A 60,948-nucleotide genomic window follows, 5' to 3' on the forward strand; every position below is an offset into this window, starting at 1 on the left:
GCTTTTTTGTATTCCATCTAGGCTAACAGCATAAAGTGATACTTGTACTGACAATTGTGTAGTAGCTACTGCTAGACTGAAAGTCAAATGCAGGTATGCAAATAATCTAAATATTTACCTTTTGCTCTATACTCCTTCATATGGATCATACAAACAAAGGCAGCACTGGAACACAAGAATTGTTCCAATTTCTGCTTGTTCTTTTCTAATATGAAAGCCGTATTTTTCCTCAAAATATAACATCTCTCACAGGCACAAAAGAGATCATTCAAACCTGCATTTTAACAACAAGAACTTATCTGATTACCGAATTATTATAAATTTGGCCAATAGCTACCTTTGCTGTAGCTATGATAAGTGGGAAATGTATTTCTGGTAATCAAGTTAGCTTAAAAAAGCATACAGTTTAATGGCTGCAAGTCTGTTTTACACGGTCAGTTTATAGCACAGGTTGTACATTTTCTTAGACTAGATAGAGCCTAAAGATACTAATACACTATAAACACAAACTGAGTAACAGGGAGCTAGCATTACACAAGCAATAAAAATAAGTATGAGAAAAAGGAAACAAGAATATTTAGGCCACAGTCTTAACAGTCATTGGAAGAATGACCTTTAAGAAGACAGGTACATCATCTGTGACAAATGTTTTATTTTGTTTAAAGAGAGACAAAAACATTACAGAAAACTAAATTATATAATACACACAACAGCAAATGTAACAACTTCAGAAGAGGTTGTTAAACCCTGCATATGGATGAAGAAGGACAATTTCTAACTAAGGCTTGCAAACAAAAAGTCATTGAATTACAGTGATATTCACAGACAAAACAAACACTGTTTTCTTAGGGCTTGTATCAGATCACCTGGGGAATTGTAGGTGTGGAGGCCTGAAAAACAGTAAAATTGTTTACATGGAACATGATTACCTATGAATGAAGAAAGGTTATATAAGGTATAATAATGGAGAGATATAATTAATACAAATTACAGAATTGGGTGAGACTTCTTCAAGGCTTAGAAATACCTGATTTGATTGCCAAAATGCTACACAATATATCAACTGTATTGAGCATGTGGAGAGTTTAATATTATTTAATACTATCAGTGACATAGTAAAAAAATTGTTGATTAATTGCATATTGATAATTAAGGAGAAATCACCTGCGCCTCAGATAAACGTAGAGCAAATTCTAGCCTTTGAACAGCCTGACCAGTTGGCCAGTAATATTCTACACCCTGTGTTGTCCACATACAGTAAGTTAAACAACAAGGACTTACACACACAGAGTACTGGTATATTCTCAGCTGAGGACAGGGTTCTCCTTCAGTCAAGGTTCAAGGGTAATTACGTCACTGTTGAAAAGAGATAATGCTATAAAGTAACTACCGTATTGTTAAAAATTAAGGACTCAATGCATATAACAGGATTAAAACCAGAACTGCTTTCAACTAACCAGGAAAATACACAGAATAAAAGAGTTCTTTTCTTTTTAGGCATGTGTGCCAGATCATTGTCCGACGTAGACACAGATGGTAGCACTTTTACATATTTTTATATTAAAAAATTAACAGTAACATAGGGGGATGTATGCATTTGTGTGATTAGCTCAGAGTCAAACTAGTAATTTTCCACACAGTTACCTATTTTCAGTTAAGGCATGCAGCTGGATGACATCCTTTACATAACAAGAAAAGAAACAATGAATGGGAAAATTGGAAACACACAGACTTGACAGGACTGACTGAAGTCAACAGGAAATATCTCTTTGGCCTCATTATCTTTTAACTTAATTATTTTATTAATTTAATTTTATTCATTCAGAATTTTTATACTGGGAAGAGCCAATAGACAATCTTTGTTTCATATATGTCTTGTCATGAAATTGCCGCTATTTATTTTGGAGTGGAAATAACAATAATAAGTTATGCTTTATTTCCAGCCCGAGGCCAATTTGCTACAAAGCTCTATTATCTATTATACACAATTACAATTTGAATTTAGTCCAGAATTTTATCTATGTGGAAAAGACATGCTTCCATTAGAAGCCTACCAAGATTGTACTTAAGAGTTTCACACTTACTGTCTCTCAGCTTTCAGGCCATACATAAAATACAGGTTTTAGTCTAAATTATTTTTAACCTACCTACTTTGAAGATCACTTTCCCTGTACTGTACATTTATGTCACATATCCTGAAGAGGGATCTCTACACTGCTACTTCATAAGCTTTTTTCATGAGACTATTTGCATAATTTCCACACTTACTCTAAATTATACTTAGGCTCATTTGGTCTTTTAGACAACACCTGTTTTTCCACTAGGGCAGATGAAGAAGGCAGGACCAAAAGCACCAATTCTCTATGAGCAATTAAAGTTTCATAGGGAAGAAATCTTAGTTGCAGGACTAGACTGAGAAAGGAATTTCACTGAAAGTCCTCTCTACTTTTGCTAAGGGTGTCCTATTAAAAATATCTTTAAAACACTGAAGAGATATCCAAAACAGTTTATGACTGTAATTTTAGCTAGTATAAATGGACATAGAGAGGGGTCAGAGTATAACAACACAATCTGATTTGAATAAACATCAGTGTGTCCTGGTTTTGGCTGGAATAAAGCTAATTTCTTCTCTGTAGCTGTCACAGTGCTGTGTTGCGGATTCAGTATGAGAATAATGTTGGTAACGCTCTCATGTCTTGGTTTTTGCCAAGTCGTGTCTATCCTAAATCAAGGACTTTCTTGTGTCTCATGCTCTGCCAGTGAGGAGGTGCAGGGAAAAAAAGCTGGGAGGGAGCATAGCCGGGGCAGGTGACTGGAACTGGCCAAAGGGATATTCCACACCACGGAACGTCATGCCCACAATATAAATTGGGCATTTATATTACCAGTTACCCAGAAGGGCCTGATTGAGCCTTGGAGCAGGGTCTGGCATTGGTTAGCAGGTGGTGAGCAATTGTATTGTACATAACTTATCTTTTTTTTTTTTAATCAATACTATCATTATTTACTAATGTTATTATTATTATTGACTTTGTTTCAGTTATTAAAGTGTTCTTATTTAAACCGTCAAGTTTTACCTTTCATTCTCCTCCTCATTCCACCGGGGTGGGTGGAGGGGAGGGAATGGCTGCCTGATGCTTAGTTGCCGGCTGGGGTTAAACCAGGACACACCAGTGGCTTTGAATAGCTGCTAAATAAGCTTACAATGGATAAAATAGGTGTACAGTAGGTGTGACCTCTATTGCATACCTCTGCTGCAATAGCTATGTTAAATGCATGAGGAGGTGTGATCTCTCATCACACTACAGAAACAGAAGTGCTTGTTTTAGATCCAGCTTTAGCAGACCACCAGAGCCTTGCTGGCACCGTCTACCTTGCTTCCCCAGGACTGCCCCTGTGTATACTAGGCAAGATTTACAGGAAAAGGTGGGACTTATTAGAGCAGCTAAATACATATCAGGCCAGCATTAGCTAAATATATACTACATTAGGATAACAAACTCTCTGTTCTCTCTGTCGGGACCCGAAAAAAGAGTAAATTGTCTGAAACTGTATAATTCTATAGCATTCACCCCTACATGATACAACCTCTTAATCCCCCAGGTGCTTCAGAAAGGGAGGAGACAGATTGTGAAGGGGCACTCACCCAGCAGTCCTTCTGTCAGACACCATGAGATGAGCCTCTCTGATGCACTGGCAATAGCAACAGGGTGGAATTCAGATTTAACACCTCACCATTTATCCTGTCCTCTTTCTGTCCAGCTTGGTCTTCACTTTTACATGCACTAGGAACTGGAAAAAACCCAGACTGCCTCAAACTAGAATCCCATGAGGACATTTTTTACAGGAGTTAACATACTGTGTTAAAATTAGGCACCCACACAGTTCTAAATCCAAACAGTTGATTGAGGTGAAAACTACCAAATGCCTTGCTCCAACCAGGATGAGTTAACTTGAGAGACAGTTCCATGTCTAAACTGAGGCCAGAAGCGTGGGTGTACTTGATGTAGGCACACAGGTTTTAAACTGGGTAGCTCAGGTAGGGGTAAGAGCATCTCTATAGCAGCACAGACCTCCCTGGAAACCAGCAGATGAACGTCAGTCTACCCAAATTCCCTGACAGATTTTGTTGATTCCCTGTTGATTCTGCTGACCATATGAAGCAGTGTGCTGCCACTTCTTAACAGAAATTTTAACCAAAGCTAACTAGTTTAAAGTTACTGCTGATACTTCTTCAATTCCATCTTTGGGTTCAGATATAACCTTAGTTAACTCATCTGGCCATGTCTTTCTACCTTTTTATGTCAGGAGAGTTCTGTGACTTTCCAGCTGTGAGATACCACCTTTTATAAATGGCAAGCAGTGGCAAAACCAAAATCAGGCATTAAATGTAGCACACTGTTTTTGTCTTATTTTTTTTCCCCCCTCATAACTCTGAAAAATAGGACACAGAAAAATAGATACACGTGAAGAAAGCATATTACCAGAACTTCAAACAGCGGGGGGATCTTTTGGGGCTGGGGGGGGATTTGTTGTTGAGTTGGTTTTTGTGGGTTTGGTTTTGGTTTTTTGGTTTTTTGGTTTTTTTGTGTTTGTTTGGTTGCTTGGGTTTTTTGGTTTCTGGGGTTTTTTTGTTTGTTTTTAAATTTGTTTTAGTTTTGGTTGGGTTTTTTTTTCCTCCTAGCAAGGAATTAAAGCAACTAGCATATCCACGACTTTCCCATAAGGAAATCTACCAAGGAAAAAAAAAATCGCCTTAGAACCCCAAATCTACAGTTTTATAACAGAAGTTCAACCTTATCCAGCATTTACATCCTGCGAGGCGAGTCCTGTGTCCAGCGAGGCGGGGCCACAGAACTCCGCGGCAGGTGAGCGGTGGCCAGCGGGCTCCAAAGGGAGCTCCCGAAGGAGGGAGAGCTGCCGGAGGGTGACCTGGCCCTGGGGGACGGAGGATTTTGACACCCGAAATCTCTGCCTCTCAGGACGGCACTCTACCCACTGTACTCAAATTACGAGGCGTCTAATTACCTTTTGTCTTGGCAGGCACCGTCAGGGACGCGGAACGCGGCCACCAGGAAGCGGGCGGGCAGCAACACAGCCCCTCCGCGGGTGCCGCCCGGGGCCGCCTTTCGCGCCGCAGCCCCGTCCGCCTCCGCCGGGCGCGGCCCCCCCGCCGCGGCGAGTGTCGCCCCGGCTCTCCGCCCAGCCACCCACCCCCTCCGCCGCCTCCGCCTCCTCCCAGAGGCCCCCGGCCCCCTCCTCAGCCGCAGCCCCGGCTCTCCCGGCGGCAGAGGCGGCAGCTCCCAGCACCCCCAGGTACGGGTCCCGCCAGGCCCGGGCGCGGAGGGCGGACGGGACCCCGCGGGCGCCGGGAGGGATTGGCCGGGCGGCGGGGGGAGGCGGGCGGAGAACATGGCGCCGGGGAGCGGCGCGTGCTGAGGCGAGCGGAGCCGGGCCGGGCCGGGCGGCGGGGCAAGGCCGGTGCTGGCGGCGGGGCCGCCAGGGATATGCGGCAGCGGCTGTTCTCTGTGCTGAGCCGGGCTCTGCCGGGCTGGACGCGCCCCTGGGCCGCCCCGGCCTCGCGCTCCTTCCCTCAGGGCCAGCGGCGCAGCTCTCTCGGGTACGGTGCGAGTGCGGCGGGGCTGGGACAGGGCCGCGGGTACTGGGGTCGTGTGACCCGGAGCCGTGAGGCCGGAGAGCCCCCGCGGTGTTGTGTAAGAGGCGGCGGCGCGGCCGGGCGCGGGCACCTTGTGAGTCCTGGGGAATGCCCTGCCCCGAGTGCGGCAGGGAGCCGGGGAAGATCGGGCCGCGGAGCGGGGCTGGCGGTGGAGCCTTCCGGGGAGGCGGTGGGCGAGCTGGGGCTGGCGGGGCCGTGTGTGCCAAGGAGGCCTGAGCCCTGCCTTGTGTCCTGCCTTGTGTCCTGTCCTGCCGCCCGGGAGAGCCCGGGCTGACGTGCTCCGGTGTTTGCAGCTGCACCTCCCTTGACAAAGCAGGCTTGGTCATCAGCCGTGCGGCTTTCGTTGCCCGGGGGCTTGTTGTTCTCCTTCCTCCTCAAAAAACCTCTATGAATTGTCGTGTTATTTAACTTGCCATGTCTTCCTAAGGCATAGTCATGGAAACAGCAACAACAAAAAAGTTTAAAATCCTTAAGAAGAAACTGCTAACAGTTACCCAAAGTTGATGGCCTCTTCAGTTTCTGACGAGTTGTCTGGCACTGGCATTGTGCGGGGCTTGTTATTGCGTGTTTGTGTTACCAGTGTCACCAGCTCCAGTAGAGAGAGCACAACTAACCTCGGTCAAGGGAGGAGCGGGCGAGAGGCTTGGCATAGCTCACTTTTAGGGGCAATTTAAACTGCGTAACAACTCGGCAAAGTTTTTCCGGGAAAGGAACTGGGGTGAGGGACAAAGGCTAAGTTGTTGTCTTTCTTTCATTAACACTATCTGTTACCTTAGTAGCCAAACCTATTTTTAATACTGCACAAGTAAGAGACGTCAAAAGTAGCATCTTTCCGGTGAAAAAAAGTGAGTTATGATGACTCATACTGTCGGCGCTCGTGTGTCAAAATTCGGGTGCACTGTTACTGTTCATTATTGCTATTTATGCTTCAGAATTGTAAAGGTAATCCACGGTGTATATTAGGAGCTAATGCTTTTCTCAGGCTGTAGTTTCTCCTGCTAGGTTATGCCTCTTTACGCATGTGAATATATACAGTATTCGGACTTAACTTTATATATGTGAGTAGGCCTGTTATGTTTTCATACTGCCTACAACCATGATTTAATCATCCATTTGATTTTAATTGTGAATTAGGATTTACATAAATGATAATGAAATGAGAGCAGGCATAGTTCTTTCATGTGATGATTCTTCTAAGATGTGAAAATAAAGAACCTTTTTTCAGTTACATGTTCCCTGTTTCCATTTCTGTATTTTGTTCATGCTTGAACTTTTTCTTCTCATAACATTTTTAACCTTCATCTCTATGTCAATTAGCAAGGTAATTTCTTAGTTACAACTTACCTCCTTTTCATCTGAAGTACAGCATTAAAATTATCTATTCTAGTTGGAAGTCCCTTGAAGGATTCTTGTTCCTATGTTCCTGCTTTTTTTGCTCGCTTTCTCCTTTCTGTCTTCAGTCACTGTAAGGCTGTGGCTTAATCCTTGGATGAAACGGTACCTTTGGGAATTGATTGAAGTGTCAAGCATATAACGTATTTTGCACATGAATACAGAAGCACTCCCCACCCCTGTTAGATCCAGAAGAAAGAGGGAAGGGACGAGAAGTTCATTACCTCCAGTGTTTCGCAGTACTGGAAGGTGTTAGGCTCCTAGCTATAGGGGTCATTGGTGGTTATTGTAGAAGTCATTTACTAAAAATGCAGTCAGACCATTTGAGAAATGGCATGTGGGGTTGATATTTTTGATACATTAATTCTATTGTATTAGATACTTTTATAGTAACTTTAGTTACTGATCTTTTAACTGCATAGAAATAAAAAAGTTTTTAATGAAAATCTAGAGAAATTGCTTTAATCAGTTTTGTGTCTGGTTATGTATTTGTATATGCATGATCTGTCAGCGAGTATCTTTGCTTTCAACTTCTATGATGCACATAAGTTGCTCAAATATTCTTATGAGGTAGCACTGTATGTATATAATAAGGTGATTTTTGATGGATCCTGTTTGAAAGTTGCTTCACTACAGCTTTCTATTAAAATCTTACCTTCTGCATCTTGTTTTTAGAATGAGTCAGAACTATAGCTTGCCTGAACAATTGAGATGGGAAAGAATGCTGTAGGGCTGAGAGTTTATTTATAATTTTAACAGTAGAACCAGAATTGAATTGTCCAAAATCATAAAAACTAACCTACAGAATAGGTGAACAGCCAGGACTTCCTTTGTTGAAACACACCACTGACTCTTGTAAACTGCTCGTTGTTATGGGTTTGTTGCTCATGTCAAAGCTCTAGCGTTAGATAAGCAGTTGCTTTTAATGTGGGATTACAGTGCTTTTAATGATTCAGAATTCTAAAATTCTCTCTGTTTTTGTTGCTAGATCAGATTTTCTTGCCAGTTCTCTCATCTTTCTGTGAATTTCTTGTTGTTATGCAGTGTAACTGAAGTATTAGTCTCATCTTGTGTTTTGGTTTTTTTTTAATTCAGACCTCACAAGTTTTTCTTTTTGAGGATACAAGACAGATGGTAGCATAAAGCATTAAGTGAGTTGGCTTTACAAAGAGTTTTGAGCAATCTGATGTGCTACTTGCATATAAAATCTATGAAATACACAAAGCACAGCAGTCTCTCCTGTAGCATCCAGTTTTAACATTTCCTGCTGTGTGTGCAGGGCCACGTGCTAGACACCACCACAGTCCTGGGGCTGTGGAGCAAGCCCTGCAACTGTAGGCTGGGTGATGGAGGAGAAATGTCAGGGGGAGAGGAAGAGAGAATGAGAACCACTGGTCTGCAAGTATTCAATGAACAAAGCAATTAATTGAATTAATGAGTACATTTCTTAAGAAAATGTGTAAAATACGCTTTGAAGCAGTTGGTCACGTAGCACAGAAACTAGTCTGATCAGTCATGTTCTTAACATGCAATTTGAAAATACTGATGCAAGCCAAATTACTACGCCAGATTTGTGAAAATTTTAATGATACTATATTTCAATGACATCTAAAGATTAAAACCAGATAATTTTACTTAACACCCCTCCCTCCCCCTCCCCCTCAGGTCTTCCAAATAATCAAAGGCTTCAAAACCCTTTTGGAATTTTGTAAAATATTGAAGCAAGGAATTGCTAGGGAAAGATTAATTGTTTTATTTCTGGTGAATGTGGTTAGAGTTTGTTTACCTTAGAGGTTGTGTTTGGATGAATTGTTTGGGGCAATTTTTGAGGACACAGGAAAAGTAAGCTCAAGCTATTTAGAGATTAAAAAAAACTTGTTATCCTTTATTGCTCTATGTAAAATCAGACTCTGTAAGGTCCTGCCTTTTTGTTTGACTTTTTTACCCAGTGCTTTGGAAACTGTGGAGTGGTCCAGTTAAGGAATGTAGATTTAGGGCAGTAAATTAGCTTTATGGTGTCTTGATTGTATATCCCATCTCTTTTGGCCAGCACATCATTGTACTTCTCAGGCCAGTTACTCAGCTGGGGCCTGATCTTATGTGTGAAAGTACCAGGGCCCTTGTTTTTGCCAAGGTCACACGTGGTATGCTCTTATTAATGCTACTGGTAATTCCTGTACACTGGTGTTACACACCAGTGTTTCTGCTGTCACGTTGGCAGTGAAGCCTGTGGCAGACCAAGTTTTACTGCTGTGATCTAGAAGTTGTAGAAGGTGGACTCTCTGGGAAACAAGAGCAAGGTAGGCATCTGCCCTGGCCACCATCATTAGGAGGGAATTTTCTGAGTCAATTACAGGCTTGGCAAAAAGCTGCAGACTGAGGTTCTGAAAATGCTTTAATTGTTGCGAGACTTTAGAATTTCTTCAAAATGAACTACATAACAAAACCTTATAAATATTCATCATCTTCAAACTTGCCTGATTTGGCATGATTAGTTGTTCTTAATAACTTGGGAGCACTGATTAAATCATTGTGGGTCTTTGTAGTTGGATCTTTTGTGTATGAAGTAGTGTGCTGAATTCCTGATGAGTTTAAAAGTGATAAAACATGTTAACATTTTGAGCAGTTTATCTACTTATGCAGTCTGTCTGCCTGTGCATGCAATCAGAATTATTTAGATCAGTATCAGGAATGTGTTGGGATCTCATACATTCTCTAGCTTCATGACAAGCAAATTCACACAAGATTGATGCTTTATGGATGTTGAATCATGAAGTGTTTTAATCTCTAAGTGTCTAAAAGAAGAATTGCTGAACCTGTAACCTGAAAGAGTATGGATAGTCTCCTGAAGAATCCCTTTTGGTAGTGTTCACCTGAATTGATTTAATTTGTTGATTTTTTTTTTTTTTTAGAGGTTACTCTTTCACTGCTCCATTTTTATTACATTCTTAGTAACAGAACTTAAAGTATTCGTCTGATTTTAGAGAAAAATTTTACTGCCTACAGTTTAGTCTAAAAAAATTACTTTTTTATTAAAACATACAGGTGAATGGAAATGTTAGGAGAGTAGGTAGATTCATGATTGTCTTACTGGTAACATGACTGTTACCCATAAAAGACTATTACTATGCCATCAAATTCTACTGCTATCATGAGCAGAAGTAGGTGCAAGAGACAAAGAGAAGGGGTGCAGACCTGTCCAAGAATGCAGATTTACTTGGTTGTTGCAAGGCCATGAGTTTGCAACTGAAGAAGTTCATGGACTCTTCCAGAGTGCTCAGTTCGGTGCTGTCATCCTTGTAAGAGAGGTGAGAAAACTCTGGCTGGTGGTTCTGCAGCACTGGGCTGCCTGCCAAAGCGCACAGCACTTCTTTTTTTCCACACATTGGCAGCTGGAGAAATCTTCAGGTAAACCAAGATGGATTAGTGAATAACACAGAGAACATGTTACCAATGGTAGCTCCCTTGCAGGGCAGAACAAAGGTTCTCATGCAATTAAGGTTTCACTTCATTCTGGTAAATGATAAGCAATTAGTTGCATAAAAACTTCAAGCAAACAGGAATTTAAAGGGAAATAATAGAAAACAAGCATCAAAATGTGCTGAGATGGTAACTTGCCTTTCATCTGGAGCAGACCTGTGTCTAGCACTTGACTTCAGTATGTGCATACTGTCATGACAAAAAAAATCTTGAGAAGCACTTTGGAGTTTGTGCCTTGGGGTCATATTTTTATTAGCTAGTCACATTCTTGCATTGAAGCAACCCTCAGGAGTTTCTGTTAATTGGTTTTCAAATATGGTCCTTTAATTGTTCAAACATTGGACTTAGATTTCACTACACAGCCCAATTTTTAATTAAAGTAAGTTTGCTAAAATAACTTTGAGAGATTAAAATAGTGAAGCAGAATCATATATCACTTAATCCCACTCTGTAATATTCAGTTTGCAGGTGAAACCTGGCATCCCCAGAGAGCCTTGCTGGTTCCAAGGGACTGCCTGCCTGGAAATGATTACAAAAGTGGAACCTCAAAGAATAGAATATAATTTCACTAGAAGTGCAGTAATTGAAAATTCGGTGTTGGTTTTAACTGGTACTTTTCCTGTACAAGTGAAGTAATTTTGATGAGGAGGAAGAATATTTCCTATTCATTGAGTAGGGACACTGTTCTTAGTTCAGACATCCCTATTCTTTTTTGCTTTCTACCTATGTCATCTTTCCACCTGTAATTTTTGAGCCAGTGGAAGAATTTTTTCTGCCATGGTAGTGCTTTGTATTGTTCCTGCTATTTTGGCTTTATTAGACATCTTCCTCTGTTGCTTCTGTTTTGTGAAAGTAGTATGGTAATATTTCTTTTAATGTTTTTGTTAGGCTATTAGCTCTGCAGCAAACATAGCAGCTCCTTTGTGGAAGGCTTGCTTTGCTACTGACCAGCAGTATCCAGTGCTCACTGTAATGACAGTACAGCAAGTAGCTATAGTACATGGACTTTAGGACAGCTTCTGGACATGACTTTAGAAATTAAGCTACTTCTCAAAAAATTAAGTACAGAATTTCTGGTTTTCTTACTTTTTTTTTTTTTTTGCCTGTGGTTAAAAGCAGTTCTATTGTGAAAAAGTGGTTTGTAGAGTTTTAGGGTTCTGGTGTGAAAGAATGGATTGTGGTATTTTTATAAAGCAATTGCACTTACTTGAAAACTGTGCAGGAAAACAGTCATAGGGGGGAATGTTTAGTATTGGGTCTTACAGTTTACTCCTTAAGAAAATGTAATGGTATAAAAGTTCTCTCTAAAGTGTAATTTTTTCTTCTCACTTTTGTATTGTAGTAACACAGCACCAGGAGGAATAGTACTTAAGCAGGAAGGTGTTGGTCTTGTTCTTTTGACGTATTTGCCTTCCAGGAGTATTGCATAGTTGATCAGCCCTTGCTTTTATTTGAGTTGTCTGGTACTACGATTCACTTTGCAGCTAAATAATTGTAGGTAATCATGCAAACCCATTTGAAGTTAGAGAATGTTGTATTCATAATGCCCACTGAAATAACAGTGAAGATGGAGATAAAAATTTCAGTCCTTGGTTTGAAGGCTTAATTACTGATTTTGTCCTTTTGGAAATTGTAGGTTTTTCCTGTACTGGAATTTTACTACCAAGCTGGAGGTAGCCTATGAAGGAGGCAGAAGTAGGGAATGATAATAAAATGAAGTGGAGGTGTACAGCTTCACAAGACATCAATTGAAATCTCATAAGATTTCATAGCTGTGTAATTTGATGAATCACGTTGGAAACATGAGTCATCTGAGCAAACAGTAAAGTTTGTGACTTATAGTGATGTGGTGTAGAAATAACAGGGAGATATCAGATGACAAGGAAATTGTATAACATTTTAAAAAAACCCACAACTTGAATAGTTTGTAGTATATATGTGTCTTCTGACAAGCAACTAGTCTCGTACTGAGATAGAATATTCTAGCTGAAAACCAAGCTATAGGTGTTCATTAGCAGACACGGAATCAGGAGCTTAAGGGACCTCTTTGTTCTCCTGCATACTTAGATTTGTCAATCCAACTTGTGTGCAAGTCAAAAACAATTAGGAGCAGTTTTGTTACTGATTTTCATGTATGAAAAGTAGTATCTATTCTCACTTCAAAAATTTTACATGATATCTTTAGTAGAGTATTTCTTCTTAAAATTCTGAACTTTGAACATGGAGGCATCTTTTAATCGTTAGTATAGTTTGTATCAGTGCTGTTGATGCAGAGAAACAGAGATGTGGTACTTGGAGTAATCTTTATATTTCAGTGGTATCTGCATTTTTTCAGAGGAAGAAGGCCCATAGATATTCCAAGCAGGATTGGCCTGAGCACAGGGTTAAACTAGTGGATAAATGATCAGTTTAAATGAGAGTGTACACATTTAAATTTAAATTCAGCATTTCAGCTACTGTTTAGTGATTACATTTGACTACACTTTTTTTTTAAAGTATTTCATAGTGAGAGAACCATGTTTTACTAGTGGAAATGTTTCCTTCTAAAGTGCATTGAATGGCACATTTTAAAAAGTTACTTCATATTGTTTATAGCTTTTGCTCAGAGACATTCAGATTCTGAATCAGTCACACTTTCTTAGCATTTCAAAATTGTGCCTTTGAAGAAGGGTGTCTTGTAGCATCTGTTAAACTAATGGTAGAGGTTTAAACATGTGAGACAATCTATCCCTGTTTATCGTGGCAGTTCTGCAGTCTTTGTATTTTTATGGCAGTAATGCAAACAGTGTTACCATTTATTGCTTGAGTGTACAAATCCAGTGGTCTGTTAGTAAAATTTTGTTTATCTGACAATCAGAGTTACAGCATTTGTAATATAATCAACAATTTAGATACATTAAATACTTTCCTGAAGTTTGAAAGTATACTTGAGTTAGCAGTGTATGCTTCATTTGATTTAATTTTGATCATAATCGAATAAAGGGATGACGTTTATTAAGTTTAGGTTGTTTAAATTACAGTTAATGTGATACTCGAAGCATTCAGTTAAGTGATGTACATTTTTACATGTTTCTTGCTCTTCAAGGTTTCTTTTTTGTTTTAGCAGCAGTATTTTTCAGGGTCTGAATTTTTGGCAAATTCAGTGAATTTTGCGCATAATAGAACTTCTAGCTGTCAGTATTGCTCTGTATTGTCTAACATAATATTAAGGTTCTAGCAAGGCTTAAGTGAAAATAATAAGAAATTTCTTCTGTTTTCTTTAAGGTTTCAGAAGGAGACAAACAACAAAATGAACAATCCAGCTATTAAGAGAATAACAAATGAAATTATCAAATCACCTGAGGATAAACGAGAATATCGTGGACTGGAATTGGCAAATGGCATTAAAGCTCTTCTCATTAGTGACCCCACCACAGATAAGTCTTCAGCAGCACTTGATGTGCACATAGGTATTCAATTTATGTTGTGTTCATTATGTCATTAATAAAAATGCTTAAAGTTTTGGTATCTTGATGCAAATAAACTGACAGTAGTGGTATGTAGTTGGCAGCGTAGCCTTTTATTGTAGTTTATAGTTTGTTTAATTCTTTGACACATCAAGTTGAAAATTATTAGAGCTAAATGCTCTTATTGTACTCTTGTGTTTACTCAAGTGTAGCTCAGTCAGTTGAAAGACTGCTTTTAACCATTAAGTTTCAGATTTAAGATCTGTTGTGAAAGATCTTTTGTAAGCAGAAAAGGGGCGGGTGTAAGTGCAATTATTTCAGACAGCTCCATCTGTCATGTCAGACTTTTTTTTTCATGCGAAGTTGTTGATGTGCAGAGGTGACAAAATGCTGTAGTGCTAGAGAAGTTGAAGAGGCACTCCCTAACTTCAGTGACGCTTATGTGTGCAAACAGAAATAAGGGAAATAAAAGGGGAAGGCAATTACTTTGTCTCTTTGGAATAATGGAAGTCTTTTATTATATCTGAGGTATTTCTAAAGCTTGTGTAGTTTTTCAGTTGCTTGGAAAGTATAATTCATGTGTGCATAACCTAAACACCCTCTTGCCATTTCTGTAGTTGGGAGCGCTTGCTGCTGTTTGCGTTAGGGCAGAAGTAATAGAGGGACTTAAAAAGCTTCTGGCCCTTTTTGTAACGGGCATGGCTGTCCCACATCATTATCTAGTTCAGAGGATCCCAAATGTGGTTTCATTTGGGTCCTGTGACAGTGATAGCCAACTGCAGCATCCAGTTCCTGCACATGTGCTGGAGGAGATGTATCTGTTGCCTTCATCTCCACTCTCCCACTGCACATTGCTGCACATTCTGAGGCGGGACTGCTGCTCTCAAACTTCTACCTTTCTCTCTTCCGTTCTTCCAGATCATTATTTTAATCTGCTTGCCTTCACACCTACTAGCTGGTCATCCATAGCTGCTTGTGTTCAGGCAATTACAGGTTATCACTCGTCCTATAAACGACAGGATAAATAACTCTTTAATTATGGTTGACAATTGCTGCCTCCTAACACAGTGCAGTTACTAAAGTCAAAGTATAGATTTCAGAGCAGTGTGATTTGCCAGGTATTTACAGATTATGAGTCATGAATTTCAATTGAAAATAGTCTGTATAAGGAAGTGCAAGCTGATCTGGAGAGGCAGTTTGAGACACTAATAGGTTCAGTTACTGATTGTAATTTTTTAAAGTATTGTTTTGAAGATTAAGTTTAGTTGACTGTAGTTGCACAAGTGTCTTCTTACTGCTACAGAATTGATATAATTGCCTGAAGCAACATACTATAATATAAAGCACTTTAAGACTTAATGTTTTAGTATTACTTTTTATGATTGGTTACATAAAATTTTTCCTCTTGCAGGATCCTTGTCTGATCCCCCCAACATTGCTGGGCTTAGTCATTTTTGTGAGCATATGTTGTTCCTGGGAACCAAGAAATACCCAAAAGAGAATGAGTATAGCCAATTTCTAAGTGAGCATGCTGGGAGCTCAAATGCTTTCACGAGTGGTGAACATACCAACTATTACTTTGATGTATCACATGAACATCTAGAAGGTGCACTGGACAGGTAAACACATATTTTTAGTATTTTATTATTAAACACATACTTTTTAGTATTTAGTATTTTAGTATAAGTTAGTATACATTTTTGTTACAGAGGTTCTACTTGAAGTTATTAGTGTAGGAGTTTTTTGATAGTTCTAACATGATATTTAAAAAAAGGTAAAAAATATCTTTTGTTAAAACTGATAACCATGTATTTTTCAGTTCAGAAGTCTTACTCAGATTTTTTTCATCTAGGAGAGTTCTTCATCGAGGCAGAATTTTTGAAGTTTAAATGTTGTGTTTACACTGAATATTTTTGGAAATGTGGGGCACAGAATATGATCACGAATTTACACATTGTGCAAATACTGGGATAGTGCAATCAAATGCTGTGCTTCCCACGGGATCCTTATTGACAGCAAAACAAGGGTGAAGTCTAGAAATATAATAGGATTCTCTTAGCAGAGGGAACTTGCTGAAATCTCAGTGTTATTTGGGAGGGGACAGAAATTGAAAGGTGTGTAGTCAGTGAGGTAGAGTGAGTTTTCTCTTTGGCTTCTCCCTGGATGTCTGACAAGACATATTTCATTGGTGAAATTAAGAGCCTCTTGCAGCTAAACCTCAAAACCCAAGAAATTTTCACTGTGGGAATTGTGATACAAGGCCCTTGATTCTCGTAGTACCTTATATGATGAATATGTTGTTGTTTGCATTTATACACAAAGAACTTGAGAAATAAGGATACTGAATCAGTGTCAAAACTGTTAGAGAATTTGTAAGTTCTGCATTAAAAAATAATGTGTTCAGCTGTTTTCAGGAGGTACCAAGCACCAAGCTTTATACTTTTCTGTTACAATTTATGTACAATACTCTTGACTTGAATTAATTTTTTTCTCTTTAGATTTGCCCAGTTTTTTCTGTGCCCTCTGTTTGATGAAAGTTGCAAAGATAGGGAAGTGAATGCTGTCGATTCTGAGCATGAGAAGAATCTAATGAATGATGCCTGGAGGTTGTTTCAGTTGGAGAAGGCTACTGGAAATCCCAATCATCCCTTCAGTAAATTTGGAACAGGTTTGTCAGAATATAATTATCTATCCAGTGGAGTTCTGTGTAACCTACATAGTATTATTGTTTATATAGAATTGCTAAAGACAGACTGAAACAATTCTCCTATTTTCCTCTCCATACATGTTTATTTTGGCGCTTTATGACATTTTTCACATCATAGACCAAACAGAGCTAGACAAAAGCATAGGAAAAAGAGTGGTCCAAGACTTGGAGTACAACGATGAAGCAACCTTTATGATTCTGATAATTGCTGCAGTGAGTGCTGTTTTCCAATTACTGGATTTGTCATAATTTGGTACTGTTAAGTCTTTGTGCATAACAAAGTGAATGAATTGTATTTAAATTGTTGTTAGTCATATGCTTTTTGTTAACTAATACTGCATTTAGACTAGATGACAGTGACTAGGTCAAATCAGAAAGATCAGCAAAACATCATGAAAATTACTGAGTAGGAATATAGAAACAAAATCTGAACCATAGAGCACAAGAGGAGGAGACAGATAGAGTGATCTTGGCCAAATCCCAGTCTTCGGCTGTATTTTTTTTATTGTTCAGGCTTAATTATTCACAGAACGCTTAGTAACAATTGAGAATATACACCCTAAAACCTCAATTCAAAAAGCATAAAAGTTAAGATACCATAGTTCTGGGCAAAACCACAGATGTTTGATGTTTTGGTAGAAGTTTAAATGTTGGGTGGTTTTTTTAATAGGCATTATTTTCTACGTGAATTTATTTTTGAAACTGTTAAAGTTACAGGACTGCGCTGTTTTTGAGCATAATGTGCTCAAAAAAAAGTGTTTCGTGGATGGGTCAGTTTGCTCGATGAATAATTGACTCAAATATTGGGTATAGTAGGAGGATGGGAGAGCAGATAATGGGCTTTAAGGGAGTGGTTTCTTCCTCTGTCTCAAGAAAGACAAGAATACCTTTACATCTGTTGATGGAGGGCATAGTTGTGGGTCTGGTAGCCACCTGCCACAAGAGCAGGTATTGCTCTGTTAACCAGTAAAGAGAGGCTGGCTGTAAAAGTGCAACTGTAACTCCATTCTCCAAACAGGTAGATTTTAAAATAAAGCCTTGGGAACTGTGCATTAGTAGGCAGGTGTTCAGAGTACATTCTGTAATGTCTGCTACTGAAGACATTATTTAATTTTTATGTAGCACACAGAAAACATAAGTGGAAATTGCAGAAATAGTATTGTGCAGTTTAAGAATGTTGTGTAGCTCACAGAAGTGAAATGTTTTCTTGGGGAGAATACCTAAAATGTGCTCAAATTCAACAGCAGTAGTCATATTCTCTTCTCCTTAGATTAGATTCTGATTCTGAAATTAAATTACAGCACACAGCCTTCCAGTAGATGTGACTTTGCAGAAGTAGAGCTCAGCTTTGATGGTTTCTATTTACCCAAAGAGTTGACAACTGCGATGCATTTGGCATCCTTATTGTTTCCTTTTGATCAGCTGGGAGGTTAATCTCGCAGAGTACAGGAATTACTCCATTTGATGCTTCAGGTCACTCCTCATTGCTGTGCACCCTGTTTGGTCAGCAAACCTTCCATTATTCCTCGTCTGTCCATAGGAACAAATGCAGCTTCCAGGTTTCTTTTTAAGGGTGTGCATTTGTGCCCAGATATCCTTCACTGATCTCCCTGAATTAATGCTTATGATGGTGATTCTTCTCCATCATTACCCTCAGTGTCAAGTAATTTTCCCAGCTCTTCTGCACTGGCTAGTGTCCATTTTCCTACATCTGTAGTCTTCTGACTGTTGCTTCCTAATGTACTCCAGTACTGTAACAGCACAGTTACTGAACTGAAGCTTTAACTCTATGTTATTTTATTTTATCTTATGTATTGATGCTGTGGGAGTGAACAGAGTAGAGTGTCTAGAACTTTGCCATTTAATTTGTCTGCAAATGGTGAGGAGTATAGGCAAAATATTTAAAACATAAGACACTATTGATCCAATTTTCTTATTATGCATATTGATTATTTTTAGAATTACTGTCCATCCAAAGGAAAGCAGACTGATGAATTTATATATTTCTTTTTGATCTGTAAGTTCATAAACATTAAATACTGTTAAACATAAAATATTGTTAATTGGTTTTATGTTACAGGGAACAAATTCACTCTGGAAACTAGACCAACCAAAGAAGGAATAGATGTAAGGCAAGAGCTACTGAAGTTCCATTCTACTTATTATTCATCAAATTTAATGGCCATTTGTGTCTTAGGAAGAGGTGAGTTTTGTTGTGTTGGTTAAGACTTTATGTATATACTTGAAAAAAAAAAGGAGGTTCCAACTGCTTAGAACCTTCCACAGTTGAGATGATACTTTATATGGTTTTGCCAAAAGCTTAATAAGTGTGTTGAAAACTGTTTGCTCTTTGTAAATGTGCTGGCAGACTGGTATTTTTATGGTGTTTCACAGTAATGCTTGGATGGTGAATATGAATGGAAGAAAATGAATTTTTTATCTAATCAAAAGCAAAATTCACTGAGGAATTTTACATGGAAACTTTTTCAGTAAGAATCACCTTGGCAACTGTGAATCTGTGCTAAAGAAAACTGTCACTGCAAGATTAAATGAATGTGTATTTTGCTGATATGCATGAAAATTAGTCGTTTTTAATAGAATAACGTGCAGTTCACAAAATTGTAATATATAGTGTACCCTCTTGGCTTGCATTATTTTGTTAGTTGTTTTCCCCAGCACAGTTCAGTTAGTGTAGTGTAGGAGCATGCATATATTGAGCAGGAAAGATTCTACTTTTTCAATCTAACTGGGATTGTTTCGGTAACAAGGTAACTGCTTATAGAAATCTTTCAAGGATTAAGGCTGTACTTTGAGATATCCAAGAAACGGATGTTTTGTTTCTTCCAGTAACCACCCTTGAAAGACATTCACTAAAAAATTGTCAGATGAATCTTTTTTATCTTATGCTCACTTTGAGAAGTGCTCCAAAAAGCATTTCTTGAGGCAGATAGCAATTTTGAAGGCAGAATTTCAACAGAAGGGCTATAGGTCAGTTTAGGTGAGTTAATGCACATTGTCACATTCTTTCTGCAAAAGGTCTGCTCTCATTCTTGCGAAGTACTGCAGTCACAGACTGAAATTAGAATGGATGTAAAATTAGAAGTGCTTGAACAGGTCGCAGGTGTGTGTGTGTGTGTTGGGTGCTAGGGACATACCTGGCTCACAGTGTACCTGAAGTACTGGACATGAAATGAGGCTAAAGCAAATTCAAGCTTTGGCAAAGATACTTTCACTCTAGAAAATTTGCAGCTGTAATTCCATGTCCCTTAAACTTTTTTGGAATGTTTATTTTTGTAGGTGTTTGATACCTGATGTACCTTTCAGTTCTAGCTTAGATTAGTCTGTAAAACATAAAGAAAGATATATTTTCAGTTACAGGGTTTATTTTAATCATGATTGAAGCTTTCCTTTAATAAGCATGGTGCTTCTAGCATGTTACATTTCAAAATTCAAATATGAATATTTATTTCCGTTCTAGAATTAAAAATCATAACATCATTAAAACTGCCTTTCTGTATAATTCATGGCTCTCCCAAGCAATATTAAAAAAAAGTTTGTCGGAATCTTCCTATAATGACTGGTTTTTTTCTGATGTTTATTCTAGAATCCTTGGATGAGCTGACTTGCTTAGTGGTAAAGTTATTTTCAGAAGTAGAGAATAAAAATGTCCCTATACCAGAGTTTCCTGAACATCCTTTCCAAGAAGAGCATCTCCGGGTATGTATAGAGATACATCTTCCATCCAGGGTGTATATTTTAAATGTTATTTTTTTTATGTTTCAGTATTACATTTTGCACTTCACTACTCTTTTATCAATGTCCCTGTTAAGTTCCATGTTTCTTTATTCATTTTCCACCTACTTTTCCATGCTGAATATAGTTTTGTATAGTTTATAGTAGAGGTTGCACATTTGGTTGCAGTTGTAAGCAACTGTGAGATCATTAATTTTTTTTTGTTTGTACCATGAATGGCTGAAGTGTTGCCCTATGTTTTAGATACCTTTACTTTTGAGATTTGGGAGATGTGTTTGTAATGTGTGTGTGTGAAGGGAACGTGATACATGCTCCTGAGATGAATCTAATAGATGAGTTTCCCTTTGTTCATGGGTCTTCTTGTTTGTTTTTCCCCTCAGCAACTTTACAAAGTGGTACCCATTAAGGACATTAGAAATCTTTATGTCACATTTCCTATACCAGACCTTCAAAAGTACTATAAATCAAACCCTGGCCATTACCTTGGCCATCTGATTGGGCATGAAGGCCCGGGGAGTCTTTTATCAGAGCTTAAAGCCAAAGGTAAGTCCTTTGAGGGTAGAGAATTGAAAAATATTTGGTCACACAGTTATTTAAAGTTTAGTCATGTTTCACTTGAGATAGACTTCTATGTGTTAAAAGCCTTAATCTGTTTGAGTAATCTGAACAATTTTGTGCTTTATTTTTGTTTCTGCAGCAGGTAGGAATAAATAGGTAACAGTCACTCAGGCTGCTGAGGCTATTATTTCTTGGACTCCCCTCTATGTGCCTTATTTAGAGAGTTACACGAACTTTAACGTAATGATCTTGTCTCTATTTTGTCACTAACTTGGAGACTACTGTCAGGTCCCTTAATGTCCGGAAGATTACAAGGGTGTACCTTTTGCTGTTTTACTTTGTATCATTCTGTTCAAAACAGAAGTAAATTATCCAGTAATCAAATGATCTTGAGTTTGTTATATCACTCAGAATACAAAATTGGATAGATCTGACTTGTGTTATGTTTAACTTGCACTGTTGCAGTAGGCATGAAGGAAGTAAAGGAAAACATGTAAATGAATCAAAATGGGTTTTCAAAAATGATGTTGCTGAAGCATGCAAAAAGTTGCATAAATTATTTTAGATTTGTTTATGTAATATAGTTTCTTTTTAATGACATAGGATGGGTAAATACTCTTGTTGGAGGCCAGAAGGAAGGTGCTAGAGGTTTCATGTTTTTCATCATTAATGTGGACTTGACAGAAGAAGGACTTTGTAAGTGAAGCACCATCTGTATTCCATGTTATTGCTGATCTGATGGTTTTGTGTTTGTATCTGAAGAGACTAATTGTGATTGTAGCTTAAAAGGCAATTTATTTTAGTGAACTTCTTATTCTGTGTTTAGTTCCTCTAAGTATGCTAACACACTTCGCCTAACATAAGAAATCAACTTACTTAAGGTTATATTAAGTTATTTAATTAAATACTTTATTTAGAAGAGCTGTTAACACCTTTGTGTGCTACTTATTCATACTATTTAGATGCAAGTTAAATTATATTGTAAATCAGTATCTTCACGTAAAGACATGTTCAGTGCAATTCTTGGAATTAGCTGGGGACATAAGCACCTTAAATTAATGTTTGGGAAAAGCAAGTTTAACTTTGGTGGGATTGCAGATGTACTTAAAGATCTTGATGTGTCAAAGTGTAATTAAAAATAAAACCATTTTTGTGTTCCTTAAATTTCTTCTCTGTGCAGAACTGAGTGAATTATTTTTTTCTTTTCAGTGCATGTTGAAGATATTATTTTGCACATGTTTCAATATATTCAAAAACTACGTACAGAAGGACCTCAAGAATGGGTTTTCCAAGAGTGCAAGGTAAGTAATTGGGGCTGTACCATATGTGGTGGTTGTATTTTTACAAACTCTTTTTTATCATTAGATTATTTGACTTTGTAAGTAGCATTTAATAATCACGTGGTAATTAAGTTTATTAATTTTTAAGATGCAATGACACAAATGACAAGTACATTCAGAATACATTGTCTTAACATGGGTGTGAAATGCTCTTATAGAGCTGGGAGTTACTATAGCATAATGGAGGTGAAGGAAGAAGGATCTTACTCTGTCCACAAGGATTTTACATAACTTCCCTTAGTCTTCACTGAAGAAGGGGGGAAAACATTTACTGTTGAGGAGTAACATTGAATTGGAAATTGAAATGGCTGTTATTCTACTCCTCCCTTCTTTTGTGTGTCAAATTGTATAGTTAAGATTGTAATGGCAATAGACATTTAATCTGCTGTTTGTTGCCACCACCTTTTTGGAAAGTCAACTAAAGGCTTTTCATGAAGTACTTTGGCAGTACATGTCAGTTTTTGCTGAACTGTTCATGCTTCTTTCAAGGCTGGGTAGTTCTGTGTGCACAGAGCAAAAATGTAAAGTGTCCTATCAGGTAGCACTGCTCTTCTCAGTGTCAGTGTGAAACAAACCCAGTGTTATTTCTATATATAGTCTCATTGGTTCAGTACATATGCTTGGGTAAAGATTTCTTGTTCCATCTTAGTGTTATTTGATCAAAACTGTTGAGTCTCTCCAAAGTAGAAGTTCTGCATCTGGGTTAGCTTTATTTCCTACACTTTAACACTGTATACCTGTGAAAGTAGTCTCAAGTCTTGTTATCCTCTGCTAAAAGTCCCATGGATTTGTTTCACTGACAGAGTAAGCAAATACAAGGTTTGATCAAGGTAGTTTAATTCTTCTGTCTTATCCCTCTGTCTTTCCCTTGCTCCTCTTCTCTCCACCCCAGCACTCCCGAGACTGTGGGGTGAGTCAGAGAGCTGGCAAACAAGTATGAAAAGAATCTTTTTGAGTTTACTTTCAGCTGAACTCTGTTGAATGAATCAGTTTATCTGCATGGTTTCATGGAAGGATGGACCGTCCTTTTCACTGGCTTTAAAGTCTTCAATCTCTTTAATTCACCCTTGCCATTGTATCCTGAGAATGTTGTGTTCTATTTCTGTGGCTGAGACAGCAAAAAGAAACACACTTTTTCTGTCTCTAAACTTACTCTTGGCTGACTGAACAAAAGCAAGGAAAAAGGAAGAGAGAGGCTTCGATTTGCTAACTTACGACAAACATTGCACTGGAACACTGTGTACTGGTTGTATCAGAGTTGGTGTGTTTTCAAATTATCAGGAAATTTAAATATATGAGAGGTGGGGCAGATCTCTTACTATGAAAAGTACTTACACGACTTGTATAACACTTGACATTATGAGACTATCACAAATTGGTTGTGAATTTGATGCAACTTGAATATTACTGAAAACTTGTGTTAGGTACTTGTCTAACTGCTATAACATGGATACAGCAAAAGTACTTCCTTTTCTTTCATTATAAAAAGGAATTAAGTAGCCAGTAATTATTCTTAAAATAGGCTTTAATTTATACTCTTTGATCATTTGTACATTGTTTTCTAGGATCTAAATGCTGTGGCATTCAGGTTTAAAGATAAGGAGCGACCACGAGGTTACACTTCAAAGCTTGGAGGAATGTTGCATGTAAGTGGAGGAGGTTGTTTTTGTTTGGTTGGTTTTTTTAACAATCATTTAGCAGTATGTTTGATTATCCACTTAATAAATACAGGCATCTGCAAAGGTCCTTTGCACTTCTTGTATGCTGCATAGACCTTAGTTTTGGCAGTCAATAAGTCACGTTCTGTTCACTCTACCATTTTATACTTCTGTACTAGGTAGAACTGATAATATAGTAACTGGAGGTGCTGTTTGATCTGTTTCAGTGTTTTTTAAGACATATGTACCTTGCCATTGTGTTTGGTTGGTAGCTAAGTGTTCTCTAGGGCAGTATTAGAGAAATAATATTTTATCATAAACACTGTGTTCCTTAGTTCACAGTGTTGAAATACTGCAGTAAGCAGAAATGTTTGTATTAAGATTGCAAATTACAAATGCTTGTCTTTACTGATATGATTGTATATTGGTACTGAAAGAATAATCATGTAGCTTTTACTTGGTCTTTAATACTTGTTACAAAATTCCCTCATTTTGCACAAATGGAAGATTTTGATAGGGTTGTTGAGAGGTTTTTTTGTCTAGTGAAATTATGCAACTTTTATAACTTTTTGCAGCCATTCTTCATTGCATAGCTAGTGTCTGCATCTATTCAGAGAAATTTTTGTTTTCTTTGCAGGAATTACTGCTACTGGTTGTAGACCTTTAATCTCTAAAATAATGATCTTTAATTTTCAAATTTTCCTTCTGTTTGCTAAAAAGCATTAGACTTGGCTGAAAACATGGAAATGGATATTTAAAGAGCTCCTGCTTGGGATGCTGTCTCTTGCTTTGGTTCTGTCAAATGCCTAAAATCTCTAAGAGATGGAGTTCTGACTTCTGAAACAGTCTTTCAGTGGCTTCTGTTTGTTGGATCATTTCTGATTACAATTGCCGTCTCCAAAAATCAGGCCAGGAAGTTGCCAGCAGTGTTCCAAAGAGCAGGGTATTGAATCGGGACTCTTTTTTTTTTTTTTTTTTCACTGCCTTTCTTTTGCTTTGCTTTGCAGTATGAATGGTAATTTTCACTCTGCTTTAGTAGTTAAAGGAGCATCAGATTCTGGATCTTTAGCATTCACATTTGAATTTTTTATAGCATAGGCTTGGTTCATTGTCCTTGATCTCCACCCCCGCAACCCTTTCTCTTTTCCAGAATCCTTTTTGTGAGTTACTCTCTGTTCTGGAAGTCATTCCACTGTAATTTTTTGTATAATGTATGTAATTCAGAAAGCCATTTTGCTCTCTGGTTGAAAAAGTACACCTATATGGCAAACTACTCGGTGCCTATGTCACCTGGTAACTTTCCCTTGGTAAACAGGTGTTTATCAAGAAAGTTCTCCTCTCAACCACATTAATAATTTTCAGATGAGCTTTAACTTTTTTTTTCCTTCTTAAATTGCCATGTACCTTAAGAGATTTTCAGTTTGGCCCTAAATAAAAAAGGTTAGAATTAAAAGTGTTTAAAGTTTCATTATGCTTTTAGATATTGAAATATAGTTTCCTTTAAATTACTGTAAATAGGAATTGAATGATTAGAGAGTTCTAAAAAAAACCTATATTTTTTGTTTCTTTGTTTGTTTTATTTTGCTTATTTATGTTTTGTTTTCCCCAAATGCACTCTAGTGAGTACTTGGTATTCTTCTATCTTTAGAAATATCCTGCAGGGGTCAGCATTTACCATGTTATTTTTACTTTAGTCAAAATACTATTTAGAGGTGGGTGACTTTCTATATTGAGACATAAAATATTCCAAGAGAGAAGAATCGTAAATATACAGTATATAAAACGGCCTAATACGTGAGAAATATGATTGCATAGTTAGAATGCTACTCCCTCTTTTTTAGTTTTGAGAGTGATTTTAAAACATCTTACACACTCCTAATTTGAAATTACCAAGGTAATACAGATTTAGTGACCAGAAGTGTTTGCTTTTGTTTCCTGTACTGAACCGTAGCTTTTTCATGCTTAGTTTTGTTTAACTCATCTACATATTCCTTGGCTTTGTTTTTTAGTATTATCCTATAGAAGAAGTATTGGCTGCTGAATATTTACTTGAAGAATTCAGGCCTGATTTAATAGAGATGGTACTGGATAAATTGAGACCAGAAAATGTTCGGTAAGTTAGATTTTATTTTAACACAAACATTATAAGAAAGCAGATAAATTAATGGAAACACAAAATCTTAGGTGTCTCTTGCAGCTCCAAAAGAAATGTGATTGAAAAATCTTCACTATGTTTCTTTGTATGAGTAAGTCTTAGATATATGTTAATTTATTTTCAAAGGTTGATACATTTCAAATAATTATTGGATAAAGTCAGATAAACTTGGGTTGTGAACTGTGTTTGCAAATGTCATAGGGTTCTGGTGTTTCTAGGCATATGCAAGTAATGATAGAATAAATGGAGTTGCCTGTATCAGCAACAGTAGTTGCCATAGTAATTAATGCCCTTTAAAGAAGGGCCTTTATCTTTGTGTGTGGGTGTGCATCTGGGTGTAATGTGTGTGGGATACTTCAGCTGAAGCTTGATTATGTCAAGAGATCAGATTTTGAACAAACAATACTTTAATGAAAATTTCCTGTTCTCTTTCCTAAAGTATTTAATACTTGTCTATTTTGAATGTATTTTCATGTTGCTCTACCACCCAAGTTCTCTAAAATTCGATTCCTCTAACATACAAACAGTTTTTAGTAATTAACATAGAGAATGTTTAATTACTTGTTCTCTGTAGAAAGCTTTACCGAATTCCACATGAATGTGAACTTTTAACTGGTTTTAGAATTGCTTACAAGTAACAGGTAAACCTGAGCTATTGCTGATGTAGTAAAGAAGCTGCAGGTGTTAATGAGATCTGATGTTATTATATCTTCACATAGCTTTGAAGCATAGCTCTTGACATTGCAAGAAAATAGTCAATATTATCTTACTCATTATGTAAATTGTGTCTTTGTTACTACCCAGAGAACTTACAAAGCACCTTCTTACTTAAACACTGAAAAATTGCTGGAAGAAATGAATACATTCATAGATTCTTCAGCTTGTCAGGTGCTACTGGATGCTACAGACCACTCCTCACTCATTTTCTGTGTTACTCCTGTTGCTGGCTGTGCCAGTCTTTTGACGCTCTTTCCAGCTGACAGTTCTTCAGCATAAGATAGCCATAGTGAACCTTGTTCAAAAGTTACTGGTGTGAGAAAGGAAAGTGTAGAGAATACTGGTAGAGGGAGAAAATTCAAGTCTGTAGAATGTGGCCTGTAGTGTAAGAATAGTGGCGATGATTTTTAGAAGAATGTGGTGTGTATTTTCAGTTACATAGCAAACATCCATTTCCCAATGTTCTTTTGCTGTAGGTAACATAGGCCCATATCTGCACCGGGCAATTCTGCATTCCTCTTTGTCCACTGCTGAAATAAAGGGGGGTTGGACAATAAAAGAGCAAGATGAGCAAGAATCTAATTGGAATGGAAATAGTCATTCTAAAAAGATACAGAATTTAGCTGTAGCATTCTTGAAACATTAGTAACCAAAGAAAGTAATGGCTTACTATCATATTAGTTTTGTTTAACTCATCGACATATTCCTTGGCTTTGTTTTTTAGTATTAGTATCTTCCTGTAGTAGTTTTGTAAGGTTACATCAGCCTTCTCCCGTTTGACAAAGTGACTTTTGGTAAATGGACATTTTCTCCACACTTGGTAATTGCGGATTAATTTTAAATAAAAACTAGTTTTTTTTCAGGATGGAACATACCTAGAACAAATACAAACTGAAGATGAACTTTGGTATATTAAGCAACTATAAATAATAATTTGATCCTTCAGATAATGGAGATAGGTGTTTCAGAATTGGTCATTAGTAACTTAGGTGGGTCTCTGTAATTGTGGGCTTTAAATGTCATGTGTCTCACCTTGCTTTCTTCTAGCTGGTGGTTTTTGGATGCTGTATGTGATGTTTAATCTTCCTTCAGGACTAATTATGTTATCTATTCACTTTACCTGCTTAAGAAATAGATGTAATTTAATAGATGAAGAAATACGTAATTTAAAAATTTTGGATAAAAAGGGTGCTAAATATTGGGAGAAAAAAAGGACTTCCAGAACTGGAATAAACCTGGTTTTATGGCCTCTTCAGTTAATTGTTAAAGAAATTATATATTATCTTTGTTGCAGAGATTTTAGTAGGGCTTAAAGATAATAAATACAAGTGGGTTACTTCTCTGAAGCTTAAGTGCCCATAGCTATGCTGACAGCTGTCCTGCTGTGGCTTAAATAAAAATATGTACAACTTGGAGACTGTCCAAAGATTGATTAAATGCGTTTTTAGCATCCAAATTCAACAAAGCAGTGCAAGTCTAACATGGATGGAATGAGGCCTGCAGGTCTGTAATGATGTAGCAGCAGGCATGCTTTGAGTTTGAATGGTATATGGTCAGAGTAATGATAATTCTGTTGCTTATTATGTGTAGACTAAGACTGTTGGTGTTTGTCTTTACCACAACAACTATACATTCACATCTTAGTTCTCTCCATGTTCAGACTATTTGTATTCTCAAGGAAGTATAACTTAAAAAAGAAACCCAAAACATCAATCTAAATTTAAGATTCCCAAGTGTCATGTTGCTTTTTCCTGCTGCCCTAGATGATACATTTTTTTCAGTGTAGACTAAAAAGTTATGGTTATGCCTCTTTGTAGCTTCTGTGGAAGCTGATTTTATTTGGATTTAAAAGTATAAGTCAATTTTAATTGGGAATTAAATTTTTTATTTGGGGCATCAGATGTTTAAAGATCTGAGCTAATCAGACTTTCCTACTTTCATTTGATTGAAGGAAAATAGTAACTTATATATAGTACTATATTCCTTTTAGATGTATTTTAAGCACTTATCCTTAGAAGTAGAATGAAATGAACTGCAATTTAAAAAATCTTCTACTTAACTAGGATCCTTCGAAGTATAGTATGATATAACAGGGAATATAATTTTATAGTATCTTTTATTTTAAATTTCTGGCAAGATACATTATCTTGGGAAGGGGAAACTTGTTTAAGTATTATTGTAAGTGATTTCATGGTACATTACAAAGATTAAAGAAAGCCACTGTGGATTTTATTTTTGGTGGGCTCTCTTGAAGAATGAGTTGAGATTACAGATGTTAATAAAAGCATCCCTTTGTGTTAACTTTTTAAAAAAATTAATCTGTATCTATATGAACGTAATGAATTATTAATCCGGTAGCCTGCTCCCTTCTTTCGTCTTTTCTTGAGCAATTTTATATACTAATAAAAAAACCTGTGCACATCTGCTTTAAATATCTATATGTTTGGTTGTCCACCATTTACTGATATGTATCCTCTTGTTTACCTTTCTGTTCTCCCTTTTTATGAAAGAATTATTATGTGCCACATCCCAGCTTTGCCTGTTGTTTGGCATTGTTTTCATGGTTTTCTTGATTTTTTTTCTTTTTATGCCTTGCATGCATTCTGTCTTGAGGTGGTTCAGTTGGCATTGATTTGAATTTTTCCTTTGTATTCTGGTTTTATTTATAATTTCCTTTTCATTCACCTATACTAAAGACTTCTTGGCATAGCTATATTGTAGTAACTGCATTTAATGTCTTTTTCAAAAGTACAGTTTTTCAACTGTTATTTTCTTAACAAACTTTGAGTTTAAAAAATATGAAAAAAAAAATTCATACAGATGGTAGTAAGTATGCACATGTACTTCCATTTGACTGAACCATAACAGGAACTGTTCATATTCTCCTCCCACCCCCATGCACTAGTTGTTGCAATTAGTGCCTTAATTCCCCTAAGAGAGAAACATTTTAAAATGTAAGTATCATTTTTACTTGTTCAAACTATATTGGGTTTTACCAGCCATCTGTGACGATAGGGGAATAGACTTGGCATGTGTTGCAACCTTAGCTGAAAAATGTTATTTTCCTATCATTTCCAAGACATTTTTTCCCTTCAACATCTGCAAAATAAATGCTCTTATTAAAATTTAAAAAGATAGTGACTCACCAGATTAAGCAGCTAAAGAACATTTTCCCCTGGATAGTAAGTGGGCTTTTTTCCTCTCTTGATAGCAGAAGTGCAGCACTAGTACTATCCTAGAGGGAAGAAAAGTAAAATGAATGCCAAAAATGTTGATAGAGAGATTTCTAACTACTGGAATTTCACAGACTCTGAGCAAAGTTATCTCAGTGCAGTTGGTGATGCTCACCCCTGAAGGTAAACATGCTAGAAATGTATGTGGTTTTTTTTAGTTGCACTGGATCTGAGCAACAGTTTTGAAAATCACAATTTAATTCACTTATTTCCCCCTACAAATCCTTTGTAGCAACTTAGTTTTACTGAACCCTAAGAAATAACTTGTGCTTCTGCAGAGTGATCAGAGTGCTGCACCCCAGCAGCATCTCTCTGCATGTAGTTTCCCCTTACTCTGGTTTCTGGGGGGATTTTTATGTGAGTGGCTTTGAATAGCAGGTGTTGCCTCACATCAGTTTTACTAATGGTTGTGAGGGAACGTTGTTCATCTATGAACAAATGTAGGCTTTTGCTATTTTTGTCTGTCACGTTATGTTATGCGTTTGAATGAGGTAGAAGTAATTTTTTCCATTGTTTGACAATACCATAATTTGGAAGACAAGTTTAAATTAGGTCCTAAAAAAATCAATTAATCTTTTATAAGAATAAATTTGCTTTGACACATTTTTTATTAATGTTGCAAATACTGACTAAGTTTCCTAACTCGATTACTTTTTCACCCTTAGAACCTTGAGTTTTGTTACTCAAAATCTGGAGTATAATAGTTGATAATCTTTTGTGGAAGTACATTCATTTTAAAGCACACGTTCTCTTCCCAAGTAACATTGTCCTGTGGATATCTCAATTGTAGCTTAAATTTAGATTTCAGGAGAGTGAAAAACAAGATAGTATTTAGTAAATCTGTATCACATTATAGAAGCTGTGCTTGTTTTTGAAATTGGGGACCGCAGCCAGTTGCACATACAAGAATATACAGAAGTAAATTGCATTTTTAGTTTGTTGTGTTCCATATCCATGAATGGATCAAGCCTAATTGCACTGGTTGTGTCTAAATATACTTTAAGCAGGTGCTGTTGAAAATTACCTGATTGCCTGTCTTGCTTTCCTGGTTCATTTCCACACTGTCTTAAATCATACGGATGTTCATAGTGCCATACAGGACAACAGGGAAATGAAAAACAAAAATAATAATTGGTGATTTTAGAGATGGATTGCAATGTACTGAAATACCTGCATGGCATAGTATTTCTACCTGGGGTGCTTCTCTTCCCCTCTTCTTGTGTCCTGGTCGTCTTTCCTGTTGGTCTTGTCTTAAGCTGTAATTCTTGGGCAGACAAAATGCCTTTTGATTAGTTTCTATTATTGTGGGTATGTTTTTGACAGCTCAAAATGTCAGTAATCATTCCAGTAGTGATTTGGGATAAAGGGAAGGCAGGAGGATTTCTTGAAGCAGAACTGCTTGAAGAATTACAATTTTGATTTCCACAGTTTTATTTTCTATACAGTGAGTATACAATTATTTTTAGCTCTTGAATTTTACTGTGTTTGTGCAGGAAATGTTTGGGTCCTTGGATTGTCACTACTGCTTGAGCATCAGTATGTTGGAGAAGGGTAGGAGGAGGAAATGTTGAATAACAGACATATTCTAACAGTATATTCTAGCATAAAACATCTTTGTCGTGCTGCTCTAGACATACAATTATTGGAATTTTATCAGGATAGTTTTTTCACTTAAAACGCTCACATCTTTGTCTTATTTTTATTATTTATTTATGCACAAAAAGACCTGCTAGGTTGCTCTGAAATTCTAAGAGACTTCATGGTTTTTGTAATCTCTTAGCAACTTCGTACCTGTGTTGTGGTTTAACCCCAGCCAGCAGCCAAGCCCCAGACAGCCACTCGCTCACTCACCTACCAGTGCGATCAGGGAGAGAATCAGAAGGGGTAAAAGCTGGAAAACTTGTGGGCTGAGATAAAGACAGTTTAATAGGGAAAGCAAAAGCTATGCACAGAGCAAAGCAAGGAATTAATTCACTGCTTCCCATGGACAAGCAGGTGTTCAGCCATGCCCAGAACAGGTAATTGTGCTACCTTTCTGACCATTTCCGATTTCTTAGAAACATCTGTTTACTCTTGAAGCTAGCCACTTCCATTGAATACTCTTTTGTGTTGTAGATTGTTTAATAGAATTAGAGGAGTTTCCTTGATACCTATCACGTAGACTACTAAAAAAGTACTGATAAGGTTGTAATTTTCTTTATTCTGGATTTCTTCTTTTTTGGGTGTGTTCTATAGTTCAGGCAGCACCTGGATGATGCTCTTAGTCACATGGTTTAGTTTTAGGTAGTCCTGCAAGAAGTGAGGAGTTGAACGTGATGATCCTTAGGGGTCTCTTAACTCGAGGTTATCTATGATTCTATGACACTAGGACTAGGATAAAATTTCTCTAATCAGTATTTTCACGTATTTGGGTGCTGATACAGGTGATATGTAAAACAGAATCACTTCATGAGTTTTTTAGAAGACTGCAAGAACTGCTTTCTGTTTTCTGGAGCAACAACAGCGTCTAAAAAATAGAAATTGCATGCAGCACTACTGGTGTGTAACTCTAGGTTGTAACACTTTAGAAATAAACAGTGACATTAAATGACAATGGTAACCTGATTTCATGGTAAACCTTAGCATGTAGTTCAGTATACTTATACTTGCTGTTGTACCTTGTAATTGTCTAGGGGCTGTTTGCAGAAGTAAAGGTATTTGGTGATGGAGCAGAAACAGTGCTTGGAATAATTTCTCTGAGTCTTTTCTCAGACACATTCATGCCAAAGTGCTTTGTCTCTTTGTTTTCAGAGTTGCAATCGTTTCCAAGTCTTTTGAAGGAAAAACTGATCGAACAGAGGACTGGTATGGAACACAGTACAAGCAAGAAGCAATTTCCGATGAAGTTATTAAGGCATGTTAAAATTTGTAACATTACAATATCTGCAAATGAAAGTCAGTGGTAAATCCGTTGTCTAATTTTCCATTTAGTTGAAGGGAGAGCTTAAATCTGCTGCTCTTCATAGCATAAAAATCATACACTGAGTCTGTTTAATGTTAAAGGAAGTAAGAATCTTAATTAGTTTTTAGATTTCAAATATTTATTACATAGGTTGGACATATTTTAATGGTTATAAACCATGTTAAGTACAGGGAATGTTATACTGTTTTCTCTGTAGAAGATCCCTAATATGCAGTGGCTGCTTAACAATGTAAGCATTAATTTTTAAAAACTTAAAACTCTCTATTGTATGTTAATGAACTGATCAGTACTTTAAAAAGTAGTTTTTTAAAACTATTATATGTAACTGTTTCTGAAGTTAGTTTTTGCAACATAGAAAACAAGTATGTTTTGCTAGTTAAATGAGATTGTAAAAATCAAAACTCAAAAAAAGAAGGTGGGTAAATACTTACTGAAACTTGTTATTGTTCTAATCTTCTAAGACGATATGTCTGTAAAATGTACCTTAGGGCTGAATGGGACCTTCTGAGTGTGCTCTGAAGACATTGTATAGGAACACTTCCTTTAGCTTGACCATACTTATGTGCTTGATTAGAATTCTTGTTTAAGTGTTTAGTTTAATATCTTAATTTACAGTTCATGATAGCAGAAAATATAAAATATAAACCCACCTTCGTCTCTACTGTAAACTTTTCAAAATTATTTTTTATTTGTCATCCTTCTTCTAAAAGCAATTCATCCTGCAGATAGCCTACTCCAACTTGTTTTCCCAGCTATTTCTCTCTTGCCCTGTTATCTTAATAGTATTTACACATAGGGTAGTGGAATGCATTTTTAGATTTTTTTGTTCCATCATAAAATAAATAAGCACATACATGCTTTAATTAAGCAGAAATTGGCATAGCCTCATTGTTTCTCCTGTTGATCTAGAAATGGCAAAATGCTGACCTGAATGGGAAATTCAAGCTTCCAATGAAGAATGAGTTTATTCCTACAAACTTTGAAATCTTGCCATTGGAAAAAGATGCAACGCAGTACCCTGCCCTTGTCAAGGTAAACTGTCTGTATTTGTCGTGTTTGCTGCCTAACCTTCTGGGAAGTTAGTTAGAATTTAATTCCTCTCTTTTTTAAAATACAAATCATCTCATATTCCAAAGTATAGTAAACAAAAAAATACAAAACTTCAATATATTGCTACAAAGACAGTAGAAAGTTCATTCTTGCTGAACTTTGGATTATGACAATTTGTGTTCCTATGACAGTGAATCTAGATACAGCTTGAACTCTCTCTGCCCTTTTGAAAGTGTGTCAACAATTGATAAAAATAGCAGTAGAGCTGTTTATTCAGCCGGAGGGTGACTGCCACTCTTACATTTTTTTGACCAGTGTTGAGTAAGTCGAGTGTGTAGACAAGGCTGTTTTGTAACTGTATGGAGAACGCCTGTGATTGCATGGAAAAAGGGAGAGAAGTGTCATTTAATGATCTCAAAATATATTGAATATATCTATATTTACTGTATATATTGAACATAGCAATTCAAGCAATATGAATTTAAGGGGATAATTCTAAGCAACAATTTGAAGTGGTGAATAGACTTTTTTTTAAATAGTGGCATATACTGCAATTAAAAGTCAGATGACTTAATAAAACCTCTTTTCTTGACACAGGACACTGCTATGAGCAAACTATGGTTCAAGCAAGATGACAAATTTTTTTTGCCAAAAGCTTGTCTCAACTTCGAATTTTTCAGGTATGCAATGTTAACTATGTCACACAAAGTAGTCTCCAAAAGTTTCTTCTTTAGTGGGAATCTGTGTTTCTGCAGCAAAGACTTTCTTGCATGTATTGACACTTTAGAATCTTCATCCTTACTTTGAATATGTAATAAGGCTTAAATAGCAGGAATATGCAGTATTGAGTAGCATCATCTAAAATACGCAGTAATTGAGTAGCAAGAAATTGGATGTGCTCCTTCTATATTAACAGGAAAAGTTTATCTAAGAATAATTTTAAGCCAAATTTTCTTTTTATATTTTATTTACTATCCCTGAAATATACCTGCCAATAGAACCCACTACATATTGCAGTAGCCCTCTTTAGAAATAAGTGTGTATTTTAAAATTAATTACTAAATCACAGCTATTTTAAGATGTGTTTTCTTTATGAAATGCTATTCTCATAATGGTTTTAGGCTCAAGTCCTGTTTTCATTTGCATAATGCAAACCAGTTTAAAAAATGCTTAAAATTTTGGGATTTTACTTAACTGACACCCATAACTGATTGTATTTTATTTTTAGAAGAGCATTGTCTGTATTATCAATGAATGTTTGACCTCAAGATGTATGATAAAATGATGTAATGTTAATTCTGGTCTTGCATGATTTTCATCATAGGAAGATAATGTTTCTTTTTTAAGTGAGCATGACAATGATGGACCTTCTTAATGTTCCTTTCAAGTAATAAATTTCTAACATTTCAATTAAAAAAAATACTGCTGTTTTTAGAGTGCAGCTGTTTCTGTGTAGAACTGCTGAAAGCTAGAAAAAATTCGGGGACTCTCCTTTTGCCTAATTAAGTTATGTGTTGGAAGGACCATTGTGGGGGCTCCCGTAGATGCACTGTTGAATTCTTGTTTTGAGAGACCACTTGAAATTTTTATTGCAGGAGAAAGATCTACAGAGGTTTTTTTTCAGAGTGCGTCATGTCTTGGTGCTGGTTTTGGTACTAGTTGGGGAAAATAGGTTGCCTGGGCATTTTCTCTTTTTGCTTTTTGAAACCACAGGCCAGATGTTACAACTGTTTCAACTTCGGTGTGTCAGGAAGTGGAGGAGCAAAACGGTAACTCCCCATCTCTTACTCGGAGAACAATAGCTGCAGTGCTTTGCCTTCTTTGTTCATTCTTCATGGCTTTTCCTTGTACTATGTTGGCCAAAATCCAATGAAGGATTTTACTGATGGACACTGAGTTTATAGTTGCAGTGGTTTTTTAAATCAATTCAGGTGAACTATAAGTGGTCCAGTCTCTAATAGTTTGTGAATGAATAGAAGATAGTAATTTGGTTTATGTAGAGCACACAAAGGTATAAATGTCTCCACATACACACAATATCATAGAATCGTTTGTGTTGGAAGGGACATGTAAAGGTCCAGTCCAACCCTCCTGCAACAAGCAGAGATATCTTGGCTATACCATGTAATGTGCTGATGTTTTGAAAATTCTTTAAAGGTAGCAACTCAGCACTTCAGTGTTGATTCCAGCTCCGTCACTTAACAGCTGTTTGAAAGAGGCAAAGGCTAGACTTCACAGGTTTTTTAAAATGCATCATTAGTGATTGAGTTGTTCTACTTCTTTGAGTCTAGTAAAAAAAAAAAGGTAAACTAGAAATAAGCATTTGTTTACAAAACTGTCAGTAATAGGAAGCAACTCCCAGAACAGTGTTGTAATAATTGTTTTCTGTTACTTTTCACTTGAGGATTAATGATCTAGTAGCTGTGATTTTTTTCAAAACTTCCAGTTGGCCTTTGCCAGCTAAGTGAGAACACAGAATTCATAACTGATACAGACATAGTAATCACTCAAACTGATTAAGTCTGTATTCTAGTATCAAAATGCTAAATAATATAATGAGTTTGGAGGAAGGTTTATAGGATTGACCTACGTTTTGCTTTGAATTTGATCTTAATTAAAAATTTCAGTAGTAATTGGATTTATATCATTGGGCATATTGAAATTGCTCAGTTTGGGGAAATCTCATTGTAGGGAGAAATGCAAATACCCGTCCTTTTGTCTTTTTTACTGATCTGTTTGTTTAATCTGGGTTAAGATTTCAGGCTACCGCAGGCTGTGCTTCTCAAATAGATATTTCTAAAATTATTTATTTAGTTTGTTAAAATCCCTTCCTGTGCTTCCTTTTCTTAGTCTAAAAGGAAGGAGAAGCTAAAAGCTAGGAGGAACCTTCTTAAAAATACCTTTGCAATGTGTTTTGAAGTTATTGGTTTGTGTGTTGTGGTCGTGTGATCTTTGCTTTACTAAGTTAATGTTGATACACACAGTGAAATACCCTGCTGTATAGGTGTAAACAAATGTAATAGCATGTCTCTGAATATCTGACTGCTTCAGGAAAAGAAATGCCAATAGCATGGGTTTGAATTGCAAGCCATATCCTGACAGCAAATGCTTCAGATACTGCTCATTATTTCCATGAAATTGGTAGTGAATTTACTTCAGAGACTTTAGAAATACGTATAGTACACATGACTTGGCTTGACTTCTCAAATCTTTAAAACACACAGGTATGTAACAATTAGCACAGTTGAAACATGGCTTGAGTCTTTGAGTTGCATTTCTCTTTTTGAGAAATTTTGCGACAGTGTTGTGTGTGATCATGTGCTTCTAATGCAACAGTAGGTTTTGGGGAGTTATTGCCATTAAAAAGATAACACAAAAAATTACGGTAGTAAGAAAATGGGTATGTCAGACTTGTCTCCAGAGCTGAACTTGGCATGTACTGCATATTTTCGTACCACAAATTGTTGAACTCCTAATTTTTGTAATAGAAACGGATCGTGTATGAGTATTAATTAATGTTCAGTACGTGGACTTTGATTTTGGTCTGTTAAATTATGTTGGTGCGTTTAGTTTCTTTTACTCCTGGTGAATTCTGACTGTGCAGCCATGTAAATAAAACATGTCTTGATTTATGAGCACGAATAAAATATGTCTGGGATCTTGACTGTATTTGGGCATCAAACCATAAGCAAGCTAAGTAACTCTTTTCAGGTATATTCATATTTGGCTTTGAAATAGGAATCCTTCATAATGGGATCCATCAGCATAAAATCACAGAAGATACTGTTTCCTTCAGATCAAACTTAAAAGGCCAAAAGAAACAGAAAAATAATTTTAAACTGCATATTTTACTTTCAACATTTTCTTCCAGCCCATTTGCTTACGTGGATCCCTTGCATTGTAACATGGCCTATTTGTACCTTGAGCTACTCAAAGACTCCCTCAACGAGTATGCATATGCAGCAGAACTAGCTGGCTTGAACTATGATCTCCAAAATACCATCTATGGGATGTATGTAAGTACCCAAATCAAGGAAAAGCTTAGAGCCTTAAAACTACTTCCACTCATCAACATTTTTATATTGATTTGATGGAAGGACTTCTATTTAAAAAATAAAGGCTGTTAGTCCTTTTGATCTTGGTTATTAACCATCCTTTCTTTGATTTGAATTTTAAGTTGAATTTTGTTAAAAGTCTTCAACAGTCTTTCAGTTCATATTAAGCAAATTTTTGTCTTTATTTTTATATCATTTGTGAAATTAATTAGTTGTAAGATTTCTTCCTCCATTAAAAAAAAGGCAACCCTAATCCAAGCTTACATATCTATTGGTCAGATATCTACCAAAACTTTCTGACTGATGGGGTAAAAGACCCCTTTTCATGCTATTAAATAAACAGTATACTTCTGCTTTTCTGTTCAAGAACTACTGATCATGAGGCTGCATATACATACTCTTCAGTCATGTTTATTCATCCATTACCTTGTCACTGCCTGAGGTATCAAAGCATTTCTTTTGTTTTTCTTTTTGTTAGTCGCTACATTTATGCTGATCCTCTCCATTGCAACATGACATACCTGTTTATCAGGTTATTGAAGGATGATTTAAAAGAGTATACATATGCAGCACGCCTCTCAGGTTTGGTCTATGGCATTGCATCAGGAATGAATGCAATACTTGTAAGTAAGAAAAAAACGCAGGAGGAAATGAAACAGTTTGGGAGTTGCTGAGCTTGGAGAAACATTTGACTTCTGCATTTCTAAATGAGATGGTTAATGTTTTTTTTCCTTGCATATATCTCATGAATTAAAGGCGGTGCAAGACTGTATTTTAATCAGTACTGAGTGACCTGTTTAAGATTGCAGTGACTTGTGAACATGGGTGTAGTGCAATTGTTGCATTCTGGTTCACATTTTTACTTGCTTGCATGATAATCTGGAAAGTACTATTGCTGGTTTCTGTGTAAAAAGATTAACTTTTCTGTTGAACGAATCCTCAACTTTACAGATTTTGCTATAATTCTCTAATTCTGCTGTAGTGAGCTGTGGAAATGGATTGTGCATGTGTTCATTAGAATGCAATGCTGGATATTTATGCCTTTTTCTTTTGTTTTTATCACATATTTTATAATCTGTTATAAAGGGCTGACAATACTTGATAAATACTGGTATTCTGATAAATGGTTATTTCTTACTCAGCTTCTCCTATGGGATTTATGATAGGAGATTTTAGTAGTCTCTCTTGAAGTTCCGTTCAAAGCTTTTGTTAACCACCCTTACATTCTAGAATGTCTTTCGAAATGTCCTGTAGAAGTGTTATTTTCCAAAGCATTTTAGTAGAAGAATGTACTGTATATTGGCTTTACATTTTCTATATGAGAGAGTGCTGCAATTTTTTTTTTTATCTAACATAAATCCAATTTCCTGGTTGCATTCACTTGACTTATTGCAAACATGGTTTCAAAGCTTGCTGATGTTTCTATGATCAGAGTTAATTCCTTTTTAAAAAAAAAGTGTAATTTTCTTCATTTTTAGTCAAAGTTAGTTTAAATATTGAGAACTTGTAATATTCTTTTCTGTAGTGTGAGAAGTTTCATAATTAATAAGTGTAACTGTATTACATTGATGCTTTGAGCATAGGCAGATGCTACTCTGAAAAGTCGCCCATGGTGATTGTTGAACATTGGGTTCCTATGCTGATTTAGGATACCAACCTTTGTCATAAATCCTTTTATGATAACTTTTTCTTCAAATTCATTCAAGTTCAGCTATGTTTCAGCAACTACAGAACAAAAAAATTCTTCCTTCTGAAAAGCAGAAATCCCATCTGTATGTTGGTTTGTGTTCTAAAGTTAAGTTTTACTCTTAATTATTAAACTGCACAAATCCAATCAAATTCCTTTTTGATTGGATTTGTGCAGTTGGATTCCAGGTGATTCCAATCGATTCAATTTTGGTTCAAGATACCAAATTTTGAAGTTTTCCCTGGAAAAATGACCTTTTAATGCCTTTTTTGCCAGAGAAATTTTCTGTAGCTTGATGAAATCATACAGTAATTTTAAAGTTTTATGTTATTTTTAAAATGAGCAAGTTTATTTCATTTATACTTTCAAAAATATGTATGATCAGATCAATGTATCATTACAATTGCAGAATAACTACCCTGATGTTTCAGCTCAGCAGCATCCTGATTATAAAATGTGCTGCTGTTTACGGCACCCCTTTTTTGTAGTATTGCTTACTTCCACTTAAATATTCTTTGATCAACAACAGAGATAAGGGTGAAAGTAAATTGGAGAGAGTGTTTTAGAAGGCTGTGAATCTAGACTTCATTGCTAAAGTGAGAAACCTAAATTAAAACCATTTCAGTACTCCAAGACTCAACATTGTGATCATTAAAAATCTGTATTCTGAGTACAGTTTACTTACACCAACATGAAATTACATTAATTCTGTGCATTTAGAACTCCTGTGCAAATATGCAATATTATATTTGTCAGTAACTTTTTGGTGGGTAAAGGGATTTAACTTAAGAATTATTAAATGTTCAGTAACGGTGAATTTAGCGTAAGTATTGAAAATGTAGTGCTCCTTGAATTATGCAAAACGTGGTAATGGTTTTATTCTTTTATCTTCCACATTTAAAGCAACTTATGCACTTTTTCCGTAGCTCTCTGTAAAAGGTTATAATGACAAGCAACATATCTTGCTCAAGAAGATCATTGAGAAAATGGCTACTTTTGAGATCGATGAAAAGCGATTTGAAATTATCAAGGAAGCGGTAAGCTGCATGAGAAATGCACATTTTGGAGTAATTGCAAGTTGAATGCATTGACTTGTTAGGAAATCTGAGGGCTGACTATCCATGGAAATAGAGAGTGAAATTCTGTTAGTGGGACTTCAGATGCTTTTTTCTTTTTTGTGGCTGTGAGTTCCTCAGAGTTGTGTATATAACATTGTTTGGTTAAAAATAACTGGTCCTGGAGTATTTTTTTAGCTAGTCTTTTTTATGATGTATCAAGGAAGCACAGCTTGCTTTGGTAGGAGTAGAAATCTAAGTAGGGGGATGGAGGGGCAAATCTTAACTTTATATCCTGTTTTGCAATTTGGAAAGGTTTCAGTAGGACCTAGCCATAAAAGAAGTGGGAAATGGGTGAAAGGGGAAAGGAAGTGTTGAAAAAGTTTGCAACATTTCTTTTCCCCAAATTTGTCTTGGCTCCTGTGCCAAGATCCTTTGGTGCACAGGTAACCACCTGGTTTAGTACATGTTGATTTCTAGAAGTTATATCACATGGGGAGATTGCAGTTTTCTCCTCATGTCTACATTAAACAAGATAAGGGAGATACCAACTTCTGGCTTCTGTTTGGAGCAGATATAAGGATATATCCTCAGCAACCTGAGGCTCACTGTTGGTCACTCATGTGCCCTGAAATGAGTTACTTTTTTCCTATGCTGGAAATACTTCCAGTTTGCCAAACTATTAGTTTGTGCTTTCCAGTTTCTCTGGTAGAGGAAAAAGGTTTTGCTTATTTTGTAGAAGTGCAGCTGGACTAGAAAAGAGGGTTCTTCTCTCATACCTCCTTTATCCATGCAAAAAATTCAAAGAATTTTCCAGATGCTCCAGTTTTTGTCTAATCCAGTCAGCCAAAGGAGGCAACAGGGAGAAAAATACATTTTCTTTTAGCAGTATTTTCCCACCCCTGGTCAGTCATCATAGAATGCAGATTTCCTGGGCAGAGCAACTTGATCTAAGTCATTGTTTAATTGCAATAGTTTAATTTCTAGACGTTAATTTTATGGACAAGTTTGATTTCATGCTCATTTCAACCATCTTAATGGTTTTTGCTGAATCCAAAGGCTCAGAAGCCCACATTATTACTAAGGTCATTTAACACAATTTTTTAACCGTTCTAACAAGCAAGAGAACGTTCTCAATATCTGAATTGTATCTTTTTGATGCAAAGTTGAGAGTGCAGTGTTAATATTTTATGTTCAGAACTCTGTTTCTAAATTTCTAATTTGAACCTAATTATTTTGGTTTAGTACATGAGATCACTTAACAACTTCAGGGCTGAACAGCCTCACCAGCATGCAATGTATTATCTCCGACTCCTGATGACAGAAGTTGCTTGGACCAAAGATGAATTAAAAGAAGCTCTAGATGGTAATGTTCTGCTGCTTTGTTGGTTTTTTTATGTTACTTAACTATTGAGGATACTTGTTTTGACCTCTGCTCACTATTCAAGTGAACCCCCTGCAGTGCCAGACCAGAGCTGATGCTGGCCTTGCTGCACTTGCCCTCCAGTTTCAGGGAAGTAGAGTAGGTCATGGAAAAGGTCTCAAATGGCAAAACTTGCAGGTAAAAGTTCAGGCAAAACTTGACCAACTTTGTGGGTATGAACCTGGATATGGTGAATCCAATACTTAATCAACATTGGTAAAATCATTTGGCTCTAGTTGGCATCTTACAGGCACATTGGAATGTATCCGCACTGTACTTCCCAATGTGCAAACTGTTTCGTTTTTTCTGTTAATGGGGAGTCCTAGCTTATGTTTCTGTAGGTAATAAAGAACTGTAGCTAATTAAGAAAAAATAAATACTTTCTGTAGATAATGACAACAATGATGAAGAATAAAGAGTATTGTGGCCCTAAACAAAGAGTAGGCACCCCAGTATATTTGAAGGAAGAAGAAATTTCAAATTAAGAGATTTAATTGATGTTTCAAGTCCAGATGGAGTGGGATTCTGAGCAACCAGCCTAGTGGAAGGTGTCCCTGCCCATGGTAGGGGTGTCGGAACTAGATGATCTTTAAGGTCCCTTTCAACCCAAGCCATTCTGTGGTGATTCTATGTTTGTAGTAATAGCTGAAGAACTTTTCCCTACCTGCATGTTACTGTGTTGTATTAAAAGGCTGTTCCTGGGACAGTTTGCAAAATGTCTTGTAATATCTTCTTGGAATACACCAAGACATTATTTTCAAGAATACCTGGTTTTTGTATTTATTATTATATTGATTTGATTCAGAACACGTATCCATGAACACCCCATGCATTCAACCATCCTTTCTCTTATTCCATTGATTCTATGTGTTAAACTATACTTTGAGTACATATGAAAACTGCTTTGCAAGGGCAGGCTGGATAGAATGTGTATGTTTTGCATGTGTCCTCTAGAATATATTGCCAAAGTACTTTTCTTGTGTCTTGTTTGTTGCAAAGTTAATATTAAAACATTATATTTGAGTTGAGGTTCTTTTTTTAGTCCGGATGGTAAATGCACAGTGTGCTTCTTGAACATTATAAACTACATGTTGGTTTTTTAGTTAATAACTAAGGCTTTTCCTTGGAACACCACCTGAATAATTGCAACTGTTTTCTCTGGAGAATGAGTGTTTGTTCAGCATGATTGGAAAGGCAGCTTTTCTTCCCTTTTTTTTTTTTTTTTGAATCTGGGTCAAGACAGCATGTGAATTCTAAGTGAAATAAACTATATGATGAGTGCTGCTGTTTAGACCTGGAAGCATTCCAATGTTGCATTTTTAAGCAGGGATTCACTTCTTCATAATGACAAATTTCTCCTCCTGAGAAATGCGCTGTATCTAATGATGACTTAGGCTTAGGTCCTTCATAATTTAAAAATGCATTTGAGTGATTTAACTGTCTAAATATCTATTGTAGATGTCACTCTTCCCCGTCTCAAGGCCTTCATAGCACAGCTGTTGTCACGGTTACACATCGAAGCTCTTCTCCATGGCAATATAACAAAGCAGGTTGGTGTGATACTTTCTTAATAAAACAATTTTTATTTAAAAGCAGCATAAAAATGGAACACTAGTTTAATCTTTGCAGATCTTAAAGCAGTTTTGCCAAATGTGATTTCATAATTTAACTTTGTACTTTTTTATCTTTATGGGAGTATGAGAGTGTAATTTTTTCCACTTTAGATTTATTAAGCTGAGTGCTGCCTCTATATTGCTCTTGGAAATTTAATAAAAACAACTTAGGATCTACGTATTTGAAAGTCTGCTGCATGTCATTACTGTGATCAAGCTGCAAAAGGAATGGTGTTCTGCAGATCTTGCTTTTTCCATTAAAAACTTTCAGAATAACTAGCAAAGATTTAAGAATCCAGTATCCTTCCAAATTAAGTAGTTTGCACATAGCTATACAGGAATGGTGGACCATAAAAAAGCCAAGTGTCAGCTCTCAGTTAGGGAAGTAAAACTCAGAAAACATTTGCTTTGTCTTCCATTAAGATAGTAACAGCTTGTATTTGCGTATGAAATCTTAATACTTGATATACATACCAATACAAAATGTAGTACTTTTCTTGTATGTTTTTGCAGTCCTTTTTCATAAAGCTTGTTTACAGTATTTTGTGTTGCAACAGCTCTGGGATAGTTTACTAGCAGGAGCTGTTATAAATACACTGCTAGTGACTGCTGAATGTATGGAGAAGAAAATTAACTAGTACAAAAGGGAAAAATAAGAGAGGAAGGAGCTAATAGCATGGAGAGACAAACTTTTTCAAGACTGTCTCTAAAGTACTTGTTAAAAAATTCTGTAGAGTATTCTTCTTGCAGAGAAATTAAAAAATAATCTCTTTTTCCTTACTTCTTTCTTTTGTGTTTGTATATGAAGGTCAGTTCCTTCTAGAAATAGCACTGAATGTCCAGATGTTTTAGATTTCCATGATGATGCAGTTATATCAGAGAAGTGTATTCTTTACTTGGCATAGTGGGTGGCTATTGAAAGTCCTACAGCTAAAGAGCTGGGAATGATGTCCTGGTACACCCATAACTCTGTAGTGTTTAGAAATCATCTGCAAACCTGAATAGATGCGAGTAGGAAAAGTTGTCTGTCCTTCAGTACCCATGATGTGATAATCATTGACAAAGCTCAGCAATTTTAACCTGGACCTAAGATTTTTTCCAACTAAAACCAAAATCTACATTGTCTTGTGACACCTTTCAATAATGAAAAAAAATTTTGGTGAATCTGGACTTGAAAAATTGGATTTATCTAGCTGCATGAAATTCATATTTTTTTCTTTGATTTCACTCTGATACTTGCTTTTTCTTTGGCAATTTCTTAATTTGCTGCAAGTGGATGAATAGTAAAGTAATCCTGTTCAGAGCATCTGTCTGAGCAGTCTTCTTGTCAGTATTTTAATATGGTGATTTGATTGAAAGAATACGTAGGATTTTTCTCATTTTAAACTGTGGTTTTTAGACCTCAATCTTTTTGTCTTTGATACTGTGAGGGGGTTTTGGCGGTGTTGGTAGGGTGTATGTTTATTAAGTTTTCAAACATTTTGCATGTTTCTGATAAAATCACTTGTGTGAGTTTATGGCAATGCAGAGAGAGAGATTTTAGCTTTCAGCCAAAACTATTTTGTAGCAAGTTACTGTAATTTCCAGTGTGCAGGCTACAAGAACACATAACCCTTAAGAGGTGAAGCTATTGAAGTTAAATCCTTGAATGAAACTAACGACTTTTATTTTTTTTCACTATTTATATATTTTTTTAATTATTATTGTAATCCATCTAATAAAAGAAAGTATTTGGGCAATGAGTCTTAACACCACCAACACATCAATGAAATGCATCCATGACCGTAACCATTTGTTTTCTGAAAATTTTTATCTATTGAAATGCCATTTGCTTTGCAAACATACATTTAAGATATCTCATTTTCAAACTTTGAAAGATGACCACATGAAGTGGTGGAGGGAAAGTGGGGAAAAAAAAAAAAAAAAAAGGCAGCCCATTGAGCTTTAATTTCAGAAGCACTGAGCCCTGGGGAGAAGTAGAAGTAGTTAAACATGTAAACAATTCAAACATAAAGAAGGCACAAAAAAACTTTTGCCCTCCACACTCCCACTTTCTCTCATCTACTTAACTTCTACTGTATTTGTATTGAATTACAATATCCCTACTTTCTACTCCTGATTTTTTTTTTTCTTTTCTCTCACAGCACCATCAGTAATTGGAAAGTCTTATCTTGCTGTTCAATACAGAATAACTAATGATTATTAAAAATCATCTTCTGTTTTCTTTTCCAGGCTGCATTAGGAATTATGCAGATGGTTGAGGACACTCTCATTGAGCATGCTCATACAAAGCCACTCCTTCCCAGTCAGCTAGTGAGATACAGAGAAGTGCAACTTCCTGACAGTAAGTTAAATTATTTATTTACGATATTTAAGGCACATTAAATTGAGATTCTCCTTGCTAACAAAATTTTAAAATGCATATTAATGTGTTGCTAGGAGTGTGTTTTGAAGTCAAACTTACTCCAAGTTATTTTAAGCTTCAGAAATATAGTTAGGGTGTGGTTTTACTAATAAAATTATGTACTAATACATGATCTTTCTAGGCTACTTTACAATTAATTTGATTTCATTTTTAATTTGTGTATGTAAATGGGACTTCTAGGGATGACTTGGATGATCTTTTAGGTGACTGCCAGCCCAAAGCCCTTCTGTGATCATATGATTCTGCAATTCAGTTCTAAGTGACTTGTTATAATTTATGGAAATAAGAGCCCTGTCCCACTCTCTCCTACACATAGTATATACATTTGAATAAACACCATTCTTTGAACATTTCTGAGTATTAATTGACCATTAAGTTGAGAATTACCCATAATGACTCTTTGGAAAAATGAAAAGTTCTTACACAAATAACTCTTTTTTTCTTACACAAATTCTTTTGGTCCTGTAGTGCTTGTATGCTTTTACTTCCATGGTGAAAAAAGTGGTTTTTTATAAGAAGGAGGTTCAAGGTATTGCTGCGAGTGATGATGTATGTAGCTATACAGACAAGATAAATTACCCATAGTTGATTGTCTGTGGAAGCTACCATGTACAAAAGAAGCTGTTGGTATTAAATGCTGAGTTATTTTTAATGTTCATAATAGTTTCTGGCAGATTGTCTTTAGAAACTGTTTACACAGTAGAGGCAATGCAGAATTTCACTGCCGTTCCAAAAATATTTGCTTCAAGAGAAGCAGCCAGTTCCAGTTTACTTGCTGATATTTCCAAGTGCTGACATTGTGATGTTAAAATAAGACAGCCTTTTCTTGTCTCATGAAAAGTATGCTCTTAGTGGAAATTCTGCTTTTACAGTCCTCAACCATTTATTGTAATTCCATTCCACAAATGTTAGATCAGTATCTTTTTAATTGTGGACAATAAGAATGTACACTTTCATGAGCTTCAGTGTTTTAATTTTGTCTTTTAGGAGGTTGGTTTGTGTATCAACAGAGAAATGAAGTTCATAACAACTGTGGCATTGAAATATATTACCAGACAGACATGCAGAGCACTTCTGAGAATATGTTTTTGGAGCTCTTTTGCCAGATTATCTCAGAACCATGCTTCAACACTCTGCGCACCCAGGAGCAGTTAGGTGAGTTCTCCGGAGCGTTCGTGTGTCTGTGTACACACAAGCTGTCACAGTCACGCGCTCACACGAGACCTGAGGAGGTGTTCTCTCCCTGCTTAGTGAATGCCATTTAAAGGGCACTTGGTAGATGTAAATCATCTTAACTGCTGATGACTCAAAGAAATTTTACTGTGCACAGAGTCTAAAATAAGAGCAAGCAGGCATGATTTTTAAGGTATCTGAAATACCTGAAATCAACTCCGACTAAAAAAAGTGCAATCACTGTACAGAAAACTTCGTGTTAGAATTTACCAAAAGGAGATTGGATCAGTTCCCTAAATTTCTAGATCTTCTTAAAGAACCAGAAGTAGTTTGATCGTTTCTGCTTGTGATCCTACTTCTAGGTGCACTTCATGATTCCTAGAATCACAGAATCATTGATGTTGGAAAAGACCTCTAAGATCACTGAGTTAAATTATAAGTCCTATTTTAGGAATACTGCTGTGCGGGTAATAGTAAGCTACCATGTTGGTGAAGACCTAAATACATTTCAGGCTTTTTAAGGCTATAGCTGTTCACTAGTAAGTACAAATAATTGTTACCTGAACCAGTAAGCCTGAGAACTGGTGAGGTATTCCAAACAGAGTAAGGAGGAGAGACAGGGACTTTGCATGACAGCTCACATGATTGAGATACTGGTGAGGAGGAGTACAGGTTTCCTGAAGGTGAGAAGCAGACAAATGTGTGATGACTGCCAGGGATGTCAGGCAAGATTAGGCTTTACATGAGCAACTAGCAGAACCAGCCATACAGTATTTATCATAGGAACTTCAGCTATCTATATACCTTCTGAAAATAGGATAGAACCCAGGGTATTTAACAGGTTTTTGAAGTGTGCTGGTGGCCGGTTTTGTATAGAAGTTGGAAGTAACAGCTAAAGAGAGCAGGGGGAACTGAGGAAGAACTGGTTTAGTCCAGCACTTCATAATTGCCAAATAATAGAGTTCATGAGACTTAGGAGGGGAGACAGTAGAAATAACATCAAAATCCAGTAAACTTTGTGGAATTGTTAGTAAGATTTCTGAGACATCTTAGGGAAAAAGAAGTTCAGGAATTAGCAGTTTGCTAAACAGTACAATTAGTAACAAGAATTCTTTCAATAAAAGTTTAAGCAGTATGAGAAGGTGGAGGAGAAAAGTTGGCAATGATGGAAAAAAAATCAAAGTGTTCAAATCATTAAAATCAAAATGCTCAAATCATGAGAAAATTCAGGATGGCTTAGTTTGCACTAAAAATGTCAACTGTGGCCAGATGACTTCCCAAATAAACACTGGTAATCAAAGTCTGTGTCTTACCTTTGAACAGGAAAATAACAGATTAATCAGATTAAATTAGAAGCTTTAAAAAAGTTCAAAGTGTGATGAACTCTGCATTCTATTCCAAAGGATGAAATTAGGAAATCTTGGAATTAAAAGTCTTATAGTGGAAAATTTGTGGATGATAGATGGGGTATTGGAAAGATAGACACAGCTAAATGGTGCATGTTTCCTTAAAAAAAAGGAAGGAGAAAAAGCAGGGAAACTATAGATCAGTCAGTTTAATTCTAATTCCAGGAAAATGTGGAATAAACTTTCAAGCTAGTTCTAAATTCATAGAAGGTTACTGAGACACTGTTACTGAAGTACCTAGGTGGAAGTGCTACACATTTGGGTGGAGGACTTTGGAAGGTCATGACTGGAGAACAGAGAGTAGTTCATTTGGAAAACAGTGTTCTACAGAGCTCTACTGTGATCCAGTGGTATGTGGTATATTCATTAAAATTCTGGATGATAGAAGAGTGAGGATACTCACTGAATCTTCAGATAATACTAATTTGGGAGAGGCTGCAAGTGTGTGGGAAGATAGAGTTAGAATTTAAAATTAGTTTGACATTTTGGAAACATGACTTGAATGAAGATAAGATGCAATTTGTTAGGAACAGTTTGGCAGGAACAACCGATGGCACAGATGCAAGCTAGGAAGCAACTGGCTAAGTAGCAATTTTGTAGAAAACTCTGCAGGGTACAGTGGATCAAAAGTAGGACATAAATCAGCAGTGTCATGCTGCTGTGTGAAGTGCTGGGGTATGTAAATGGAAGCGTTCAAGATGCACTCATACTCCTAAATCATTCAGATAAGAACTCTGAAATACTGTAAACGGATTTGATGTGAGCATCAGGAAACTACAAGAGAACTATAAAACAACATTTAAGACTGAAACGTGATAGATTTGCTATTAAAAGGGTGGAGGAATACTGCAGAAAGGATTAGTTGTTCAGATTAGCAAATCCTGCAACAAAAAGGAAGGGAATAATACTTTAATGGATAAAGTGGGAAGTAGTGGTCTTACATTGCAACCAAGAGAATTCAGGTTAGATGTTATGGAAAAACAGTAAGTTTCTAATGTTGAGTCTAATGAAGCAGTAGAGTACAGCTTCATTTCTGGTATCCTGATCCTGATGACAGAATTGCTTTTGTGTTGTCTTAGTCTGCCTCATCTCCTCCTTGCCCCTCCCCTGTACTGATACTGACCTCAGTGAAATAAAGATGTTCTAAAAAAAATACAGTGACACATTTTGAAAACCTGCATTATTTTATTTATACTACAGAATTAAGTTAGCATAGCATTGCATTCTTGTCAAACATGTCACATTTGGCAAATACAGTGCTGTGACAAGGGATTTCTTTTAATTTGTGGCTGCTCTTGTTTTGCCAAGGTTACATTGTGTTCAGTGGTCCACGTCGGGCAAATGGCATCCAAGGACTGCGATTTATTATCCAATCTGAAAAGCCACCACACTATTTAGAGAGCAGAGTTGAAGCATTCTTAAAAACTATGGAGAAATGCATAGAAGACATGACAGAAGAGGCCTTCCAAAAACACATCCAAGCTTTAGCAATTCGTCGTCTAGACAAACCAAAGAAGCTGTCTGCAGAATGTGCTAAATACTGGGGAGAAATAATTTCCCAGCAGTATAACTTTGACAGAGGTAAGACAAATGATAATTCCTTTAAAACTGAATGCTCTAGTTTGGCTACATTTGTGACTGTTGAGTGTCATATTCATTTGTGAACAACTTAAACTTTTACATAGCTATGCATAATTTACTATCTATTTCTCTGAGGTGCATTCAGATATACGCTGACTTTCCTGACAGTACACACATTCATATGAACCCTATTACTCTTCCCATTGTGCAGCTGTTTTGAGGGAGTGCTCGCGGAAGCAACAGCAGATATCTTAACTAACATGCAGTCTGTCTCAGAGTGAATTTGAAGAAACACTAATTTTTTTTTTTTCCCATTTATGATGCTTTGAAAGTTATAGGTTTATAGGAGACCAAATAAAATCCAGCTTCTAGTATTATTACTGAAAATGGACAGACAGTTATTTACTGTGTGGTCCTACATAATGTTTAAGTTGTATTTTTTTTAAATACTTTTCAAATGTATTTTAAGTTTTTTTTAAAAAATACTAACATGCATTAGTAATACAGTTAGATATATTAGTAATACATTTGTTAGATACATTAGTAATGCAGTTTCTAACATTAAAAAAAATCAGTTTAGGTACAGATCAGCTTTTCCTGATTTTCATGTCTCGACTCTTATTCACAGCTGTAATTTTCTGTCTTCATGCATAATATGCTTCCTCCATAAAACTCTCTCTGTAGTCCGTGACTTCTCTTCTGCTTTACGTGCACTCTATTGGCTTTCCATGATAGCAAATACAGTCTTTTTGCTTTACGATGACTCACTGAGCTGTTTAATAATGAACAGTTTTGACTTGTCATCTAGCTTGGTCTGGAGAGAATGAGAGCTACTGACAAGGTTTCATGCCTGAGCATAAGAAGGGGCATGGAAATTTTTCACTTGAAGTACTTTTTTTTTGTGTCTGATGAAATAGTCTGATTTTTCTCTGCCTTAAGTGTTTCTGTTTATACCATAGTTGGATCACTATTATCTCTCTAGAATTTCTTACTGCAAAGTATAGCCATATTTTTCATATCTCAATCCCACATATTATTTCCCTTGACTTTTATACCTTTAATTCCCCTCTCCCCACTAGTAATTTTATATCATTAATGATTATAGTATTACTAGAATTGTCAAAATCGGAAATTCATATTCCAGCCTTAAGAAGTGGAAGGATTTTTTATGTTTTTACATTTCTATTATTACTACTTTTACTGTTTTCTCCCAAATCTTACCTAGTTTTCCAAACTGTATTGTTGACTTTATTTCCTCCATATAGAACTTCATATTACTTATAGCCTGCCTTACAGACTTGTAAGCTGCCTGTTCCCTTGCACATATTTCTTCCTTGATCTTCTTGCTAATCCTAAGAAAAGCAAGCACGCCTACAACAAGAAACCCTTCTGCTTAAGCAGCAATGATATTAGGTGATTAGTCCATGACAGTTTAATTAATATGAAGGAATGTAGCAACTGGGACACGTTGTCTGCAGATACCTTAAAGGTGTGACTACTTCTTGAGGGGTATGTAGGCACATTTCTTTAAAAGTATGTCCTACCATCCTGTTTCTTAACTGTGAATAAAAGCCATCTATAACCAGTCTGCATTAGAAATATGCAACTGATTTGAAGATAATATACAAGAGTAGGCATATCTATTTTAGCTACTGAATATCCTACAGTGCAATCAGTATTCTTCAATCGTGCATTTTTTAGTAAGTCCAATCAAATAGACTTACTGAAGTACAATTTTCTGCCAAGATTCTACTGACACTTTTTAGTGAAGCAAGTATTAACTTGAAAGATAACAATGAAAAGCTTATCATTTGCAGTCAATTTCATCTGAATTTGAAAGAAATATACTTTGTATAAGCAGTGTGCTAATAACCAGCTGTGATCTGCAGACTCACTCTAATTTGTACTATTGTTGTGCAGATAACATTGAAGTGGCTTATCTAAAGACCCTGACCAAGGATGACATTATACAGTTCTACAAGGTAAGTTAGTCATGTAGCTAAAATGTTGCTTAGAATGAGATGGAAGTACAACTGAATCTTCTTTGTGTATGCTATGAAGGGGTGTACTGACACCTGTTTTAGGCAGATGATAAAATCGATGCAGGTACCTTTTATTTCCTGAATATTACTTAGTTTAATAGCAACTGTAAAAATTGTACAGAATGATAGGGTTTTGTTGTGGTTTTTTTCTTGCCAGCGCTTACTCTACTTACTTCATTTGTCTTTTCTTTATGGGCATAAAATGTGCTGCTCTGTGACCAAGCCTGGCCAAAATGGCACATTTGTTCTTTTATCTTTTTCTTCAACCAATCAGTGATTCAGCTTATTTTATGGGCATGAATTGTGAATGAAACAGATATTTTTAAAGCTTTGTTCACTGTAAATTAGTGGTGTTTTTTCTTTCTCTAATGGTTAGGCAGAGCAAAGGAACAGCATAAAGATGCAGTAATTATACATTTTAACTCAGATAGATATCTAATATAAGCAATCAGAATGTGTCCCTGTCACCCCCCCCACCAGTATAAAAAAAAATTGGGCATTATTCTTCCTGTTCTGTAATGTGTAATAGATGATGGTATTTCACTATATTGCAAAGTGCTCATGGAGTTTTATTACTTATGGAGCAGCTGGTTGGTAGCTCAGGGGGTCCTTTGGAAAATAAAATTGACTTAATGTCTTCAGAATTTATTATGGGATGGAAAAATTTCTGCCCATGAAGAAGCATGGGCATGTGTGTGTCTGTGTTCTTTTTTTCCTCTCTTGGGCAGAGGGGGTTGTTTACTTCAAATTTTTTTAATAGTATGATAGCATGGGTGAAGATATGCAGCAAATGCAAAGTTAGTAGATGTTTAATAAATGTTGTTTAATAAATGATAACTTGAACAAGTATGCATATTCTGGATTTGTAGGAATCTATACTTTTTCACTTACACCAATGCTCAATACATGATTATCCAGAATTCCAGAGCAGAAATAACAGGCTAGATTGGTGAGCCTAGTCTAGCTGAATTTAATGGTTGTGTTCAGGGTGATGTGCTTCCAGAAGGCTGCTAGGGACAGAAAATTCTGCAGCGATTTTAGGTTGTATTCTTGATACTGTGATAGTTAATGGCTGAATTTCTGTTACTTACAGTTTTTCTGAGTTCCAAGCAGTATATGAATTGCTTAACTTGATTGTAAAATAATTCAAGAGTACTGTATGGATGACTTTTAATGATATTTGAAGGCACATCTCAAAATTCATCCCTCATTTCAAGGCTTAAATTAAAATTTAAATGCTCCTGTTCTTTTTACTATTTTATATGTCTAAGGGATACTTCCTACACATGAAGGACTTGATGTTTTTTACTGTAGGTGCTGTTGGCAATAGATGCTCCCAGAAGGCACAAGGTATCAGTACATGTCCTTGCAAGGGAAATGGATTCCTGTAAGTATTGTGCTCAATATAGTAATTAATCAATTCCTGTTCCAGCAAGTCACAGTTACAGATAGCCATATTACATCATACAAATACACTGTAAGAAAAACTCAGCTTTGGAGATGACATACCTTTCAGAGGAAAAAGGTGGGGGTTTTTCTAGGTTTAGTTCACATAGATGCATCAAATTTTTTGTTAATTTTTTTAGAGAAGTTTTTCAGCCAGTCTTAAGTATATTGATAATAAAACAATATATCCTCAAATAGCACTTCTGTTTTCAACAAGGTGTTTTAAAACAAACATGAAACTTTGTAATAGTCCTACAGGGGGAAAAAACCCCCAACCAACCCAAAATTAGGATTTGCAGTTATCAGTCCAGTGTGGGGGTTTTTTTCCCTGAGAAGCATTGAATGTCCCCAGTAGTATTCAAGCACCCTCAGACAAAACCCAAAACTTCTGGGAATGTCAAACATTTTATTTAAATTTAAGAAAGTCAACTTTTATTTAGATTTTATTTTGAAGTAATATAGATCAGTTGTGCATTCTAACTGTATTGTTCCATTTTAGAATGCAATAAGGAAAAGGCTAGAAGTGTTAATTTGAGTAAACTGAGAGGAGAAACTTCTAAGGTTTTGTTTGCAATTCTTCCACCATTTTATACTGGACTTAAATTCCAACATGCATCTGTTTGCAAAATCAAAAATATTAAAGACTTGTCTGTAGTAGAGAGAGAAGCAGATACTGCGTGCGTGTCATGAAACTCTTCTGCCTCTGAAGGATCAACTTTCATGGTAGTGTAGAAATTGTAGCTTTGCAGCTGAGTAAGGAAGACTTGCATCTTTCCAGTTTTCATGACTAGCAATTGCTAAATAGAAATAATTCTAAAACTTTTCCTATCTAGAAAAAAACTTTTTAAAGTGTAGTAACTGTATTGCCAGATTAATTATTTGCTTGGAATGGTATCTTCCCAAGACGAGGATGAGCTTCCAAGACAACCTAACAAGTGGTTACCTACAGAATTATAACAAATCCTAAAACAACTCCCCAGTCCTAAATCTTTTAATCTGGCATTTGGCCTCTCTTACACCATGAAAAAAATTGAGATTAGAAATGCAAAAAGAAGTTTTGGAGTAATTGGAGTAGGACGTGCATGGAGACAGGCAGGGAATACTTGGGGTTGCTGTCCAGATTTTTGGTACCTGGAGTAACCTCTACACTTCTGTAGGCATGTCCTTATCAAATGATGTGCTGTTCTTGCACTGCTCTTGGGTGTACCACTGGCATTTGCTACTGTTCTCATAATTTGTACTGAGAAGCAGTTTCAAGTATTCATTGATCAACATAGCAATTTCTATTTCTACATTCTCTTTATGTGTAAGTAAAATGAATAAAAGCCACTGCCTCAGCTCATGTTTTCAAATAAAATAATGGACAGCCATGGTATATAAAAGCAAAATGTTTAGAAAACCTTATTTAGTGATACTTTAAAATTAAAAACCTGTGCTTTATTTAGATGCCTGTCTTATAAGAGAAAACAATTAATTATGTAAAAGATACTCATTAAATTATGGTCCCAGATTAATTTTGCTGATGTTAAATAGGCCCTGTTGTTGGAGAATTTCCATGCCAAAATGATGTGAACCTGGCACCAGCACCACCACTACCACAGGTAAAAAGATACAACACACAAAAAAATCCTAGCCTGCATTCTTAATCTAGAGGTTTAGTATCATTAAATACGAGTTTATAGGGAGAAACAGACTTCTGGAAATTCCTGCTGTCATGGGGTTGATGTTTTAGCTCTTTCCTACATGCATTTTTGTCCTCACTAACAACAGTGATTTTTCCTGATTTTTCCTTTTATCAATTTGTCCAGTTACCTCTGTTCCTTTCAGCCCTCTGAAGTGAAAGCTAATAGTAGTAAACTGCACTGAGTATCTGCACTATGGAGTAAATACAGGTGATTAGTGTCTGAAAATACTGATTGTATATGATCAGATAAATCAGGTGTCAAGAAAGACATGCATATGCAGCAACAAATTTATCATCTTTGTTTAAAAAACCCAAACAACCCACCAACCCCAAAGCAACAACAAAACCAACTACTTGGTCATTATCTTAAAGCCTAAAATATTAATACACATTCCTGTCAATGTGTAACTTGTGGAGGAAAACAATTTGACAAATTCTGTTCATACAAGTATTACAGATTTCGCTGAGGTGGATAGGACAGCACTGGGCCTTTACTGGGCCTTCAGTGAATTTTCTTGAAGGATGGCAGTGTTTGTCCCAATAGGTGATTAACTTTTCACAGTGTGGTAGATCTGTCTTCTTCATCAGACCTTACAGGTGAAATAACTGCCATGGGTAGAAATTTCTGTATGAATGATATGGGGACATATTAGCCATTATGACTGAAATATTAGAAACTTACTTTGTTAGTACATCTAAAAATAATAGAGCACAGAATAGCTATTGTGGTTATGATCTTACTCTGATGTTCAAAGGACGGGTGGGGTGGTCTGAAGCAGAACTTGTAAACGAAATTATCAGTGCTGCATTATTGGAGATCCTGACATTATTAGCAATGCAGTTACTGCATTATAGCTGTTTGAAATGACATAAATATGAAACCGGTTAGTCTGTAAGAAATAACGTTGTATTTTGGAGATTCCTGTAATAATGAAGTATGAATCACTAATATTGTAGAAAAGAGCAAGACAGGTATGTTTATATGTAGCTGTAGCAACAGTTAAAATGGAAAGCAAGGAATTGGTCATTTTTCTGATTGAAGGTACTGAGCAGACTTTTTCTTGCATGCGCTTCTTTGCAGCCAAGTGTGATTGAAAATATGACAGAATTCAAGCGCAGTCTGCCGCTCTTCCCACTGGTGAAACCACATATCAATTTCATGGCTGCAAAACTGTGAAGAACCCCAATGGATGAAGAAATGCAAATGATCAGTACTGACATGGTTTCAGGGGACTTTGTGATGAACAAAATTATTAAAGATCATTGGGATAAATGGTTCTGTTCATTATGAAAGTCCCGAATTCCTTCTTGGTTCATTTGACATTAGCTGTGTGTTAGGGATAGAGAGTATATAAAAATCAGTTGTGGTCATGTGTCATTTATATTACAGACAACCTGTTAAAAACCAAAATCAACTGAAACAGTAATAATAGAAAACTTGTAGATGCAGTATATTTTTAAAATAACATATCCCTTCAGATTTTCATTTTGATGAAATAACCCTCCAGAGCAAACAAAGTTGCTTGAAACGTGCTTGTTACTCCTGAAAAACACTGTTTAGTATCCCAATAATTATCTTATTGGGAGTTGGAGGGGGTGAGAGAAGTAAGTCCTTTTTGGGATGGGGTCAACAATTTTTCTTAAAAATAGAGACTTTCACATTTTTTTGAAGTGACGTGTTGAATGATACTTTTTTAATTGATCTTAATGCAACCAACATATTTTCTATTTAAGTTTTATGAAGACCAGTGGGGCTGAAAAAAAGGAAATTTGACAACACAGTAATAGGTGAGAGAATTGTCTTAAGGAGAATAATGAAGATAAGGGCATGATTTTAATCTTTCTATACAAATTTGGGGACATTTTATATTAAAACTAGTAAAATGCTGGAAACACTTTATTAGTGCATCTTATCTTTGTTATCAAAAGTGTTGTCTCAGTCTCTCGATACTGTCAACATCCCGTTCAGTTTTTCAGCATTACTGTGAACTGTCCATGTGGTATATCAAATACTTTATTTGGTGTCATTTTTTGTTTTCAGTTGCATATGTACTGATGGAGAACACAGTCCGTTTTGCCTCACCTGTTATGTTTGGTCTCAGTCCAGCAAAGCACTCACTAGTGCAAATAACTTTAAACACACACTAGTTCTTCACTCAAGAACAGGTGCATGTCAAATAGGGGCTCTCAGAATCAGATACGTCATTATTTTGATACATGTATGGGTCCTTCTTGTCCTTCAGGAAGGTGTTTGGGACAGTGCAGTGCTGGGGTAGCAGTGCTACAGCACAGCCTGGGCTTCAGGTTACATCACAAAGGGTTTGCTCCTACTTCTTGGAAGAAGGCTGTGCAGAACTTAGAAGGATCAAGAACTATGCTGAAATAATGTTTATACATACAGATATAGATACAGATATTCCATAGTGTAGTAAAATGATAAAACAATATATGGTGTCTCATCTTCACCAACTTTGCTAACTTCTGCAGAGTGCTTGGGACAGCACCCACATAGGAAAAGGCAAGGAGCATTAAATTCTCCTACCTCTGGGGTGCATAAAAGAGATGGCACTTAGGAGAAAGTATGTAAAGCACTGAAGACACAAAATTGGCTCATCAGAGGTGTTAGTGAGAATTTGCTTCTTACTAAAAGAACCTGAAAATAATGCCCTGATGTGACAGGCATGTGTGTCAATATCAGAATCCTGGGGTAGTCAATAGGGCTGTTCTGTGATTGATTCAATGTTGGTTCCTACATTGGCTCTGAGGCCAAATTAAATGAATGCTTGACAGGGCAAGGGCCTTAAGCTGGGTTTATCTGAGAGTTTCGTCTAACTGAATAAATACAGTGCATTTAAAAATTGTTTTAAAGGTTAAATGGTACGTGTTTCAATGTCTTTTTAATAAATTTGATGAGAGTTTGTGATGTAACCTGTTGCCAGGGAAGACCACTAGCATTTTTTTTAGCCTGATGAGGAGAAAAAAAAAATAAATACAGTCTAAACAAAACCAGTCAAGATGTCTCTGTTCACATTTTTCATGGAACCTTCACATGAGGCTTTTTAGCCTCTTGCATTTCACTTTTGTTTATAGTTTTCCTTTAGTAAAAGTATTTGTATTATATATAGTAAAAGTTTTGACAACATATTATAAAAATATATTTTTTGGGATTTAGTATTTAAACATACCACTCTTATGGTGAATACAATGAAATGGCTCCTATTGTGTGTAAAAATAAATATATATATATAGTCATGGAAGTACTATCAACTCTAACAGATTATATAAATAAATTGGAATAGCAGTGTATCTTAACACAAGCTCACAAATCATGTTTTCCAGAGGAAAAAATGTATAACTTCAAAGTTCTGTGACTGGATGTGGAAACCCATGTAGTTTTCCCACAATTCTTAATTGCTTTTAAGTGTTCTCCAGCATTTTACAGTTTCTGAGTTTGATATAGCAGTAAATTTTGATAAACTCAGGCATACTAATGGGTTCATTTTAATGGATCCAAAGCTGCAGTGTCTACAAGCAATAAAGAACTACCTAGAATACACTGTAATTCAATTTTAGTGCTTGTTAATTAGTTTATGTAAGAAACCATAAATTATTATTACATAACTGTAATTTTTGCAAGTGCTATTTTAAGCAGTTGATGTGGAATTGGGTGCATGTGACACAGCCAGTATGACAGAGTGCTAGAGTTATTCTGTTTACAATAAACAATCTGAATTTAATGTTTGGAGTTCTTAATTCGTTTCATTTTAATTTTTGCATACTGGTAATGTTACATCTATCAGTCTGTGCATGTTTTTTATTAGATGTTAAATGTGATTTTCCGCTATCCAGTTGGACTAGTTAGGCCAAATAGCATTGCTGCAGAAGTGCTCCCAGGCACTTCTAGGGAAGTTTCAGAGGACTTCCCCATATGGCATCCCACACCTCTTAAGTAGGTCCACGTCTGTTGCCCTCTAAGTGTATGAAAAATTAGTAACATAAAGGTAGAAATATTTGCACAAGACAGAATTTTAATTATCCAATCTGAAACTGTAAATTTAGGCCATGGCTACAGCCAGACTGAATTGCCTAGTGCAGCTTTACAGAGTTGCTTTTGAAAAATTACTTACCCTGGTTTTTTTCTTTGTTCTATGCACACCAGAAGACTACATTTCAAAATGTTAGGAGTGTGTGATCGTTAAAGTAGTAAATTATGTCAATTTTGACAGCATAAAGATACAAGTCGGCAGGCCCTCCTGCTCCTCTGAGGGGGGCTCCTTGAAGTAAAGTATGACAGCAGCGTTAAAAGAGACAGGTCTTGTCCTTGGCATTGGGAAGAGTGGCTGGTACTCCTAGGGGAGAAAGAAAATGCCAACAGCCCACCTGGAAAATTGTTTGTCCCCAGCATGAGAGCTTTCTCCACTCCCAGTCATTAGGGGTTGGTGTAAATCTTGACTCACTGACTTTATTGTCTTACAAAAAAATCACGTAATCCAAATCTACTTTGACTAATAGTATTAGCTGTAAAAAAATGCTTGAGCTTTTTCAGATTATTTAAGAGTTTGGATGTGAGCAGCCCTTACTGATAATGTGTTCCACAGTGTAATCATAGCATCTGGAGAAAGCATTACACACCCTTTTAACTTCATTTATTATTATCTAGCTCTTGTTTTAAAACAGGATCGGCAGAATTTTACTCCAGCTTTTCTCTCCTATTTAACTGGTTAGTATGCTTTTACTGTAGGTCTGTTGTAAAATGAAAAATCATTATCTACACTTTCATACATTTTTCCCATGTTTTTCCAGTGTGTGACCATTGAGCTGACATGGTCATTCACAGTGACACCTGGGGCCTTTGCTTGAGCTGTGATATTCAAATCCAGCTCTGAAATATTTTGTTTGCAAGTCAGTTTTTAATACTGTTGCTAATACAAGGCACCTCTGGGTATTTTAAAGGCAAAAGAGATCAGAAAGTCAGGCCCCTTTTGTACCATGTCATTTTAAAAGAAGCCTGGCCTATGTAGATTCTGCTGAGAGGCTTTTATTTGAAAAATTTCTATTTACCATTCAAAGAATATAAGTTACAGTATGTGCTATGGGTGTAATATAATAATAGTGGGTGAAATTTGGAGTTCAAGGGAACAAAGTGTATAAGGCCAAAGGCCCAGCAGAATGTCACAATTAAATCATCTTATTTGAACTCAAACATCTAAACAGAATTTAAGATTGAAAA

General features: G+C 36.3%; 1 protein-coding gene across 6 annotated transcripts; it reads left to right on the top strand.

The window, feature by feature from the left end:
* The first annotated feature begins 5,221 nt into the window (after nucleotides 1–5,221).
* Nucleotides 5,222–59,455, top strand: IDE (insulin degrading enzyme). Of its 6 annotated transcripts, none has more exons than XM_042019012.1 (25): nucleotides 5,222–5,316; nucleotides 13,814–13,998; nucleotides 15,407–15,614; nucleotides 16,494–16,663; nucleotides 18,783–18,905; nucleotides 20,307–20,419; nucleotides 20,836–20,998; nucleotides 21,617–21,709; nucleotides 22,223–22,314; nucleotides 23,919–23,999; nucleotides 26,021–26,124; nucleotides 32,907–33,009; nucleotides 33,988–34,110; nucleotides 34,726–34,808; nucleotides 38,000–38,144; nucleotides 40,797–40,907; nucleotides 42,171–42,291; nucleotides 43,807–43,898; nucleotides 46,194–46,305; nucleotides 47,374–47,541; nucleotides 50,274–50,546; nucleotides 52,467–52,528; nucleotides 53,903–53,975; nucleotides 55,568–55,635; nucleotides 56,800–59,455. In XM_042019012.1, exons 2-25 carry the CDS (start codon nucleotides 13,839–13,841, stop codon nucleotides 56,893–56,895), a joined length of 2,937 nt encoding a protein of 978 aa, XP_041874946.1. In that variant the 5' UTR covers nucleotides 5,222–5,316; nucleotides 13,814–13,838; the 3' UTR covers nucleotides 56,896–59,455. The 6 variants fall into 6 exon arrangements, with proteins under 6 accessions (XP_041874946.1, XP_041874944.1, XP_041874943.1 ...); XM_042019010.1 differs by lacking the exons at nucleotides 5,222–5,316; nucleotides 38,000–38,144 and adding exons at nucleotides 5,455–5,620; nucleotides 38,662–38,806; XM_042019009.1 differs by lacking the exon at nucleotides 5,222–5,316 and adding an exon at nucleotides 5,456–5,620.
* Nucleotides 59,456–60,948: the final 1,493 nt, after the last annotated feature.

This window comes from Corvus kubaryi, unplaced genomic scaffold, assembly GCF_017639235.1.
Source record: "Corvus kubaryi isolate FWS band 111438036 unplaced genomic scaffold, C.kubaryi_AGA036_p1.0 138, whole genome shotgun sequence".
Lineage (NCBI taxonomy): Eukaryota > Metazoa > Chordata > Aves > Passeriformes > Corvidae > Corvus > Corvus kubaryi.

Excerpts from the sequence above, each read along its gene's own strand:
- IDE (XM_042019010.1), top strand. The coding sequence starts at position 5,508 with ATGCGGCAGCGGCTGTTCTCTGTGCTGAGCCGGGCTCTGCCGGGCTGG. Across the intron at positions 26,125-32,906 it reads TTGAGACCAGAAAATGTTCG|AGTTGCAATCGTTTCCAAGT; the intron begins GTAAGTTAGATT and ends CTTTGTTTTCAG. Across the intron at positions 40,908-42,170 it reads TTGAAATTATCAAGGAAGCG|TACATGAGATCACTTAACAA; the intron begins GTAAGCTGCATG and ends ATTTTGGTTTAG.